At 49.8% G+C, this 71,786-nt stretch overlaps 1 protein-coding gene across 1 annotated transcript; it reads right to left on the bottom strand.

Annotated features, from left to right (window-relative positions):
- Nucleotides 1–7,153: 7,153 nt before the first annotated feature.
- LOC139266693 (netrin-G1-like) lies at nt 7,154–44,147 on the bottom strand. Its single transcript, XM_070884283.1, has 8 exons — nt 43,778–44,147; nt 27,991–28,634; nt 25,221–25,393; nt 23,724–23,753; nt 21,738–21,803; nt 20,646–20,813; nt 9,178–9,312; nt 7,154–7,383 (listed from the first exon to the last, which is right to left on the bottom strand). The coding sequence occupies exons 1-8, from the start codon at nt 44,018–44,020 to the stop codon at nt 7,154–7,156; spliced, it is 1,689 nt and encodes a 562-aa protein (XP_070740384.1). The 5' UTR covers nt 44,021–44,147.
- Between the last annotated feature and the right edge of the window lie 27,639 nt (nt 44,148–71,786).

Here is a 71,786-nt window from a genome sequence, read left to right on the forward strand (position 1 = left end):
CATATTGGAGGGGGATTAGATCAATTTTCAAAAGGAATTTGAAATTAATTTGCAGAAAATGATGGATATTTATTAAGAGTGAATAAGATTTAATTATTTGAGGATTAATATTCTCAGCCTATGTCCCTTGTATTGTACAGACAGACAGATTGCCCTTTCATAAATCCATGTTGACTCTGCCCAATCTTATTATTTTCTATGTGCCCTTAATAATAGATTTGAGAATTCTCCCTGCAACTGACGCCAGGCTAACTGGACTGTAGTTCCCCGTTTTCTCTCTCCCTCCTTTCTTAAATAGTGGGGTTACATTTGCTATCTTACAATCCACGGGAACCATCCTATAATCTATAGAATTTTGGAAGATGATAACCAATGCATCCACTATTTCTATAGCCACCTCTTTCAAAACCCTAGGCTGTAGGTCATCAGGTCCAGGGGATTTATAGGCTTTCAATGCCATTTATTTCTCCAGTACCATTTTTTTACTAATATTAATTTCTTTTAGTTCCTCATTCTCGCCAGACACTTGGTTCTCCACTATTTCCACTAAGTTGTTTGTGTCTTCTTCAGTGAAGACAGACAGACACAAAATATCTGTTTAATTTCCCTGCTATTTCTGTATTCCCCATTATAATTTCTCCTAATTCAGCCTGTAAAGGACCCACATTTACTTTCACTAATCTTTTCCTGTTTATATACCTATACCTCTTTACATACCTACAGAAGCTTTTAGTCTGTTTGTACTCTCATATTCTATTTTCTCTTTCTTTTTCAATTTCTTGGTCCTCCTTTGCTGAATTCTAAAATTCTCCCAATCCTCTGGTTTGCTACTTTTTATGGCAACATTATAAGCCTCTTCCTTTGATCTAATACTATTTTTAACTTCTCGTTAGCCACGGTTGAACCACATTTCATGTGGGATTTTGGTACTTAAAGGAATGTATTTTTGTTATAAATTTATGTATTAATTCTTTAAATGCTATAATTGCCTGTCCACCATCATACCTTTTAATGTAATTTCCAATCTACCTTAGCCAACTCACCCCACATACCTACGTAGTTTGCTTTGTTTAGATTTAAGACCCTAGTTTCGGATTTAACTAAATCACTTTCAAACTTATGTAAAATTCTATCATATTATCGTCACTCTTCCCTGAATGCCTATTTACTACAGCTTATTAATCAACCTTTCCTCATTGCACAATAATATATCTAAAATAGCCTGTTCCCCAGTAGGTTCCTCAACATGTTGATTTAGAAAACTATTTTATACACATTCCATGAATTCGTCCTCTACACTACTACTGAAAATTTCATTTGCCCAGTCGATATGTAGATTGAAGTTCCCCATGATTACTGTATTACCCTTATTACATGAGTTTCCAAATTCCCATGATTTATACTCTGCCCTACATTACAACTCCTGTTCGGGGGCCTATAAACAACTCCCACCAAAGTTTTCAGCCCCGTGCTATTTCTTAGCTCCACCCAAACTGATTCTATTTCTGGATTTTCAGAGCTAAGGTCCTTTCTCTACTGTCTTTATCCCATCCTTTATTATCAGGGCTACCTCTCCTCCTTTTCCATGTTGCCCATCTCTTCTAAAATATCCCTGTAATCCCAACCTTCGCCACTTTGCAACCACGTCGCTGTAATGGCTCTTCGATCAAACCTATTAATTTCTATCTGCGCTATTAATTCATCTATTTTATGGTGAATGCTTCGCGCATTCAGATGTAGTGCATTTAGCTTTGACTTATTTATATTCTTCCCTGATGTCACCTTAGTCACTGATGCCTTATTAACTTTGTTATTTTCTCCGTCTCTTCCTGATCCATTCTGCTTATTTTTACCCAAAACTTTACTCTGCTCCAGTGCCTTGACATTTCTCTTGCTGCTTTTAAATTTACTCTTTCCTGAAACCTCCTACCCACCCTTCATTAGTTTAAAGCCCAATTCAAAAAATAATGGAGGTTAGAGAAATATTTCTATATTCAAGGACTTTCTATCTCCTGAGCACCATTTATATCAAGACAAGGTCTTTCTTTAAAGGATGTTGTTGTTTGAGTCTAAGGCCCTTCCCCAGATGTTGCAGCAGCTGTGTCAGAGGCCTAGGAGGGAGTTACAAGCCCACCCTCCCATCCAGTCAATGTTGGACAGTGAGAGGGAGGAAACGCGAAGATGGAATGGTTGTAACAATGAAGGAGGAAGAAGGGAGAAGTTTACAAATAAACATCGACACTGATAAAAAGGTCACTGGAAAGTGAACACACAGAAACCCAAATACTTTCCACAGGCTCTCCCTGTCCCGTGTGTCTGGGCCTGAGATTTATATTTCAGCTGACTTCAGTCAGAAATAAGAAACACATCTTTGAATTATTGATCTTTCCGACCTGTTTATTTCAAGCTCTTTTAACTCTCATTCGACATCCTGTCAAAAGAGGCAGCAAATATTTCATTGAGGAAATCTGTTGGTATCATTCTTTGCTCAGATTTCAGTCTGACAGTCGATGAGAAACAGGTTCGGAGAAATTTCAGAGTTTTTTAACGGAAAGTTGAACTTTAGGTGTGAGCTGTGGTTCATTGGCAGCATTTCACCTCTGAGTCAGAAGGTCGTGGGTTCAAGTTGGCCCCTAAAGACTTGAGCCCATAATCCAGGAACATACTCCCAGTGCAGTACCGAGGGAGTGATGTCATCTCATCTATGCACTGTCGGAAGGGGCAGTACTGAGGGAGTGATGTCATCTCATCCATGCACTGTCAGAGGGGCAGTACTGAGGGAGTGATGTCATCTCATCTATGCACTGTCGGAGGGGCAGTACTGAGGGAGGGCTGCACTGTCAGAGGGGGCAGTACTGAGGGAGGGCTGCACTGTCAGAGGGGCAGTACTGAGGGAGGGCTGCCCTGTCAGAGGGGCAGTACTGAGGGAGGGCTGCACTGTCAGAGGGGCAGTACTGAGGGAGTGCTGCACTGTCAGAGGGAGCAGTACTGAGGGAGGGCTGCCCTGTCAGAGGGGCAGTACTGAGGGAGGGCTGCACTGTCAGAGGGGCTGTACTGAGCAAGTGCTGCACTATCAGAGGGGGCAGTACGTCACTTGTGACTTTGATGAGAGTTGTTTCGATACTTTGGCAGGGGAGGAAACCTGGTGCTTCACAGGAGCGTAAATTATTTGACACCAAGTCACGTAAGGAGATATTCGGATAGGTGAGGTTTAAGGAGCATCTTTGAGGAGGGAGAGACGGAGAGGTTTAGAGAGGAAATTCCAGAGTTTGGGGCCCAGGGAGCTGAATGCATGGCCGTCAATGTTGGAGTGATTAAAATCGGTGATGTACAAAAGTGCACAGATCTCGGAGGGTGGTAGGGCTGGAGGAGGTTACAGAGATAGGAAGGGGTACAGGGCTGGAGGAGGTTACAGAGATAGGGAGTGGTGTAGGGCTGGAGGAGGTTACAGAGATAGGAAGGGGTGCAGGGCTAGAGGAGGTTACAGAGATAGGGAGGGGTGTAGGGCTGGAGGAGGTTACAAAGATAGGGAGGGGTGTAGGGCTGGAGGAGGTTATAGAGATTAGGGAGGGGTGTAGGGCTGGAGGAGGTTACAAAGATAGGGAGGGGTGTAGGGCTGGAGGAGGTTATAGAGATTAGGGAGGGGTGCAGGGCTGGAGGGAGTTACTGAGATAGGGAGGGGTGCAGGGCTGGAGGAAGTTACAGGGATAGGGAGGGGGTGTATGGCTGTAGTGGGGTTACAGAGATAGGGAGGGGTGTAGGGCTGGAGGGGGGTTACAGAGATAGGGAGGGGGTGTATGACTGTAGTGGGGTTACAGAGATAGGGAGGGGTGTAGGGCTGGAGGAGGTTACAGAGATAGGGAGGGGTGCAGGGCTGGAGGGGGGTTACAGAGATAGGGAGGGGTGCAGGGCTGGAGGAGGTAACAGAGATAGGGAGGGGTGCAGGGCTGGAGGGGGGTTACAGAGATAGGGAGGGGTGCAGGGCTGGCGGAGGTTACAGAGATAGGGAGGGGTGCAGGGCTGGAGGAAGTTACAGGGATAGGGAGGGGGTGTATGGCTGTAGTGGGGTTACAGAGATAGGGAGGGGTGCAGGGCTGGAGGGGTTACAGAGATAGGGAGGGGGTGTATGTCTGGAGAGGGGTTACAGAGATAGGGAGGGGTGTAGGGCTGGAGGGGTTACAGAGATAGGGAGGGGGTGTATGGCTGGAGAGGGGTTACAGAGATAGGGAGGGGTGTAGGGCTGGAGGGGGGTTACAGAGATAGGGAGGTGTGTAGGGCTGGAGGAAGTTACAGAGATAGGGAGGGGTGTAGGGCTGGAGGGGGGTTACAGAGATAGGGAGGGGGTGTATGGCTGGAGAGGGGTTACAGAGATAGGGAGGGGTGTAGGGCTGGAGTGGGGTTACAGAGATAGGGAGGGGTGTAGGGCTGGAGTGGGGTTACAGAGATAGGGAGGGGGTGTATGGCTGGAGAGGGGTTACAGAGATCGGGAGGGGCGAGGCCATGGATGGAGTTGAACACAAGGGTGAGAATTTAAAATCGAGGTGTGGCCGGACTGGGAACAATGTCGGTCAGTGAACGGCGGGGTGGTGGGTGAACGGGACTTGGTGCGAGTTAGAACACAAAGGGGCCGCAATTGCTCTCCGACCAAAACGGGACACACTCACCGTTTCCTTTGCTGATTTACCGCCCCAATCGTTGTGTCTGGATCGATTTTGGACCTTTGTTAAATGTTTCTCTGGCGGGACGGTGAAGCCGGGCTGCGGCGGGGCGGAAGTCGGTGGGGAGCGGGGCGGAAGGTGGGCGGATTCAGGGGCGTCGCGCTGATGTGTCACAACGTCCCTCTCCTTCAGTTAAAGGGGAGGGCCGCTGCCAGCTCTGCATCAACTTTAGTGGTGCCCACTGGGCCACCAGGGAGGGTTTTGGCCAGGCCAGCGACCGACAATTAAAATAAAATGGCGGCCGCGGCAGTGCGCCCTCCTCTTTAAGGGCAGACGCCCCACGCAGCCACAAGCAGCTTCCCACCGGGGAAAGCTGTCAGTGACACCGACCGCCGGCCGATCTGCTCTCGCGGGACAATTTCCCATGGGGCAATTTCCCTTGCGGGGCGGAAAGGGGGTCAACGCTGCAAGGTAAGGGGTTGGCGTGCGCCCGACGGGATGGGAACACGGGCAGGGTGGTAGCTTACACCGCCATAAAAATGCACCAGGGCAATTTCTAAAATGGCGGCACCTCCGTCCCGACTGAGCGGTAGCTAATTGGTAACTGCTCTTAAAAAAAGGGGCAATTTCAGCCCCAAAACCATTTGATACAAAGGCACCCAACAGAGACAGCTCTTCAAAACCATAAACTAAAGGGAAATAATTTCCCCAAACACTGGGCTCCAGTTCCAGTCCGTGTGGAATGGCTCGAATCTAAAGAGCAAATCATCGTCTGTTATCAGCAACAAGCAAGTTGTAAATCTGCCGATAAATCTTCACACAACCTGTTGAGAGCAAGTGCAGAGCGTTAAACTGAGATGAAAGGGCCCAGTGGAGCCATTCTGACCCCGGCTGTCATGTATCTCACATTACTCTATATAACTGTATCTTACCATGCTATATATGACTGTAACTGGATATGGCCTGTAACAATAAGCATACCTTATCACCAGGGGTGCACTTGCAGGAGACACTCCATACCTGTCCCACTGAGGTATATAAAGGGAGGTCTCAGGCAAGTGCAGGACTGGAGAGCTGGAATGAAAGGTGCAGGTCCTGAGTGACCTTGACTTCAGCATGTGTCTTGTGTAAGTCAGTACATTAGAGTCCGGACTTAACACCGGCGAGTGACTTTTCAACATTTAATATCTGAAATGTCAGATAAATGGGCTTTGATGATAATTCCTTGGAACCAGGAAATATTCTACAAGAGTTCCCGAGACAGGTCAGGAAAAGATTCTCCAGAACAAGAAATAAATGATGATTAATGTCCCTGTCGAATGAATGAAATATTTTCAGGACACAATCTCTCTTCTATTTTGTTGTAAAAGCTTTGAATCCTCTGTGTAAGATAAACTCAGAGCAAAGTGAATCATTTCTCAGCCGTGGTCAGTCAAGGTCTCAGGTCAGAGTTTATCTGCACTGTCTGAGGGGCACAACTGTGGGAGTGCTGCACTGTCGGAGGGGTAATACTGAGATAGTGCCGCACTGTCGGAGGGACAATACTGAGATAGTGCTGCATTGTCGGAGGGGCAGTACTGAAGGACAGGAGCACTGTAGGAGGGACAATACTGAGGGAGCGCTGCAATGTCAGAGGGACAATACTGAGCGAGCGCTGCACAGTCGGAGGGGCAGTACTGAGGGAGTGCTGCACGGTCGGAGGGGCAGTGCTGAGGGGACACTGTACTGTCGGAGGGGCAGTACTGAGGAATCACTGCACTGTAGGAGGAGCAGTACAGAAGGAGTGCTGCACTGTCGGAGGATCAGTACTGAGGGAGTGCTGCACTATCAAATGGAGTGAGGGAATGAATGAGGAAGGAAGGGAATGGATGGAATGAGAGTGATGGAGTGTAACAAGTGTGAGTGAGTGAGGGAGTGAGTGCTGCACTATCGGAGGTACGATCTTTTGGATGAGACATTAAACCGAGGTTCCGTCTGCCCTCTCAGGTGGGTGTAAAAGATCCCATTTCACTATTTGGAAGAAGAGCGGGGGAATTATCCCCGGTGTCCTCACCAATATTTATCCCTTGACCAACATCACTAAAACAGGTTGTCTGGTCATTATCACATTGCTGTTTGTTGAGAAAGTCCTTCATTGTCTGTTAGGTGCTTTGGGCTATCCTGAGAGGGTGAAAGGCGATGTAGAAATGCAAGTCCTTTCTTTCTTTCTTTGTCCCAAAGCTGGACATGGGCCGAGCGGCTGGCGATTACAGAATGAATATTAGCAGCTGCCTGGGCCCCGCGGGGAGTCCGAGAGTCCAGTCCCCACTGACTGCCCATTCCTTCCGGCCTCTCACATCCAGTCGGGCTGGGTGGGCTCCGGCCTCGGTTCCACTTTGTCTTTCCCAGGGGTGGGAGCGGGGGAGGGGAGCGTGTTTTACCGGCGACGCAGTAAACGTTGGATTCTCCTGCGCTCTTCGCACCTTCCCGTGAGCGGCCATGGCACTGGAAGCCGGTCAGAGCGGCGGGCGGCCGTTAGCGGTGGTTAGCAGCGCAGTCAGCGACAGCAGCACCCGGTGTAAGATGGGGTCCCGCGGGGATTGGGAGACACACCCTCCCACTTCCTCCCCACACTGGCCTTTCTCACACAGGAGCCCGGTGTAGGGAGCGGGGCACACACATCTCCCATTGTCCTCACACACTCCTCCGTTCTCACACCGCGTCAGAAAGTTATCGCACACGCCCGCTGCAAGAGGTCAGAGAAAAGAAAGGTCAGGTCATAGAAACTCTCCCACGTTACAGATTGTTCCAACTCTCTCTTACTTTTACAACAACTTGCATTTATATAGCATCTTAATCGTAATAAAACGTCCCAAGGTGCTTCACAGGTTATCAGACAAAATTTAACACCGAGACACAAAAGGAGATATTAGGACAGGGGACCAAAAGCTTGGCCCAAGAAGTCGGGTTTAAGGATTGTCTTATAGGAGGAGCGAGAGGTGGAGAGGTTTAGTGAGTGAAATCCAGAGCTTCGGGCCCAGGCAGCTGAAGGCACGGCCCCCAATGGTTGAGCGATTAGAGTTGGGGATATGCAAGAGGACAGAACTGGAGAAGCACAGAGTTCGTGGAGGATTATGTGGCTGGAGGGGTTTACAGAGATAGGGAGGGTTATGAGGCTGGATGAGGTTACAGAGATAGGAAGGGGTGTTGGGCTGAAGGAGATTACAGAGATAGGGAGGAGTGTAGGGCTGGAGGGGGTTACAGAGTTAGGGAGGAGTGTAGGGCTGGAGGGGGTTACAGAGATAGGGAGGGGCGTAGGGCAGGAGGGGGTTACCGAGATAGGGAGGGGTGTTGGGCTGGAGGAGGTTACAGAAATAGGGAGGGCTAGAGGGGGTTATTGAGATAGGGAGGGGTGTAGGGCTGGAGGGGGTTACAGAGATAGGGAGGGGTGTAGGGCTGGAGGGGGTTACAGATATAGGGAGGGGTATAGGGCTGGAGAAGGTTACAGAGATAGGGAGGGTTGTAGCATGGAGGAGGTTACAGAGATAGGGAGGGTTGTAGGATGGAGGAGGTTACAGAGATAGGGAGGTTGTAGGATGGAGGAGGTTACAGAGATATTGGGGTATGTGGCCATGGATGGATTTGAACACAAACATAAGAATTTTAAATTCGAGGCATTGCCAGACTGGAAGCCAATGAGGATCAGCGAGCACAGCGGGGATGGGTGAACAGGACTTGGTGCAAATTAGGATGGGATTAAATATTGAGGCTGAGACTGAGGATTAAATTCTGTGTCCAATTATTCTATCTAATTCTGGGCACATTAGGAAGGATGTCAAGGCCTTGGAGAGGGAGCAGAGAAGATTTACAGGAATGATACTGGGGATGTGGGACTTCAGTTATGTGGGGAGACTGGAAAAGCTGGGATTCTTCTCCTTCGAGCAGAGAAGGTTAAAGGGAGATTTAATAGTGGTGTTCACAATTATGAAAGGTTTTTGATCGAGTAAATAAGTAGAAGCTGTTTCCAGGGGCAGGAGAGTCAGGGACCAGAGGTCACAGGTTGAAGGTAATTGGCAAAGGACCAGAGGGGAGATGGGAAGAGTTTATTTACGCAGCGAGTTGTTGTGATCTGGAATGCGCTGCCTGAAAGGGCGGTGAGAGCAGATTCAATAGTAACTTTCAAAAGAGAATTGGATAAATATTTGAAAAGGAAAGATGTGCAGGTCTATTGGGAAAGAGCAGGGAGTGGGAGTAATTGGATCGCTCTTTCAAAGAGCCAGCACAGACCCGATGGGCCGAATGGCCTCCTTCTGTGCTGTCTGATTCTATGACCCACCCTCACTGAACTCCAGGCCTCCCTTTGTGAGGAGCTGTGCCACTAATTGTGTGGCAGGTGATGGGAGAATCCAGGGGGATTCACTCACTAAAAGCCTCTGTGTTTCCCCCCACGGTACCTCTGCTATCGGATACTCTGCTGACCCTGACACCCAGAAGCCGGGGCGGAGTGAGGGGAGGGGCTGGTGCTGGAACGGTTACTTACCTCGACAGCCCCTGTGCCAGTAATATCCGGGCAGGCACCTGTCACACTTGGGCCCTGTCGCCCCCTCCTTACAGTCACAATATCCCGTGTCATTACAGCGATGGTGGAGCGAGCCATCAGGGTGACACTCACAGTCTGCAGAAACAAGACAACACACACACTGCACACGGCTGTTCCCAATAAACACAGCGACACAACCTCAGCGACAGGAATGAGTGCGACAAGGGAGGCTCAGACTGTGGGGGTGAAACAAGTCTCCAACACTTTACAAACAGCTTCAATCCTCCACACACTGACTGCACACGGCCCGTGTTCCACTCCCTGGGGCGACTGCACAGAATTAACGCAGGTTAACAAGGCCAGAAAAAACAAGCCAGGTTCATCAATAGAGGATAGAATGCACAAGCACAGAAGTGATGTTAAACTTGTATCGAACCTTGGTTAGACCGCACTTGGAGCACTGGGCACAGTTCTGGTCTCCGTATTATAAAAAGGACAGAGAGGCACTGGAGAAGGTACAAAGTAGATTTACAAGGATGATACCAGAACTGAGACGTTGTACCTATCAGGAAAGGCTGACCAGGCTGGGGCTCTTTGCTGGGAAAGAGAAGACTGAGGGGTGACCTGATCGAGGTCTTTAAAATTGTGAAGAAGTTTGATAGGGTAGACATAGAGAAGATGATTCCACTTGTGGGGAGTCAAAAACTCAGGTCATAAATATAAGATCATCACTAATAAATCCAATAAGGAATGGAGGAGAAACTTCTTTATCCAGAGAATGGAACTCACTACCACAGGGAATGATTGAGGCGAATAGTATTGATGCATTTAAGGGGAAGCGAGATAAACACATGAGGGCGAAAGGAATAGAAGGATATGCTGATAGGGTGAGATGAAGAGGGGTGGGAGGAGGCTCGTGTGGAGCATAAACACCGGCATGGAGCGGTTGGGCCGAATGGCCTGTTTCAGTGCTGTACATTCTGTGTAATTGTGTGTGTGGAGAATGGGAGGAGATGAGGAAATGGAGAGAGGGGATTGTTGGTGGACACTGTGGGGGAGGGGTAACATTGAGCAGAGGGAAGCAACGCTGCTACGATACAGGATGGTCGTTTACCGAGAATACAAACTGTCACGTATTCAACTGTCATTGTAACCCATGTATAAGCTGACCTAAGTTGTACACCTTGAGAACACTGACCACAGGGGGCGAACTTGTGGGAGACACTCCTAACCTGGACTCTCCGGTATAAAAGGGGAAGCTCCACCCACCGTCTGTCTCTTGAGGTCTTGGTAATAAAGGTAACTGGTCACAGGGTAACCTTCTCTCAAGTATGGGCCTTGTGTACATTTATACTGTATAGTAAGGACATATTATTGGCAACGAGAAACTGGGATTTAAACCACGCGAGCATGGCCACTAGCAGCACAGAAAAGAGTTACTGTGTTGGTGATGATTGGGACGATTTTATTGAGAGACGATAGCTAAGTTTTGTCACTAAGGAATTGTTGGGACAGGATTCAGCCGACAAACGCAGGGCTCATCTCCTGACTGTTTGTGGATCCAGAATGTACTCCCTGATGAAGGACCTTCTAGTGCCAGAGAAGCCGGCGGATAAGACTTTGCAAGAGCTCAATAAGTTGATCGGGGAACACCTTAAACCAGCGAGCAGCATGCACATGGCGAGACACCGGTTTTACACGCACCGGCGGCGAGAAGGGCAAAGCGTTCCAGACTTCATGGCAGATCTCCGGCGACATGCATGCAGAGCGGAGATGCTGTGAAACTTTTTTAGTGAGGGCATCGGGCATGCTGGGGTTTTCAGTAAACTGATTGAGACCAAAGACTTGACCTTGGAAGTGGCGGCTCTGATAGCCCAGACAATTATCTCAGGGGAGGAAGAGACTAGAATGATTTATGGCAAAAATCTTGGCTCAAATGCGGCAAATGACCAAGGACTCAACATTGTTAATGCGGCACACAGTTCTCAAGGCAGACAAGGACAATCAGACATGCCCCAGCATGTAGTCGAACCCAAAGGGGGAATTCAACAGAGACAATGGCTAGCTGAATGGCGATTCAGGCCATCGCAATGGACAATGTGCGGCCAGTAATGGGTTCATCAATACCTGTTAATGGTGCGCTTAAGGACAGTTACAGAGACAGTCAGAGATGATCGACTGGTAATGGATCTTTTGTTTCCAACAATGGAGCCTCCAGCTCATGCTGGAGGTGTGGAAGCAAACACCCAGCCAGAGCTTGCAGGTATCAGCAATATACCTGCAGAAACTGCAACATCAGCGGTCACTTGGCGCATATGTGCAGCAAGCCTGCAGCCAGGTTGCTGTACGAGGAGGACGGGCCCGATGTAAGCCCTACAAAGCCAAATGAATACTGGGGGAAATCACTGGAAGCTGAAGTTCAGCGAGTTCAGGTGGAGGACAGATACAGTTCATACACCAGGACGCCACCGATAATGATGAAAGTGCTCCTCAATGGCATCCCAATATTAATGGAGCTAGACACGGGGGCCAGCCAGTTCCTGATGAGTATCAAACAGTTCGAAAGGTTGTGGGTGTCCAAGCCCAGGAGGCCAAAATTATTGCCGATTGACGCATTGCTACGGACATATACAAAGGAGATCATTCCGGTGCTAGGCAGCACCACGGTAGCCATGACCCACAAAGATTCGGAGAACAGGTTGCCACTCTTGATTTTCCCAGGGGACGGTCCCGCACTACTGGGGAGGAGTTGGCTTGCTCTCATGAACTGGAAATGGGCGATGTCAATGCAATTTCTTCTGTGGAGCGAGTATCATTCTCACAGGTCCTGCACAAATTTGACTTATTATTTCAACCCAGCATCGGCACTTTCATGGGGACCAAGGTAGTGATTCACATAAACCCGGACGCCAGGCCAGTATACCACAAGGCCAGAGCGGTGCCGTACGTGATGCGGAAAAAGATAGAATGCGAATCGGACCGCCTGCTGAGGGAAGGCATCATCTCGCCAGTCGAATTCAGTGACTGGGTGAGCCCAATCGTGGCAGTGCTCAAGGCGGATGGGTCGGTCAGGATATGTGGCGATTACAAGGCCACCATCAATCGGGTATCACTCCAAGATCAGTACCCGCTACCGAGAGTGGAGGACCTCTTTGCGACGCTATCCAGTGGCAAACTTTCTTCAAAATTGGACCTGACCTCAGCTTACATGACCCAGGAGCTGGCGAGTGAGTCAAAGAAGCTGACCACAATCACGACACACAATGGGTTGTTTGAGTATAACAGATGTCCGTTCGGGATTCATTCGGCCGCCGCAATCTTTCAGCGAAATATGGAAAGCCTCCTCAAGTAAATTCCAAGGACAGTGGTCTTTCAAGATGACATCCTCATCACGGGTCGCGATATTGAAGAACACCTCCACAACCTGGAGGAGGTGCTACGCAGACTGGACCAGGTCGGGCTGCGACTGAAAAAAGCGAAGTGCGTCTTCTTAGCTACAGAGGTAGAATTCCTCGGGAGGAGGGTGGCAGCAGACGGGATCAGACCTACTGCGTCCAAAACGGAAACGATCCAGGGAGCCATAACACGACGGAACTGCATTTGTTTCTGGGGCTCCTGAACTATTTTGGGAACTTTCTTCCCAAATTGAGCACGCTGTTAGAGCCGCTACACGTGCTCCTACACAAAGGTCGTGATTGGGTCTGGGGGGACAGCCAGGAAAAGGCTTTTGATGGAGCACGCAATTTGTTGTGCTCTAAAAAACTGTTAACGTTATATGACCCGTGTAAGAAACTAATTTTAACAGATGATGCGTCATCCTATGGGGTCGTGTGTGTGTGGCAGCATGTGAATGCCAATGGTCAGTTACAGCCGGTAGCTTATGCCTCCATAAGTCTGTCCCAGGCAGAAAGGGGTTACAGGATGGTAGAAAAGGAAGCACAAGCATGTGTATATGCAGTAAAAAAAATGCATCAGCATCTGTTTGGCAGGAAATTTGAGCTGGAGACAGATCATAAACCACTAACATCCCTTTTGGCCGACAACAAGGCCATAAATGCGAATGCATCAGCCTGCATAAAGAGGTGGGCACTCACGTTAGCCGCCTATGACTACACAATTTGACACAGACCAGGCACTGAAAACTGCGCCGATGCACTCAGCAGGATCCCACTAGCCACCACTGAGGGGGCAGCTGAGCATGATGCTGAGATGGTCATGGCTGATGAAGCTTTCGAAAGCGAAGGCTCACCTGTGACAGCCCATCAGATTAAGTTCTGGACAAATAAAGACCCGCTACTGTCTTTAGTTAAGAAATGTGTCCTGAATGGGGACTGGGCAGCCACGTACGGGGCATGCCCTGAGGAGTTTAAACAGTTTCATAGGTGCAAGGATGAACTCTTGATTCAGGCCGATTGCCTACTGTGGGGAAACCGAGTAGTCATGCCCCCGAAGGGCAGAGAGGTGTTTATCAGAGAACTACACAATGAGCACCCGGGCATTGTCATGACGCAGCCAAGGAAGCCCCCCTTAGCCCTGGTCCTGGCTCGCCAAGCCATGGTCACACATCCACGTGGACTACGTAGGTCCTTTCATGGGAAAAATGCTTTTGGTTGTAGTAGACGCTTACTCCAAATGGATTGAGTGTGGATTTTAAATTGAAGCACATCCTCTGCCACGGTAGAAAGTCTATGGGCAATATTTGCTGCCCATGGTCTACCGAACGTCTTGGTCAGCGACAATGGCCCGTACAAGTACTGAATTCCAGGACTTCATGGCGGGCAATGGAATCAACCATGTCAGAATGGCATCGTTCAAGCCGACCTCAAATGGCCAGGCGGAACGAGCAGTGCAGATAATCAAACAGGGGATGCTCAGAATCCAAGGGGGTTCCCTACAAAGCTGCTTATCACGTCTCCTGTTGGCCAATAGATCCCGACCACACTCGCTCACAGGGGTTCCACCTGCAGAGCTGCTAATGAAAAGGACGCTCAAAACCAGGTTATCCTTGTGCACCCTACTATGAAAGAAATTGTTGAGAGCAGGCGTCAGTCACAATGTGACTACCATGACAGGAATGCGAGGGCACGATGTATTGATGTCAATGACTCTGTTTTTGTCCTTAATTACGCTGCAAGGCCCAAATGGCTTGCAGGCACTGTGATTGCCAAAGAGGGGAATAGGGTTTTGGCAGTTAAACTTACCAATGGACAAATCTGCCGCAAACACGTGGATCAAACTAAAAGGAGGTTCAGCAACACCATAGAAGAAGCAGAGGAAGAACACGACGTAGAGTTTACTCCACCACAGGTGACCGAACACCGGAATCAAGTGGAGGAGAGCCCAGTCACTGTGGGCAGTCCAGACAGGCTTGAGGCACCGCAAACAGCAGACACTCAGGCCAGTGCCCAACAACCAGAGCCCCAACTCAGGCGCTCTACAAGGGAGCGCAAACCACCAGAGAGACTTAACCTGTGATCCCAATAAGACTTTGAGGGGAGGTGATGTCATGTATTCAATTGTCATTGTGACCCATGCATAAGCTGACCTAAGTTGTACACCTTGAGAACACTGACCACAGGGGACGGACTTGTGGGAGACACTCCTAACCTGGACTTTCCGGTAAAATGGGGAAGCTCCACCCACCGTCTGTCTCTTGAGGTCTTGGCAATAAAGGTAACTGGTCACAGAGTGACCTTTTCTCAAGTATGGGCCTCGTGTGCATTTATACTGTATAGTAAGGACATATTACAAACAACATACAAATTCCTGAAAAACAATGGAGACAGGGAGGCAACGATTATATCGTCAAAACACAGAGCTTTCAATATAACTCAACACAGCCTGGGCCAGGCCTCATCGCTAGGGAAAGCCTGGGCCAGGCCTCATCGCTTGGGAAAGCCTCGCCAGATCTCATCGCTGGGAAAGATTGGGTTGGGGCCAAGTCACTGGGGAAAGATTGGGTCAGAGTCTAGTCACTGGGGAAAGGTTGGGTCAGGGCCTCGTCACATGGGAAAGGTTGGGTCGGGGTCTAGTCACTGGGGAAAGGTTGGGTCGGGGTCTAGTCACTGGGGAAAGGTTGAGTCGGGGTCCAGTCACTGGGGAAAGGTTGGGTCGGGGTCTAGTCACTGGGGAAAGGTTGAGTCGGGATCTAGTCACTGGGGAAAGGTTGAGTCGGGGTCTAGTCACTGGGGAAAGGTTGGGTCGGGGTCTAGTCACTGGGGAAAGGTTGGGTCAGGGTCTAGTCACTGGGGAAAGGTTGAGTCAGGACCTATTCACTGGGGAAAGGTTGGGTCGGGGTCTAGTCACTGGGGAAAGGTTGGGTCGGGGTCTAGTCACTGGGGAAAGGTTGGGTCGGGGTCTAGTCACTGGGGAAAGGTTGGGTCAGGGTCTAGTCACTGGGGAAAGGTTGAGTCAGGACCGAGTCACTGGGGAAAGGTTGGTTCGGGGTCTAGTCACTGGGGAAAAGTTGGGTCGGGGCCTAGTCACTGGGGAAAGGTTGGGTCGGGGTCTAGTCACTGGGGAAAGGTTGGGTCGGGGTCTAGTCACTGGGGAAAGGTTAAGTCGGGGCCTAGTCACTGGGAAAGGTTGGGTCGGGGTCTAGTCACTGGGGAAAGGTTGGGTCGGGGTTTGGTCACTGGGGAAAGATTGGGTCGGGGTCTAGTCACTGGGGAAAGGTTGGGTCGGGGCCTAGTCACTGGGGAAAGGGTGGGTCGGGGTCTAGTCACTGGGGAAAGGTTGGGTCGGGGTCTAGTCACTGGGGAAAGGTTGGGTCGGGGTCTAGTCACTGGGGAAAGGTTGGGTCAGGGTCTAGTCACTGGGGAAAGGTTGGGTCGGGGCCTAGTCACTGGGGAAAGGTTGGGTTGGAGTCTAGTCTCTGGGGAAAGGTTGGGTCGGGGCCCAGTCACTGGGGAAAGGTTGGGTTGGAGTCTAGTCTCTGGGGAAAGGTTGGGTCGGGGCCTAGTCACTGGGGAAAGGTTGGGTCGGGGTCTAGTCACTGGGGAAAGGTCGGGTCGGGGTCTAGTCACTGGGGAAAGGTTGGGTCGGGGTCTAGTCACTGGGGAAAGGTTGGGTCGGGGTTCTAGTCACTGGGGAAAGGTTGGGTCGGGGCCTAGTCACTGGGGAAAGGTTGGGTCGGGGCCGAGTCACTGGGGAAAGGTTTGGTCGGGGTTCTAGTCACTGGGGAAAGGTTTGGTCGGGGTTCTAGTCACTGGGGAAAGGTTGGGTCGGGGCCGAGTCACTGGGGAAAGGTTGGGTCGGGGTCTAGTCACTGGGGAAAGGTTGAGTCGGGGTCCAGTCACTGGGTAAAGGTTGGATCGGGGCCTAGTCTCTGGGGAAAGGTTGGGTCGGGGCCCAGTCACTGGGGAAATGTTGGGTCGGGGTCTAGTCACTGGGGAAAGGTTGGGTCGGGGTCTAGTCTCTGGGGAAAGGTTGGGTCGGGGCCCAGTCACTGGGGAAAGGTTGGGTTGGGGTCTAGTCACTGGGGAAAGGTTGGGTCGGGGTCTAGTCACTGGGGAAAGATTGGGTTGGGGTCTAGTCACTGGGGAAAGGTTGGGTCGGGGGTCTAGTCACTGGGGAAAGGTTGGGTCGGGGTCTAGTCCCTGGGGAAAGGTTGGGTCGGGGTCTAGTCCCTGGGGAAAGGTTGTGTCGGGGTCTAGTCACAGGTGAAAGGTTGGGTCGGGGCCTAGTCTCTGGGGAAAGGTTGAGTCAGGGCCTAGTCTCTGGGGAAAGGTTGGGTCGGGGTCTAGTCACTGGGGAAAGGTTGGGTCGGGGTCTAGTCACTGGGGAAAGGTTGAGTCGGGGTCTAGTCACTGGGGAAAGGTTGGGTCGGGGTCTAGTCACTGGGGAAAGGTTGGGTCGGGGTCTAGTCACTGGGGAAAGGTTGGGTCGAGGTCTAGTCACTGGGGAAAGGTTGGGTCGGGGTCTAGTCACAGGTGAAAGGTTGGGTCGGGGCCTAGTCTCTGGGGAAAGGTTGAGTCAGGGCCTAGTCTCTGGGGAAAGGTTGGGTCGGGGTCTAGTCACTGGGGAAAGGTTGGGTCGGGGTCTAGTCACTGGGGAAAGGTTGGGTCGGGGTCTAGTCACTGGGGAAAGGTTGGCTCGGGGCCTAGTCTCTGGGGAAAGGTTGGGTCGGTGCCCAGTCACTGGGGAAATGTTGGATCGGGGTCTCGTCACTGGGGAAAGTTTGGGTCGGGGCCTAGTCTCTGGGGAAAGGTTGGGTCGGGGCCCAGTCACTGGGGAAAGGTTGGGTCGGGGTCTAGTCACTGGGGAAAGGTTGGGTCTGGGTCTAGTCACTGGGGAAAGGTTGGGTCGGGGTCTAGTCACTGGGGAAAGGTTGGGTCGGGGTCTAGTCACTGGGGAAAGGTTGGGTCAGGGTCTAGTCACTGGGGAAAGGTTGGGTCGGGGGTCTAGTCACAGGGGAAAGTTTGGGTCGGGGTCTAGTCACTGGGGAAAGGTTGGGTCGGGGGTCTAGTCACTGGGGAAAGGTTGGGTCGGGGTCTAGTCAATGGGGAAAGGTTGGGTCGGGGTCTAGTCACTGGGGAAAGGTTGGGTCAGGGTCTAGTCACTGGGGAAAGGTTGGGTCGGGGGTCTAGTCACAGGGGAAAGTTTGGGTCGGGGTCTAGTCACTGGGGAAAGGTTGGGTCGGGGGTCTAGTCACTGGGGAAAGGTTGGGTCGGGGGTCTAGTCACAGGGGAAAGTTTGGGTCGGGGTCTAGTCACTGGGGAAAGGTTGGGTCGGGGTCTAGTCACTGGGGAACGGTTGGGTCGGGGTCTAGTCAATGGGGAAAGGTTGAGTCGCGGTCTAGTCACTGGGGAAAGGTTGGGTCGGGGTCTAGTCACTGGGGAACGGTTGGGTCGGGGTCTAGTCAATGGGGAAAGGTTGAGTCGCGGTCTAGTCACTGGGGAAAGGTTGGGTCGGGGTCTACTCATTGAGGAAAGGTTTGGTCGGGGTTCTAGTCACTGGGGAAAGGTTTGGTCGGGGTTCTAGTCACTGGGGAAAGGTTGGGTCGGGGCCGAGTCACTGGGGAAAGGTTGGGTCGGGGTCTAGTCACTGGGGAAAGGTTGAGTCGGGGTCCAGTCACTGGGTAAAGGTTGGATCGGGGCCTAGTCTCTGGGGAAAGGTTGGGTCGGGGCCCAGTCACTGGGGAAATGTTGGGTCGGGGTCTAGTCACTGGGGAAAGGTTGGGTCGGGGTCTAGTCTCTGGGGAAAGGTTGGGTCGGGGCCCAGTCACTGGGGAAAGGTTGGGTTGGGGTCTAGTCACTGGGGAAAGGTTGGGTCGGGGTCTAGTCACTGGGGAAAGATTGGGTTGGGGTCTAGTCACTGGGGAAAGGTTGGGTCGGGGGTCTAGTCACTGGGGAAAGGTTGGGTCGGGGTCTAGTCCCTGGGGAAAGGTTGGGTCGGGGTCTAGTCCCTGGGGAAAGGTTGTGTCGGGGTCTAGTCACAGGTGAAAGGTTGGGTCGGGGCCTAGTCTCTGGGGAAAGGTTGAGTCAGGGCCTAGTCTCTGGGGAAAGGTTGGGTCGGGGTCTAGTCACTGGGGAAAGGTTGGGTCGGGGTCTAGTCACTGGGGAAAGGTTGAGTCGGGGTCTAGTCACTGGGGAAAGGTTGGGTCGGGGTCTAGTCACTGGGGAAAGGTTGGGTCGGGGTCTAGTCACTGGGGAAAGGTTGGGTCGAGGTCTAGTCACTGGGGAAAGGTTGGGTCGGGGTCTAGTCACAGGTGAAAGGTTGGGTCGGGGCCTAGTCTCTGGGGAAAGGTTGAGTCAGGGCCTAGTCTCTGGGGAAAGGTTGGGTCGGGGTCTAGTCACTGGGGAAAGGTTGGGTCGGGGTCTAGTCACTGGGGAAAGGTTGGGTCGGGGTCTAGTCACTGGGGAAAGGTTGGCTCGGGGCCTAGTCTCTGGGGAAAGGTTGGGTCGGTGCCCAGTCACTGGGGAAATGTTGGATCGGGGTCTCGTCACTGGGGAAAGTTTGGGTCGGGGCCTAGTCTCTGGGGAAAGGTTGGGTCGGGGCCCAGTCACTGGGGAAAGGTTGGGTCGGGGTCTAGTCACTGGGGAAAGGTTGGGTCTGGGTCTAGTCACTGGGGAAAGGTTGGGTCGGGGTCTAGTCACTGGGGAAAGGTTGGGTCGGGGTCTAGTCACTGGGGAAAGGTTGGGTCAGGGTCTAGTCACTGGGGAAAGGTTGGGTCGGGGGTCTAGTCACAGGGGAAAGTTTGGGTCGGGGTCTAGTCACTGGGGAAAGGTTGGGTCGGGGGTCTAGTCACTGGGGAAAGGTTGGGTCGGGGTCTAGTCAATGGGGAAAGGTTGGGTCGGGGTCTAGTCACTGGGGAAAGGTTGGGTCAGGGTCTAGTCACTGGGGAAAGGTTGGGTCGGGGGTCTAGTCACAGGGGAAAGTTTGGGTCGGGGTCTAGTCACTGGGGAAAGGTTGGGTCGGGGGTCTAGTCACTGGGGAAAGGTTGGGTCGGGGGTCTAGTCACAGGGGAAAGTTTGGGTCGGGGTCTAGTCACTGGGGAAAGGTTGGGTCGGGGTCTAGTCACTGGGGAACGGTTGGGTCGGGGTCTAGTCAATGGGGAAAGGTTGAGTCGCGGTCTAGTCACTGGGGAAAGGTTGGGTCGGGGTCTACTCATTGAGGAAAGGTTGGGTCGGGGCCTAGTCACTGGGGAAAGGTTGGGTTGGGGTCTAGTCACTGGGGAAAGGTTGGGTCGGGGTCTACTCATTGGGGAAAGGTTAGGTCGGGGCCTAGTCACTTGAGAAAGGTTGAGTCGGGGCCAAATCACATGGGAAAGATTGGGTCAGGGCCCAGTCACTGGGGAAAGGTTGGGTCAGGGCCTAGTCACTGGGGAAAGGTTGAGTCGAGGTCTAGTCACTGGGGAAAGGTTGAGTCGAGGTCTATTCAGTGGGGAAAGGTTGGGTCGGGGTCTAGTCACAGGGGAAAGGTTGGATCGGGGTCTGGTCACAGGGGAAAGGTTGGGTCAGGGCCCAGTCACTGAGGAAAGGTTGGGTCGGGGCCTAGTCACTGGGGAAATGTTGAGTCGAGGTCCAGTCACTGGGGAAAGGTTGAGTCGAGGTCTAGTCACTGGGGAAAGGTTGGGTCGGGGGTCTCGTCACTGGGGAAAGGTTGGGTTGGGGTCTAGTCACTGGGGAAAGGTTGGGTCGGGGTCTCGTCACTGTGGAAAGGTTGGGTTGGGGTCTAGTCACTGGGGAAAGGTTGGGTCGGGGTCTAGTCACTGGGGAAAGGTTGGGTCGGGGTCTAGTCACTGGGGAAAGGTTGGGTCGGGGTCTAGTCACTGGGGAAAGGTTGAGTCGGGGTCTAGTCACTGGGGAAAGGTTGGATTGAGGCTGGTCACTGGGGAAAGAGGGGCTGATTTCCGACGCGCTTTGCTCAGCCCTGTTGAAGGTATTTTCTTTGTTTCTTTATCTTGTTTTGGGCTGAAAGCAGAAGGGTGAAAGAAGGAGAGAGCAGAGATTGTAACAGGAAATGACCTCGGCAAACGTTGTGGTGGTCCAGCTGTGCTGAAGGGTTTCGGTGGTAGCACAGCCGACATAACTGGCAGTGTCGGCCTCTAGTGTTGTGCTTACAGCTCACGCAAATGGCGGTGGTGAGCAGCTCGAGGTAACTGCACCGGTTCGAATGGCCGAAGCATTCGCAGGCTTGCAGGGAAAAGACAGAGAGTGTAGACGGGACACAGGCAGTTTGCAGACTGTGAGAGGGTCACATGCTGCAGGAATGAGAGGTGGGGAGGAAATGGCTGGAATGGGAGGGAGGGAGGGAACACTGAGGCTTTTAGCCGTGAGGGGAAAACATCAGATTCCTGGCTAGTTACGGTTTGCATTGAATCAGGCAGATGGCAATGGATGGTCCCAATCCCAGGTTTATAGATTCTGTGCCGGGTTTTACACAGCACTGCCAAGTTAGGGGCCTTTCAACTGTGGCTCAGTGGGCAGCACGTTCGCCTCGGAGTCAGAAGATCATCGGTTCAAGTCCCATTCCAGAGATTTGAGCCCATAATCCAGACTGACGCTCCCAGTGCAGTACTGAGGGAGTGGTGCACTGTCGGAAGGGAAGTTCTGAGGGAACGCTGCAGTGTCGGAGGGGCAGTTCTGAGGGTGCACTGTGCTGTCGGAGGGGCAGTACTGAGTGAGTGCTGCACTGTCGGAGGGGTAGTACTGAGAGAGCGCTGCACTGTCGAATGGGCAGTCCTGAGGAATTGCTGCACTGATGGAGGGGCAGTACTGAGGGAGTGCTGCACTGTGTGAGGGGGAGTACTGAGGGAGTGCTGCACTGTGTGAGGGGGAGTACTGAGGGATTGCTTCACTGTGCGAGGGGCATTACTGAGGGATTGCTGCACCGCCGGAGTGGTCGTACTGAAAGACTGCTGCACTGCCAGAGGGACAGTACTGAGGGAGTGCTGCACTGTCGGAGGGACAGTACTGAGGGAACACTGCACTGTTTGAGGGGCAGTACTGAGGGATTGCTGCCCTGCCGGAGGGGCAGTCCTGAAGGAACAATATATAAATGCAAATCCTTGCTTTCTCATGTGCTCTGAGCCAGTCGCGGTGTTTGAGAGCTCCTACCTTGCTCTGGGGTCGTGACCTCTAGTGATGAGATTCTTGGCCGTGTGCGACCGAGCTTTGGATCAGCTGCATGTGTCAGGAGAAATCAGCAATTATTAATCCCAGCTGGAGAACACGCGTTCTGAACAGAACATCTGTACTGTACGCACACACATCGAGTGGACACTGTAGAGGATGGCAGGAGTATCCGAGAGACAAGCAAACAGACATTTCCATCTCCGCTACACCGCCAATCAGACAGAAACTCACACCGAGACTCGGGAGGAGATATTAGGACAGGTGACCAAAAACTCGGTCAAAGTGGTAGGTTTTAAGGAGATTCTTAAAGGAGCAGAGAGAGGTGGTGCGGAGACGTTTAGGGAGGGAATTCCAGAGCTTCGGGCCCAGGCAGCTGGAGGCTTGGGAAGGCGTTAGGGATGGAGAAGGTTGCAGAGATAGGGAGGGTTGTAGGGTGGGAGGGGGTAATAGAGATAGGGAGGGTTGTAGGGTGGGAGGGGGTTATAGAGATAGGGAGGGGTGTAGGGTGGGAGGAGGTTACAGCGATAGGGAGGGGTGTAGGGTGTGAGGGGGTTATAGAGATAGGGAGGGCTGTAGAGTGTGAGGCTTTACTGATAGGGAGGGGTGGGGCCACGGAGGGATTTGAACGCGAGGTTGAGAATTATAAATTGGAGGCGTTGCTGGACCGGGAGCCAATGTCGGATCAATCAATCACTTCCCCGGGTCTACTCACTGCCCGGCTGTCAATCAAACCGGATCGATGGATAATTAGTGGGAATCTGGTCCGCGGAGAGATGATTAAATGGGGTGAGGCCGTGACAGGCTGTTATTGTGGGATTACGGTATATTGAGGGTTTGTACCTGGGTAGCAAAGGAGCAGGTTTGGGGTCAAAATGTAACGTTTCATAGACCCCCAGTCTCGGTCAGTGTGGTGGGTTATGGTCACTCCTGGTCAGTGTGGGGCGTTTTGGTCACTCCCGGTCAGTGTGGAGAGTTATGGTCACTCCTGGTCAGTGTGGGGAGTTATGGTCACTCCCGGTCAGTGTGGGGAGTTATGGTCACTCCTGGTCAGTGTGGGGAGTTATGGTCACTCCTGATCAGAGAGCTATGGTCACTCCCGGTCAGTGTGGAGAGTTATGGTCACTCCCAGTCAGTGTGGAGAGTTATGATCACTCCCGGTCAGTGTGGGGAGTTATGGTCACTCCCGGTCACTGTGGGGAGTTATGGTCACTCCCGGTCAGTGTGGGGAGTTATGGTCACTCCCGGTCAGTGTGGGGAGTTATGGTCACTCCCGGTCAGTGTGGGGAGTTATGGTCACTCCCGGTCAGTGTGGGGAGTTATGGTCACTCCTGGTCAGTGTGGGGAGTTATGGTCACTCTGCTCCCGGTCAGTCTGGGTGTTGGTTCGGGGTTGCGTTATGGCGGATGGTTTGGAATGACATGGACAGCATGTGAAGGGTTAAATAAACGGGAACAAGTTGATGTAAGATCCAGGAACAAAGAGGAACAGATTGAGGCCGAGACACTCACCTAGTTCCCATTCCTGCATATGGGATAACGGGATTACAACACGTCCCCATTGATCTTGGCCTCAACCACCAAATGGATTTCTACAAATCTTCCCTCCACTTCCCACTGAACATTCTCACTGAGACACAGTGAGAAGCATTTTCGTCTCAGCTAAGATGTCCGTCGTACAGATTGCATCTTCCCTGCTTTATATCTGCTGCACTGCTCGAGGAGATTATACTTTACTGCATAGATACACAGGCAAGCAGACTCCTGATCCCAGCCCTGTTCATACCTAATCTGCCTCACACTTTCATCTGTTCACACTCAGCCCCTGCTCACACTCAATCCCTGCTCACACCTACACCTGTTCCTCGCTCACTGAGCGACAAGGGAGGTTTGAGGGAATCGGATCATTCCCGATACAGAAATGAGCTCTGGGTCAGCAAGTCACAGGTCAGAGAGCATAGGTTCTACTTACGGCCACTCGCCACGGAGGGGTCAGGGAGGCCTGGAGAGGGAAATGGAAACAGAGTTAGAGAGACATCTGATTAACAATCTTTATCGATAAACACATGAACACAACCCATCACACGGAGTGTTCATCAGATCGACGTCACTCAAACTCACGAACAAGGAACTGATGGGGGATTGGCGTGCTGCATCCTCTGAGCGCTCACACCAGCCCTGTGTGAGACCAGGTAGAGTTGCTAAAGTGCTCCCGTAAGGTGAGTGTGAGAGTAGTACGTGGGGACGCTCCCACTACGTGCGATTAGTGTGTAAGTACGCAGAGTTAATACGTAAGGGCATCAGTGGTCACACACACCCCTCCCCCACTGCCCAGTCAGCTCACTATCTGGATATTGATCTCGGGACATTCCACACACAGCAGGCCACAAATATCCCTCACAACCTTCACTTCCTGATCTGCTTCAGATACTGATTACACAGAGGCTGATTCTCCTCTAACCTTCCCCAGCTGTTCCCCAGATGTTCATCCAGCTGTGAACATTCCATTCTCACATCAGTCTGCACCTCACTGCTGGCTCTGTATGTGTGGGTGTCCGGAGTGAGGTTTCAGCAAATTCAACCCCTGCGGCTATTACAACCTCACCCTCTACATAATGCCAGCGATCCCCCTCGCTCACTGACCCCGACATTACATTGATAGAGGGCTTCAAAATGAGGAAGGGTTTTGATGGAGTGAATAAGGAGAAACTGTTTGCAGGGGCAGGAGGGTGGGTAACCCAAGGACACAGATTGAAGGTGATTGGCCAAAGACCCAGAGGGAGATGAGGATTATTTTTAGCAGCGAGTTGTTGTGCTCTGGAATGCGCTGCCTGAAAGGGCGGTGGGAGCAGATTTAATCATAACTTTCAAAAGGGAGTTGGATAAATACTTGAAAAGGCAACATTTGCAGGTCCATGGGGAAAGAGCGGGGAGTGGGACTAATTGGATAATCTTTCTTTCTTTCATTATTTTTTTTCTTCGCTATATCTCTAATTCTTTCTCTCACTTTCCTTTTCTCTCTCTTTCCCTCTCTCTTACTTTCCGTCTCTCATTCTAACTTACTTTCTCTGCTTCTCTCTCTCCCTCTTTATCACTTTCTCTATGTCTCTGTTTCCCACTTTCTCTTTCTTTTTGTTTGTTCTCTCTTTCATTCTTTGCTTCTCTCTTTCTCTGTCTCTGTCTCTCTTTCTCCCCCCTTTTTCGCTCCCTCCCTCTGCCCTGCTCTCTCCCCTCTCCCTCTCTCTCCCTCCCCCCGGCTCAGTGTGGAGCTGTGGGCACGGACCCTATCTCTGTCCCTGGCTCTGTCCAATCTCCCGCTGTGAGTCTCTGTTCCCACATGAACACAATGACAAAGATGGGTGGGTTGTATTTTGGAGTCGGTGCGTTGCCGGGAGTTGGGCTGAGAATGAAATGTGAAGGGAATCTGGTGCCGGCACTGAGCCGGGCTGGAGCAGCTCTGGTTACTCACAGACATTGGCCGTCCCTTTGGGGATTGGGAGGTACGAGCCTGCTGTCCACGCTCGGCCTTGAAAGCCTTTCTTGCATCTCCCGCAGTCCGGCCCCGTGGTGTTGTGCTCACACTCGCAACTCAGCTTCCCCTTCTCCCAGATACAGTTGTTGGCGTGAAGATTGCACTTACACCTGGCAAAAAACAATAGCAAGCTGGTTTCAAATAAGCTGAGCAGCCGGGTTAGACTGGGGACTGGCCGCTCCGCGAGTCTGCTCTCCCTTTCCCAGCTTCGCTCTGCAAACAGCAACATTTTTCTCCCACTTACTGCCTTTCAACCCAGGCGGCGGGTCAGTTTCTGGGTGTGTTTCCGCTGATTGACGATCAGATTCTGGGCAGCAACAAGAACACGTTAGGAGAGAGTTTCTGATCAGCTCCGGCCTTCCAGGCCCCTCAAAGGAAGAGCTTGCATTTATAGAGCGCCTCTCACAAGTTATTTCTTTACAACAACAACAATAAAACCTGGAACAACAACTTGAATTTATATCGCGCATTTAACTTGTAAAACGTCCCAAGGTGCTTCACAGGAGCGTAAATCAGATAAACTGACACCAGCCACTTAAGGAGATATTTGGACAGGTGACCAAAAACTTAGTCTGAGAGGTCAGTTTTCAGGAGCGTCTTAAGGGAGAATAGAGAGGTTGAGAAGTGGATATGTTTAGGGAGGGGATTCCAGAGCTTAGGGCCCAGGCAGCTGAAGGCACGGCCACCAATGGAGGGGCGAAGGGAGTGGGGGATGGACAAGAGGCCTGTGGTGGAGGAGAGCAGCGATCTCGGAGTGCTGTTCCTGGTGTTGGAGGACAGCAGAGATCTTGGAGGGCTGTAGCGTGGGAGGAGGTTACAGAGATAGGGAGGGGGAGAGGCCATGGAGGGATTTTTAGACAAGGATGAGATTTTGTTGTTGTTGTTGTTCAGGAAATGCGATTTGGAAAGGCACAAAGTGCTGTGACGGTCTCTGTACCGTGAAGCGTGAGAACGCTGGTCTCGGTGACTCTGTGCTAACAGCATCGAGCCGCTGTTTAACTCACTGAGAGGGTGAAGCTTCACAATCCGCAGATTGTATGTTGCACATTCAGCAAATTGTCAGTTCTGGGCACTGTATGCTGAACTAAGCAGATACCCAGACAGTTCCTTGGAGTCACATTAACGGCAGCGTAAACATTTTACTGCTCCTGTTCTCCAATTAGTGTCTGAAGATTGTCCTCGGCTAAAAGCTGGAACGAGCCTCCCAGAAGCTGAGTGTGGAATAATGAGGGAATGGCTCCGAGCCCTGGAGATTGTGTGATGGGAGAATGGGAACTCACTGACCCAGACTGAATATAGATCCAACACGAAGGAAGCCTTCAGTCACAATCAGTCATCGAATCAGGAAGGACTTGGATCGAGTAAATAATGAGCAACTGTTTCCAGTGGCAGTAGGGTCGGGGACCAGAGGTCAAAGGTTGAAGGTAATTGGTAGAAGACCCAGAGGGGAGATAAGGAGAGTTTGATCTGGAATGCGCTGCCTGAAAGGGCGGTGGGAGCAGATTCAATCGGAACTTTCAGAAGGGAATTGGATAAATACTTCAAGGGAAATATTTGCAGGGCTATGGGAAAAGAGTTGGGAGTGGGACTAATTGGATATCTCTTTCAAAGTGCCGGCACAGGCCCGATGGTCTGAATGGCCTCCCCCTGTGTTGTGTGATCTTCTCATTCTCTGGATCACGTCAAACCTCCCCAGTTACCCAGCGCTCACATAGGAAAAGAAGGAGGCCATTCGGCCCCTCGAGCCTGCTCCGCCATTCAATGGGAACATGGCTGATCTGTGACCGAACTCCATTCACCCGCCTTTGCCCCACATCCCTCAATACCATTGGTTAATAAAATCTATTAATCTCAGATTTAAAATTAACAATTGATCTAACATCAACTGCCATTTGTGGAAAAGAATTCCAAACTTCGACCAACCTTTGTGTGTAGAAGTGTTTCCTAATTTGACCCCTGAAAGGTCTGGCTCTAATTTATAGATTATGCCCCTACTCCAAGAATCCCCAACCAGGGAAATAGTTTCTCTCTATCTAACCTTTCAGTTCCCCTTAATATTTTGAAAACTTATCAAAACACCTTCTAAATTCTCGGGAACACAAACCTAGTTTATGTAATCTCTCCTCGTAATTAGATGTTGGCCCTGATAGACTGACCTTCAGATGTTCATTGAGATTGTGTGCCAGATGTTAACTCCGATATAGTGCCCTCCAGATAATAACTGATTGAGTGTCATGCCAGATGTTATACCTGATAGAGTATCCCAAATGTTAACTCTGATAGGGAACACCAGATATTTACCCTGATGGAGTATCACCAAGATGATAGACTGAGAATATCCCCCAGATGTTGCCCCTGATAGAGTTCCCCAGTTGTTGCCTTGATAGAGTGCCCCAGCTGTTGGCCTTGATAGAGTGTCCCCCAGATGTTGTCCTGTTGACGGCCCCCAGATGTTGGCCCTATGAGTGCCCCCCGATGTTGACCCTGTGAGTGCCCATCCAGATGTTGGCCCCATGCGTTACCCCCAGATGTTGGCCCTGTGAGTGCCCCCCGATGTTGACCCTGAGTGCCCATCCAGATGTTGGCCCCGTGCGTTACCCCCAAATGTTGGGTTTGTGAGTGCCCCAGATGTTGGCCTGACACGGCGCCCCCTGGGTGTGAAGTGTGGGGTCTGCGACTCTGGCCAGAAGGGGCGGGGAGCTCTCACCGGCCGCGAATGTCCAGGTTGGAGATGGCGTAGAAGTATTTGGAGTGGTTGTGCTGGTCAACACTGGTGGCCCCAGTGGCCGGCCGGAGCAGCCTGACCCGCAGGTCGGTCAGGGTGAAGAAGTCCCTCAGGTCCTTGGTGGTGTCCAGCTGGCCGTACAGCGAGGCCATGTCCTGGAGACCGGGCCCCCCGAACAGGGCAAAACGCTCCTGGATCTCGAAGCGGACCATCTTGTCCACCTTCCACACGTAGCCCCTGGAATACTCCTCCATGCAGATGATATCCAGCACTGAGGCCGGGCTCAGATCCCGGGCGCTTCTCGGCTCCATCCCGAAGGAGGTGAGGCAGTCGGCCGTGTAGAACTGGTAGGGTTGCCACGTACGGCCGTGGTCCAGAGACTTCTCCAGGACCATCTGCTCCGGCCGGCCCGACTCGAAGGTGATGACTATGTCCTCGGTCAGCTCGATGGTCTTGCCCCAGGACAGAGTGATATTGATCAGGAGGGGCTCGGGGAAACTCCTCCAGGAGACGCTTTGCCAAAAGGTGTTGGGAATCCGCCCCTCATCATCCAGCATCAGCTCGGGCGGGTGTGCGAGCTCGGGCATGTGAGCATCACACTCGTTGTTGCACATGTACGGGTTCTCCTGGAAACAGAGACGGAACAACACAGGTTATGTGTTTGAGTGAGTGAGTGTGATAGAAACATAGAAACATAGAAACATAGAAAATAGGTGCAGGAGTAGACCATTCGGCCCTTTGAGCCTGCACCGCCATTCAATGAGTTCATGGCTGAACATGCAACTTCAGTACCCCATTCCTGCTTTCTCACCATACCGCTTGATCCCCCTAGTAGTAAGGACTTCATCTAACTCCTTTTTGAATATATTTAGTGAATTGGCCTCAACAACTTTCTGTGGCAGAGAATTCCACAGGTTCACCACTCTCTGGGTGAAGAAGTTTCTCCTCATCTCGGTCCTAAATGGCTTACCCCTTATCCTTAGACTGTGTCCCCTGGTTCTGGACTTCCCCAACATTGGGAACATTCTTCCTGCATCTAACCTGTCTAACCCCATCAGAATTTTAAACATTTCTATGAGGTCCCCTCTCATTCTTCTGAACTCCAGTGAATACAAGCCCAGTTGATCCAGTCTTTCTTGATAGGTCAGTCCCGCCATCCCGGGAATCAGTCTGGTGAACCTTCGTTGCACTCCCTCAATAGCAAGAATGTCCTTCCTCAGGTTTGGAGACCAAAACTGTACACAATACTCCAGGTGTGACCTCAGCAAGGCCCTGTACAACTGCAACAACACCTCCCTGCCCCTGTACTCAAATCCCCTCGCTATGAAGGCCAACATGCCATTTGCTTTCTTAACCACCTGCTGTACTGCATGTCAACCTTCAATGACTGATGTACCATGATACCCAGGTCTTGTTGCACCTCCCCTTTTCCTAATCTGTCACCATTCAGATAATAGTCTGTCTCTCTGTTTTTACCACCAAAGTGGATAACCTCACATTTATCCACATTATACTTCATCTGCCATGCATTTGCCCACTCACCTAACCTATCCAAGTCGCTCTGCAGCATAATAGCATCCTCCTCGCAGCTCACACTGCCACCCAACTTAGTGTCATCCGCAAATTTGGAGATACTACATTTAATCCCCTCGTCTAAATCATTAATGTACAGTGTAAACAGCTGGGGCCCCAGCACAGAACCTTGCGGTACCCCACTAGTCACTGCCTGCCATTCTGAAAAGTCCCCATTTACTCCTACTCTTTGCTTCCTGTCTGACAACCAGTTCTCAATCCATGTCAGCACACTACCCCCAATCCCATGTGCTTTAACTTTGCACATTAATCTCTTGTGTGGGACCTTGTCGAAAGCCTTCTGAAAGTCCAAATATACCACATCAAATGGTTCTCCCTTTTGGAAACATCCTCTAAAAATTCCAGAAGATTTGTCAAGCATGAATTCCCTTTCACAAATCCATGCTGACTTGGACCTATCATGTCACCTTTTTCCAAATGCACTGCTATGACATCCTTAATAATTGATTCCATAATTTTACCCACAACCGATGTCAGGCTGACCGGTCTATAATTCCCTGTTTTCTCTCTCCCTCCTTTTTTAAAAAGTGGGGTTACATTGGCTACCCTCCACTCTATAGGAACTGATCCAGAGTCAATGGAATGTGACTGTCAATGCACCCGCTATTTCCAAGGCAACCTCCTTAGTCATAGACATAGACATAGAAAATAGGTGCAGGAGTAGGCCATTCAGCCCTTCTAGCCTGCACCGCCATTCAATGAGTTCATGGCTGAACATGCAACTTCAGTACCCCATTCCTGCTTTCTCGCCATACCCCTTGATCCCCATCAGGCCCTGGGGATTTATCGGCCTTCAATCCCATCAATTTCCCCAACACAATTTCCCGACTGATAAGGATTTCCCTCGATTCCTCCTCCTTACTCGACCCTCTGACCCCTTTTATATCCGGAACGTTGTTTGTGTCCTCCTTAGTGAATACCGAACCAAAGTACTTGTTCAATTGGTCCGCCATTTCTTTGTTCCCCGTTATGACTTCCCCTGATTCTGACTGCAGGGGACCTACGTTTGTCTTTACTAACCTTTTTCTCTTTACTTATCGATAGAAATTTTTGCAATCCGTCTTGATGTTCCCTGCAAGCTTCATCTCGTACTCCATTTTCCATGCCCTAATCAAACCCTTTGTCCTCCTCTGCTGAGTTCTAAATTTCTCCCAGTCCCCGGGTTCGCTGCTCTACACTGTCCCATCAAACACTCCCAGGGCACGTACAGCATGGGTTAGATGCAGAATAAAACTCCCTCTACACTGTACCATCAAACACGCCCAGGGCAGGTACAGCACGGGTTAAAGAAAACCCCAGGTGTGGACGGAACACGTTGTGCTTTTTAAATGAATCTGGGGAAGAAATAGCAGAGGCACATATTTAATAATTAGTTAGAAAAAGGTGTCATACCCGAGGACTGGAAGATAGCTAACGTAATACTTATATTTAAGAAGGGAGATAGAACATGTCCAGAGAACTGTAAACCCGTCAACTTAATATCGGTGGTAGGAGAAATAATGGAATCCTTACTAAAGGAGAATATAGAAGAACATTTAGAGAGCAAAAGTATAATAATGAATAGTCAGCATGGAGTTCAAAAGGGAAAGTCTTGCTTGACCAACCTCATTGCATTCTCTGAAGAGGTAACAGAGAGAGCAGACAAGGGTAATGCAGTCGATGTAATTTATCCAGATTTCCAAAAGAGCTTCGATAAGGGACCACATAATAGACTAATGAATAAGGTCAGAGAATGCAGAGTCAGGGAGCCAGTAGCAGAATGGATAGCTCGCTGGCTTCAGGACATAAAGCAGAGAGTAGGGGTAAAGGGCAGCTATTCAGAGTGTCAGAAGGTAGAAAGTGGGGTCTCCTCATCTCCCCTTAACCTTCTCTGCTCTGAGGAGAAAATCCCAGTTTCTCCAGAGTCTCCACATAACTGAAGTCCCTCATCTCTGGGACCATTCCAGTAAATCTCGTCTGCTCCCTCTCCAAGGCCTTGACATCCTTCCTACAGTGTGGTGCCCAGAATTGGACACAATTCTCCCGCTGGGCTCTGCCTCCACCACCCTTTCAGGCAGTGCATTCCAGATCCTAACCACTCGCTGCGCAAAAACAATTTTCCTCATGTCGCCTTTGGTTCTTTTGTCAATCACCTTCAATATGTGTCCTCTGGTTCTTGAGCCTTCCGTCAATGGGAACAGTTTCTCTCTATCTACTCTGTCTAAACCCCTCATGACCATGAACACCTGTATGAAATCTCCCCTTAACCTTCTCTGCTGTAAGGAGAACAATCCCAGCTTCTCCAGTCTTTCCCTGCAACTGAAGTCCCACATCCCTGGGACCAGGAACGAGCCCCAGCCTGTTCAGCCTTTCCCCATAGTTAGATCCTCTCAGTCCCCCAATCATCCTTGGGAATCGTTTTGAGCAAAATAAAATGGACTGCAAGGAGACCAGGGAGCTGACATGACAACATTTTGGACGTTTTCTTTGTTTAGATTTTCCAAAGTTCATGTTCAGTGAAAGAATCTCCGACCTCTGACCTCTAGAGATGGGAAAATGAGTCTCACTGCAGCTGTCTGTTTGGGTTAGAGAGAGAGAAACGACAAAAGTTTTGTGAGCGGAATGATTGACGGGAACTTGTCTTTTTATCGTCTATTGTTAAAACAATCCCTTATTTGTGCTCAGGCCATACCCCTGGGCTCTGTGTGTTGGACCCTCGCCCAGCCTGTGGGCCTAATGATGCTTTACCTCAGGCTGGTTTGTGAGGGAGCAGTCGGAGGTGGCAGGGCTCCCTCGGGGTCACTTCAGGTCATTGACCTTCCGCGGTGAAGCAGCGATGGACACAGCGGCAGCTCCACATGTTGTGATCTGGAATGCGCTGCCTGAAAGGGCGATGGCAGCAGATTCAATCGGGAATTGGAGAAATACTTGAAGGGGAAAGATTTACAGAGCTGTGGTGAAAGAGCGGGGAGTGGGGTTAATTGGGTAACACTTTCAAAGAGCCAGCACAGGCACAATGGGCCGAATGGACTCCTTCTGTGCTATATCATTCTATGATGCTGTGATTCTAAGCCGGGACACTGTGTGACTCGAGGGGAACTTGGAGGTGATGGTATTCCCAGGCACCTGCTGCCCTCGTCCTTCTAGGTGCTGGAGGTGGCAGATTTGGGAGGTGCTGCTGAAGAAGCCTTGGCGAGTTGCTGCAGTGCATCCTGTGGATCAGACACACTGGGACTCTGCCTGACATCGGCAAAACAGAATCAGCCCGACATCTTTTTCCAAATAATCAGAAAGTGGCTGTTGCAGCAATCCATAAAACTAATGCGTGTGATAAAGATGGAGAGCGCGGCAATATACAGAGATCATAGAGATTAATGAATCTATAATTGTCACAGCATCGACTAAAGGCAGTGACTCAAGCCGCATATTGGATTGGTTATTTTTAATACTCGATGTAGAAGGAATGGAGTAACATTAGTACCACAATCCTAAAGCTGTGTAAAGTACAAATGAATAATGGAACGGTGCAGATGTGACGTGCTCCTGAATTGCCGTGTCCTCGGGACATAATTAACAGCACCATGCCCCAGCGCTACAACTGACCTCCGACTGCTCCGTCACTGTGTGTCCCAGGCCGTGGTCTTTGTTGGTGAAGGCACCATAAAGGTTCAAGCTCAGGTCACCAGCCATGCCCGGCCCATCCAAACCTCGCTCACCTTCTTGTTCCCTACTCAGCCTCACCCCTCCTCACACTACCCTTTCACAAGACTTCAGCCTCAACCATAATCTGAGGTCCTTCTCACCTCATCCCACCGTTCACACATGCACTGTGAGCAGCCACGCAGATTCAAATGCACGTTTACACACATCCACACAGCAGCAACTATTCAACTATGGAAGGCACATGTGGCACACGATGAGCTGCACACTCACTCACACCTTCTTGTGCTTCTTACTACAGGTGAAACTAGCTCACAACAGGAGAGAGCAGCAGTGCACCGGTGGAGGGGAGCCTGACATACAAGCCCTCAGTGAGGTGGAGGAGCGAGTGTCCATCCCCATGGGCACACCAGTTGGTGCGGTAGTGGACGGAGAAGCAGCACCCCCTGTGGACCGTGACGGTATGTGAATGCCCTTTGGCATTTCTGTGAGATCCTTGACCCTTGACAGTAAACGCCGTCCACTTCAACTGACGGGGAAGATGATGAGGAAGGTGAGGAAAGTGTGGTGCCTGTGTGGGACCCTCCATCAGTTGCATCGAGTGGGGACACCACCGTGGTGGAAGGACCAACATTCCTGGGCTTTGAAGAGCCTGAGGCTCCTGAATCCAGTGGCCTGCAGCAGCGCCCAGAGCGAGGGGAAGCTCGGGGACCATCTCCCCGGACAGTGAGTCGACCCATCAGTCCTGCTCAGAGAAAGTCAGACGTGGACCTGGACTTGGAGGCTATGTCCAGAGAGTGCATTGGAGAAGGTCCCGCAGAGCATGGATACACTTGCCCTGAGGTTGGGGGAGGCCGCCTCTAGCATTGTCCCTGCCTCTCAGCAGTTCAATGAACCCATCCTTGCCCACTTACAGAGGGAGATGGACTCAACCAGCGACAGTGGAGTTGCAGAGGGGAGAGCGCGTGCCATGGTTGACGTGGCAGCAGCTATCACATCACAGGCCCAAGCCACGCAAAGCCTTTGTGATGTGATACTGTCAATGATTGTGGCAACAACTCTCAGAACGCTGCGTTTGAGACTCAGGCTGCTCTGAGTCAGTCACAGAGTGATGCCATGCAAACACTGACTGCTGCCATCCTCTCTGTTCCCCAAAATCAAACGGGGAGGTAACGGTGCCGAAGGAGGCCAGTAATCCGCGCTCCCGCATATTGCTCCGGATGCTGAGGTTCCGCCCTGGGGGAGTGGCAGTGGGCTGTGGGAAATGAAACTTGTTGTCTTTGCTCAAGATGACAGCATTCTGGCTCCCACCATTGCCACTCTGCCTTTCCACTTGCCGCGGTCTACACACCAGCCAACCTAGACTGCTGCCGCCGATGCTGAGGTGGTGCAGTCCGCAGCCGGGCCTTCCAGGCCCAGAGCTGGTCCAATGTATCCTACTCGGCCATCTGTAGTGTCTGTGTTACACACAGCAGCCCTCAAGCAGCCTTGCTGCAGGCACTGAGGCAACATTGAGGAGGAGCAGGAGGTGGGGGAGGGGGTTAAGGTAAGGGGTAGCAAATGCCAGAGCTAGTCTCAATAAAAACTTTGGCCACAATGGACAGAAGGCCTCACCCTGTAAATATGTTTGTCACGATCTGGTTGCAGTTTTTGAGGCCTGCTATTGTTGTAAGTGTATGTGCCTAATATGGCACATGGATACTGTTGAGGAATGACAAATGGCAGGGGCCTGTGTACAGATATTGTTGATGTTAATTGTGTGTTATGGTGTTTCAAGGGGCTGTTGTTAAATGTTTATTGGTTGCTGGTCAGGGGTTGTGTTGTGTTGTTGGAGAACCGATGTATGATGAGCCGCTGACATGTGGCCCTTGTATCGGGAGCAGTGCCACGGTGTCTCCTCCGTGGCTGCTGCACCTCCTCCTCTGGCTGGCCAGTCGGGGCCTCGCCAGGCTCCTGTTCCTCTTTCTCCTCCTCCTGAGTTGGGGCTGCACTCCCCGCTGGTAAGGCCTTGGCCCTCATGATGGCCAATTTGTGCAACTTGCAGCACACCACAATGAATAGCGACACCTGTTGAGGGAAGTATTGAAGGCTGCCTCCAGAGTGGTCCAGGCTTCGGAAACGCTGCTTGAGCACCCCTATTGTCTGCTCGATGTTGTTGTGAGTGGCCGCATTTTGAACATTTGGATCAAGACTGCTCAAAATGGAGGAGAAGCATCCGAGAAGGCGACGAACACATCGAGTCTCTTTGCTGGGAGGATGCGGAAGCCAAGTACAAACAGCAGAAGGAGCGTACGACAACCCAAGCACCCCACCCACCCGTCCCTCTAACCACCATCTACCCCACCTGTGACAGAGACTGTGGATCCCACATTGGTCTCATCAGTCACCTTAGAACTCATTTTAATGTGGAAGCAAGTCATCCTCAACTCCGGGGGACAGCCGAAGAAGAAGAGAAGAATTAAACCTCACCATACAGCCCAGGGAGAGAGAGACACAACGGGCTCCTGCTGTGTGTGGCTGCATCAACGGGGGAAGGGAAGATATTTCAATAGAAGGATCATGTATTACAGAAACTGCTCCTGCAACACTGGAGCATAAACGGAGCATCTTATAAATCATTGTTCCTTCCACAAATCCACTCACCCCTTGACATTTATTTCGGGGGTTTAAGTGTTGCTGTCTCGGATTTACACTGTGTGGTGTGACGAAGAGCCTGTCGTTATCACCAACTAAACCACTCGCGATCAGCACGGTTCAGTCCCCTGGTTAATGATGTAAATTAGTGTATTATTGAGGACAGAAGTTAGTGGCTCCATAAAGTACAATCTCGCAGATTGCTGTCACTCCCCATCACCCAGTAATCAGGCCCTTTGTTGGAGTTAATGTTCGAGCAGAGTTGCTCAGTTAGCAGTATTTAGTGGGCCAGTACTGAGCTGAAAGATTACATAGGATTACTTATAGGATTACATATAGGATTACATAGAATATACGGCACAGAAACAGGCCATTCGGCCCAACTAGTCCATGTCGGTGTTTATGCCCCACTCGAGCCTCCTCCCGTCTTTCCTCATCTAAATCTATCCACAACCCTCTATTCCCGTCTCCCTCATACGCTTATCTAGCCACCCCCACCGCCCCCCCCCCCCCCCCGCCTTAACTGCATCTACACTATTTGCTTTAACCGCTCCCTGTGGTAGCAAGTTCCACATTCTCACCACTCTTTGGGGACAGACGTTTCTTCTGAATTCCCGATTGGATTTCTTGGTTCTCTCTGTATCCACTCTATCAAAACCTTTCATAATTTCAAAGACCTTTATTAGATCACCCCTCAGCATTCTCTTTTCAAGAGAAAAGTGACCCAGCCTGTTCATCCTTTCCTGATATGTATACCCTCTCATTTCTGGTATCATCCATCTCCCCACGGCCCACAGTGGGTCAGGGAGAGGGTCCTCTCCCCACGGCACACAGTGGGTCAGGAAGAGGCTTCATCTCCCCACGGCCCACAATGGGTCAGGGAGAGGGTCCTCTCCCCACGGCCCACAGTGGGTCAGGGAGAGGGTCCATCTCCCCACGGCCCACAGTGGGTCAGGGAGAGGGTCCTCTGCCCACGGCCCACAGCTCAGGGAGAGAGTCCTCTCCCCACGGCCCACAGTGGGTCAGGGAGAGGGTCCATCTCCCCACGGCCCACAGCTCAGGGAGATTGCCGTGAAGCCCAACTTGTTCAGTAATGTCCTTTAGGGAAGGAAACCTGCCTCTGTAACCTGCCCGGGCCTATATGTGACTCCAGGCCCACACCAACGTGGTTGACTAGTAATGACCCTCTGAAGTGGCCGAGCGAGACACTCAGTTTGTATCAAACCCGATCCCAGTGGATCAAGAAGGCGGCCCACCCCCACCTTCTCAGGGCACCTGGGGATGGGCAATAAATGCCGGCCGTGTCAGCGATGCCCACATCCCCAGAATTAATTTAATAAAGGAACGGCGGTTTTAAGTCCATATCTTGCCTGGGAGCTCGATGGGATTCTACACTTTGGAATTTAATTATAAAGAACATGAGCCGGCAGAAATGAATGTTTGTTCAAGTTAATGAAACCCAGAACTCTGCACCTGGTGTTTGTGTCTAAACATTTCAGCAATGAGAAGACCAGAGGGAGGTTTCAGAGAAAGAAACCAGACTGGGGAAGGATTGAGAATCTGCAGCAAATCTTCAACCAGCTGTGGTGTAATCCCACATTATTGACCGGCCTGTGTCGATCGGTCCTTATAGACCACAGCCATCGTTCATTAAACACCCAGCTTCCAATTTTAAACCGTCCGTCCCCAATGGGTGACCTCCTTCTAATGAAAGGTCCCCAATAAAAGGCCTTCTCCCCAAACTAATGTCCCCAGTGCCCCAGCCTCACGGAGACTCAGGGCTGTGAGCAGGTGTTCAGGGAACCCACCGACTGTCTGTCAAACCAGGTTTAAACAAACACTTTAATCCCAGGCTCATTTCAGCTCCATCAGTCAGCAGGTTCCTGGGGGTGGGAAATAAAACAGGAGCTCGCAGACATATACCGCCGTCCGCCCCGCTCCCCACGCACTTCCACCCCGCCGCAAACTGACTGCACCGCCCGCAATAAAAACAATCTACAAAGAGCTGAATTTTGCTCAACTCTCCGCTCCATGGATTGGGGCGGGGAAAATCGTCTCGCTCAGTGAGTGTGCCCCCTTTCGGTCGGAGGGCAAATTCGGCAACAGGGTGTTTCTGGTGAATGAGCCCATGTAATGTGGGAGGGGAGGAGGGAGCAAGAGTGAGAAAGAGAGAGGAGAGAAAGAGAGAGCAAAGACTGAATTCTAAAGCGCCATTGACTATCTCAGGATGAGAGTAGTGCAGCGCTCCCTCAGTACTGCCCCTCCGACAGTGCAGTGCTCCTTCAGTATTGCCCCTCCGACAGTGCAGCGCTCCCTCAGTATTGCCCCTCCAACAGTGCAGTGCTCCTTCAGTATTGCCCCTCCGACAGTGCAGCGCTCCCTTAGTACTGCCCCTCCGACAATTTAGTGCTCCCTCAGTACTGACCCTCTGACAGTGCAGCACTCCCTCAGTAGTGACCCTCCGACAAGTTAGTGCTCCCTCAGTACTGACCCTCTGACAGTGCAGCACTCCCTCAGTAGTGACCCTCCGACAATGTAGTGCTCCCTCAGTACTGACCCTCTGACAGTGCAGCGCTCCCTCAGTACTGCCCCTCCAACAATGTAGTGCTCCCTCAGTACTGACCCTCTGACAGTGTAGCACTCCCTCACTACTGCCCCTCCGACAGTGCAGCGCTCCCTCAGTACTGACCCTCCGACAGGGAAGCGCTCCCTCAGTACTGACCCTCCGACAGTGGAGCATTCCCTCAGTACTGCCCCTCTGACAGGAAAGCGCTCCCTCAGTACTGACCCTCTGACAGTGTAGCACTCCCTCACTACTGCCCCTCCGACAGTGCAGCGCTCCCTCAGTACTGACCCTCCGACAGGGAAGCGCTCCCTCAGTACTGACCCTCCGACAGTGGAGCATTCCCTCAGTACTGCCCCTCTGACAGGGAAGCGCTCCCTCAGTACTGACCCTCCGACAGTGGAGCACTCCCTCAGTACTGCCCCTCTGACAGGGAAGCGCTCCCTCAGTACTGCCCCTCCAACAGTGCAGCACTCCCCCAGTACTGCACTGGGAGTCTTGGCCTGGGTTTTGTGCTCAAGTGTCTGGAGTGGGACTTGAACCCTCGACCTTGCCTGTCTGCCTCTATCTGTGTTTATAATGAAATTTGCGCGTGGTCAATACAGAGAATGGGTAACAGAGAATAACAGGAGATGGAACCGAGACTCCTCATCATTCAAACTGCTCGATGGAAAAATCCATCCACTGGTGACAGGTTCAGGCGTCAGTTAGTCAGTGCCACAACAACAGTAAATCATTCTTCAAGCATTCTCCTGTCTGAGCTGCTAAAGTGAGTGGAACATTGTCAGAGAGCAGCGCAGTGAGGGAGCTCTGATCCAGGAATCAAGAGACTGGGAAAGTTTAATGTGCAGCCGGTTTACTGGGGACAGTGGGCAGTGAGTGAGATATTGGGCAGGGGGCGGATTCATGGGGATAAAGTCTATGGCCTCAGGTTTAATCCACTTCCTGTCGGCCTCTCCCAAACCCTCGATTTCCCGTCTGAGTAATAAAGGTTTAGTCCCAGACCCAATAGAATGGACTGCGATATTACAAAGAGAATGTTTGGCTCGTTCAGACTGAAATCCCGTCTGCTGCTCGCATCTGCTGAAAATAAACTCCCTTAAAACAAGGGAAATATCACAGAATCTCACAGCACAGAAGGCAATTCGGCCCATCGTGCCTGTACCCATTCTTTGAGGAGCTGTTTGAACCTGCTTCAACTAAACTCCCTTAAAACAGGGAAAAATATACTTAATAAATTTGGGAAAAAGGATAAATTTGCAAGGCTATGGGGAAAGAGCAGGGAGTGGGACTAATTGGATCACTCTCTCAAAGAGCCGGCACAGGCACGATGGGCCGAATGGCCTCCTGCTGTGCTGTGAGAGTGTGTGAACAGCTGGCAGGGGAACGGATACAGATGTTAACAATCCCGAGAGGATCAGACACAATCCCCAGGCACCAGTTTACAATCAGTTCAAACTCAGCTTACAGAAATTACCCAGAAACTCCACGTTAACATTCACCAGCTGTCACCACTCGCTGGGATTTCCAGAATTGGTGATCGGATTCAGAAATAATTAGCTGTCAGAATTTTACCCGAGCAAGGCACAGACTGTGTTTCTACAGAAGTGGAGACGATTCTCCCTTTAATTTGACTGTTCGAGCTAACCTCATAACACAGTCCCTCACCCCCTCACCCCTGGTCACACTGTGTCACTGTGCCCCGTGTCATAGAAACATAGAAACATAGAAAATAGGTGCAGGAGTAGGCCATTCGGCCCTTCTAGCCTGCACCGCCATTCAATGAGTTCATGGCTGAACATGCAACTTCAGTACCCCATTCCTGCTTTCTCGCCATACCCCTTGATCCCCCTAGTAGTAAGGACTTCATCTAACTCCTTTTTGAATATATTTAGTGAATTGGCCTCAACAACTTTCTGTAGTCGAGAATTCCACAGGTTCACCACTCTCTGGGTGAAGAAGTGCCCCATCTCTCTCTCCCCTCACCCCCTCACCCCCTCACCCCCGGTCACACTGTGTCACTGTGTCCCATCTCTCCCCTACAATGAGGAGCCCACTCTGCCCGCAGTATTCCAGATGTGCCTCTCCCTCAGTTTGTGCTCAGACACTGTGAGTTTTGCTTTGCAGCACGAGAAACACTCAAATCAATGAACAAATCGGCACTGAAGTGGAATTGGAGGCGAATACTTTGAGCTGGTGCCAGAGATGAATCAAATTGGGGATTACAGACCAGCGGGAGATTCTATTTCTAACACGGAGATCGATGAGCATTAACTGGTGCCTTTTGGTCGAGAAGAACTAAAACAAACAATCATATCCACTCGATCACCAAGGCCACCTATTTCCACCTCAGTAACATCGCCCGTCTCCGCCCCTGCCTCAGCACATCTACTGCTGAAACCCTCATCCATACTTTGTTCCCTCCAGACTCGACCATTCCAATGTTCTCCTGGCCGGACTCCCATCTTCCACTCTCCGTAAATTTCAGCTCATCCAAACCTGTGCTGCCCGTGTCCTAACACACACAAGTCCTGTTCCCCCATCGCCCCTGTGCTCACTCACCGACGTTGTTTCCCAGTCCGGCAACACCGAAGTGGCAAGTAACATTTGTGGTCCACAAGTGGAAGGCAATGATTATCTCCAACAAGCGAGAGTCCAACTACCTCTCCATGACATTCAACGGCGTTACCATTGTCGGATCCCCCACTATCAGCATCCTGGGGATCGCCATTGACCAGAAACTTAACTGGACCAGCCACATAAATACTGTGGTACAAGAGCAGGTCAGAGGCAAGTATTCTCAGCGAGTGTCTCACCTCCTGACTCCCCAAAGCCTTTCCACCACCTACAAGGCACAAGTCAGGCGGGTGATGGAATACTCTCCAATTGCCTGGATGAGTGCAGCTCCAACAATACGCAAGAAGCTTCACACCATCCCGGACAAAGCAGCCCATCCACCACCTTAAACATTCACTCCCTCCACCACCGGCGTACCGTGGCTGCAGTGTTTACCATCTACAAGGTGCACTGCAGCAACTCACCAAGGCTTCTTCGATAGCACCTCACAAACCCATGGTCTCCATGGGAACACCACCACCTCCATGTTCCCCTCCAAGTTACACCGCATCCTGATTGGGAAATATATTCAATGTTCCTTCATTGTCACTGGGTCAAAATCCTGAACTCCCTTCCTAACAGCACTGTGGGAGAATCTTCAACACACAGACTACAGCGGTTCAAGAAGACAGCTCATCACCACCTTCACAAGGGCAATTAGGGATGGGCAATAAATGCTGGCCTTGCCAACGATGCCCACATCTCAGGAACAAATAAAAAACTGAAGGATGTGCCTGGGACTGAGTCTCCCAGCAGGACCGGCAGTATCTCCCTCTGCCCAGTCTCAAAGCCCATGGAGGGATTGGAAGTGCAGTTCTGTGGATTACTGGTCCAGTCACAGAAGCCCTGCACCACCATGCCCAATTCGATCACAACAGTTTATGACCAGGAATTCGTGTCTTTGCACCAAGGTTACAGCCACAGTCTGAATACATTCTCACCCTGGAGTCTTTCTGTCTCACTCACCCACTCACAGTCAACACACAATCAGGGAACACAAGTTCAGAAGTCGGGACACATCTGGAACGAAGGAGCGAGTACACCTGTCAAAAATTGTTACATATTAAAAAAAGGCCAATAAATTCAGCCGCGTTTTTATCGGTGAAAGAAAAAATGATTGCGATTTCAAAAAGTCCTCAATTGTCTGTGAAGCGCTTTGGGACATCCTGAGGTGTAAAACTGAGACAGTAACATCTAGTGTGGTCTCACTGGGTCCGGGCCCTGTTTCACACACAGCTCCCACAGTGCGATATGGGACAGCTGGAAGTTTACCTCAAAGACTCGTATTATTTTTATAACAGATTACTAATTGAGCTGGAGAATAATTCCCTCTTATGAACTGCATGTTCTGCAATAAATTATACATTTTCAATTATTGCTGAAACATACGGCTGATTATTAAACCAGGTGTTTCCCCTCGAACAATGATGTAGGAACCAATTATCCTGAGGAGATGATTCACTCAACAAGAGCATCATTAATATTTAGAAAGAGGCTTGAATTTACATCTCAAGGACATATTCCACACTGGGGATATTGGGCAGGGCTCAGACACAATGGGACATATTCCCCACTGGGGATATTGGGCAGGGCTCAGACACAATGGGACATATTCCTCACTGGAGATATTGGGCAGGGCTCAGACACAATGGGACATATTCCCCACTGGGGATATTGGGCAGGGGTCAGACACAGTGGGACATATTCCCCACTGGAGATATTGAGCAAGGCTCAGACACAATGGGACATATTCCCCACTGGAGATATTGGGCAGGGCTCAGACACAGGGGTCAGGAGCTCCAGGGGTTGTTTATAAACATTCGACCTCCCTCCTCACATCTATTTCCGTGTCTAATTTTACAAACACTGCCACCCCTTACGGTGCGACACTGGGAAGCAGCGAGTTTTGTGGTTTACGTGTCCTGACCTTTCCTGTTCAGCCCAGCAGTTTGACTTCTCCTCACAGTTCCAGTAAATGCAACTTATCAGACTGTTATTCCATCCCCATATCTCCTCCTTCACCAAGCCCGCCTACTTTCACCTCCGTGATATCGTCTGTCTCTGCCACTGGCTCAGAGCTGTCCAGTTAGTCCCACTCTCCTGCTCCTTCCCCATAGCCCTGTATGTTTCTCCTTTCCCAGTATTTATCCAATTCCCTTTTGAATGTTATTATTGAATCTGCTTCCACCTTCCTTTCAGGCAGCACATTCCAGATCATAAAAACTCGCTGCATTAAAACATTCTCCTCATCTCCCCCCTTGGCTTTTTTGCCAATTATCTGAAATCTGTGTCCTCTGGTTACCGGCTCTCCTGCCACTGGAAACATTGTCTCCTTATTTACTCTTTCAAAACCCTTCATGATTTTAAACACCTCATCAAATCTCCCCTTAACCTTCTCTACTCTGAGGAGAACAATCCCAGCTTCTCCAGTCTCTTCACATAACTGAAGTCCTTCATCCCTGGAAACATTCCATTAAAATTCCTCTGCACCCTCTCCAAGGCCTTGTCATCCTTCCTAAAGTGTGGTGCCCAGAATTGGATACAATACTCCAGCTGGGGCCTAACCAATGATGCATAAAGGTTCACCATGACTCCCTTGCTTTTGCACTCGATGAAGCAAATGTAGGAGTTTGGATGGAATTCACTTTGATAAAGGCCGTTCAGTGAGCGTCCATTCACAGCGCGACACATAACAGAGGCTGTCTCAGAAAGGCTTCTACTCACCAGCGTGCAGTACATCTCGGGGGTCTCTCCACACGTACTGTCGGAGGGATCCAAGCTGACCTTCAGTGACCTGGTGAGCAGGGCGGCCTCGGGCTGGCAGGCCATGTAATCCCAACTCATGGCCTGGTCCCAGTGAAGCTGGGCCTTACACAGGTCGTAGTGACCCCAGGACGGGAAGTGCTGCGCAGTGAGAGACAGGGCCGCCCAAAGGGCCTGAAGGGGCAACAAACCGGACAGACGCATCGCTCCGACTGGACCGCGCTCAGAGAGGGGCCATCTCGGTACGTCTGGTGGTGATTCAGTGAGTCCCTGCTCCGACTGGACCCGCTCAGAGAGGGGTAATCTCAGTCCATCTGAGGGTGATTCAAGGGGTCCCTGCTCTGACTGAACCCGCTCAGAGAGGGGCTATCTCGGTCCGTCTGGGGGAGATTCAGGGGGTCCCTGCTCTGACTGGACCCGCTCAGAGAGGGGCGATCTCAGTCCATATGGGGGTGATTCGGGGGGCCCTGCTCCGACTGGACCCGCTCAAAGAGGGGCGATCACTATGCTTGCAGATGTTCCAGGTGTTGGAATTCCAGCTATTTTCCCAGCATTGGTACAGATGTTCTGGATGTTGGAATTCTAGCTGTTTTCCCAGTTGGTGCAGGTGTTCTCGGTGTTAACATTCCAGCTGTTTTCACACTGTTGGTGCAGATGTTCCAGGTGTTGGGATTCCAGCTGTTTTCCCAGTGTTGGTGCAGATGCTCTGGGTGTTGGAATTCCAGCTGTGTTCCCAGTGGTGGTACAGATGTTACGGGTGTTGGGATTCCAGCTGTTTTCCCGGTGTTGGTACAGATGTTCTGGGTGTTGGGATTCCAGCTGTGTTCCCAGTGGTGGTACAGATGTTACGGGTGTTGGGATTCCAGCTGTTTTCCCGGTGTTGGTACAGATGTTCTGGGTGTTGGGATTCCAGCTGTTTTCCCAGTGGTGGTACAGATGTTACGGGTGTTGGGATTCCAGCTGTTTTCTCAATGGGTACAGATGGTCTGTGTGTTGGAATTCCAGCTGTGTTCCCAGTGGTGGTACAGATGTTACGGGTGTTGGGATTCCAGCTGTTTTCTCAATGGGTACAGATGTTCTGGGTGTTGGGATTCCAGCTGTTTTCCCAGTGTTGGTACAGATGTTCCAGGTGTTGGGATTCCAGCTGTTTCCCCCCCAGCTGGCCGCTGTGTCAGACAGATGCTTTGATTGGCTGATCAGTCAGAACTGGGGCCCAATGTGATGACTGTTTCCTGACCAGAGTCTGTTTCCCATCGATCATCTCTTCCTTCTGCCATCAGTTCCCTATGCGGAGAGAAATAAAATCAATGCATTTCGGAACAGGTGCTGCTCCTGATCTTCGAGCCCACCCTCCAATATCGCCTCCCATTAGCTGCAGCGTTACACAGAAATAATCACCAGTTGGGAATCACCGCAGCCAATAGGAGGTGGCTAAATCACTCTCGTTAATATACCAAATGAGACAAATGAACAATTATGTTATTTTAGTGATGTTGGTTGAGGGATACATATTGCTCAGGATACTGGGGAGAAATCCCCTGCTCTTCTTTGAAATAAAGCCGAGGGATCTTTGATGTGAAGCTGAGAAGGCAGACGGGGCCTCGGTTTACCGTCTTGTCCAAAAGATGGAGCATTCAACAGTGCAGCACTTCCTCGGTACTGCCCCTCCGACAGTGCAGCATTCCCTCAGAACTGCCCCTCCGACACTGCAGCACTCTCTCAGTACTGCTCCTCTGATATTGCTGCAGTCGCTCAGTACTGCCCCTCCAACAGTGCAGCACTCCCTCAGTACTGCCCCTCCGACAGTGCTGCACTCCTTCAGTACTGCCCCTCCAACATTGCAGCACCCCCTCAGTACTACCCCTCCGACAGTACTGCACTCCCGCAGTACTGCCCCTCTGACAGTGCAGCACTCCCTCAGTACTGCCCTTCCGACAGTGCTGCACTCCTTCAGTACTGCCCCTCCAACATTGCAGCACCCCCTCAGTATTACCCCTCCGACAGTACTGCACTCCCGCAGTACTGCCCCTCTGACAGTGCTGCACACCCTCAATACTGCCCCTCCGACAGTGCTGCACTCCCTCAGTACTGCCCCTCCGATAGTGCATCGCTCTCTCAGTATTGCACTGGGAGTGTCAGCCTGGATGCTGGGCTCGAGTCTCAGGAGTGGGATTGAGTCAGCTCCTTCAGCAAAATCTATTCTCCTTACTCCATCATCTCACCTCAATCTCAGAGCTCACACTGGAAAAGCAAAATTATTCTACTGCCTACTTTAAAAAGTCGCCCCTTTAAACACTGATAGACTCTGTGTTTGGTGACCCTCCCACAGCCTGTTTTATGACACAAGGTGTTACTCTGGGCTGTGAGTGATATACAGATTAGTAACAGGGATATTTATAATCTATTTTCTATCATGAATTCAATGAGCTTTTACAAACTGCTGCACTGCGAGCAGGAATAGTCTCTGAATGTCTCACTTCCTCCCCCGTAATGCTGTTCCCCTTCAGCTCGAGCATCACAATCCACAGTCACCTTCTGGGCCTGACGTCACTCCTCCTGCTCAAACCCCAACACACACTCACCGTCTCCAGTCACACCCCCAACACACACTCACCATCTCCAGTCACACCCCCAACACACACTCACCGTCTCCAGTCACACCCCCAACACAAACTCACCATCTCCAGTCACACCCCCAACACACACTCACCATCTCCAGTCACACCCCCAACACACACTCACCGTCTCCAGTCACACCCCCAACACAAACTCACCATCTCCAGTCACACCCCCAACATACACTCACCATCTCCAGTCACACCCCAACACACACTCACCATCTCCAGTCACACCTGATTTACACTCCTGTGAAGCGCCTTGGAATATTTTACTGGGTTGAGTCGCAAATTGTTGTCCAATGTGTTCCTTCATCGTACAGATTGCTGCAGCGCTCCGATACAATGCACAGCTCTCCTATGCAATGCATGCAATCCTCAGATACAATGCACTCTTATCCAATGGAAGATTGCTACTCTAGAATGCACACAGAATCGTCCTCTCCAATTCTCCAGCCCTCCGATACAATCCACACAGGAACCAGTCTGATCCCCGCGCCAAGCCGCCAATCTCTGCTGGAAACAGCAAGGCGATCCCGGGAGATCCCGGGACAGAGTCTGACTCACTCTGGGGGAGATCAGCGAGCTCCGGGCGCGGCGAGGTCCCGGACACAGCTCCGCATTGCTCAGCAACAAGTCCAGGAGCCTCCTCAATGGACCGGAGGAGTTTAGCACAGAATCTGCCCTCAAGGGGAAGGAGGGAGGGAGAGGGAGAGGGGGAGGGAGGAGAGGGGAAGAGGGAGGGTGAGGGAGAGAGGGAGACAGCGAGAGTGAGAGTGAGGGAGAGAGGGAGAGAGAGAGTGAGGGAGAGGGAGAGAGGGAGGGGGAGGGAGGGAGAGAGAGATTGATGGAGAGGGAAAGAGGAAGAGAGAGGGAGGGAGGGAGAGTGAGAGAGAGGGGGAGAGAGGGAGGGAAAGAGAGAGGGAGAGGAAAGGAAAGCGAAAGAGAGTGAGAAAGGGAGAGAGAGGAGAGAGATTGAGGGAGAGAGAGAGAGGAAGAGAGGGAGGGGAGAGAGAGGGAAGGGAACAAAAGAGAAAGAGACAGAAGTGAGTAAAGGGAGTGAGAAACAGAAAGAGAAAATTTGATTGAGAGAGAGAGAAATAGAGAAAGAGAAAAGGGGAAAGAAAACGAGAGAGAGAGAGAAATCGCGATCCCGAGACTCACAGAGAGAGAAAACTGAAATCTCAATCCAGGGGCTCAGACTGGGAACGTCGCCCCAGCTCAGCATTCCGCGCGGTCCTAAAGCCCTCCAGATTTAAATATCCAATTCCTTTAACACTCTTCCACCCCAATCAAAACGAATCGGATATTCAGCACGGTTGTGAGCTGTGAAAAATGTTCTGCTGTTACTTATGTATAAAATTCCATATAAAATGCGGTAATGACAGATTTAATAATATGGGGGAGGGGAGCTGACAGTCAGGGTGGAGGTCAGATGTCTGCACTGCTTCAGGGATCTGTCCTGTTGCTTTTTACAATCTTCCTGGGAGAGCTGACTAATATCCCATCTATACAGGGCTCTGGGGAAAGAGCAGGGAGTGGGACTGATTGGATCACTCTTTCAAAGAGCCGGTACAGGCACGATGGGCCGAATGGCCCCCTCCTGTGCTGTCTGATTGTATGGAAGGATTAAACACATAAACCTTGGGGTGGGGGTTCATGGACCCATCGGCCTGCAGCATTTAACTCGAGAAATGAAGGCAAGTCCAGCCCATTCCCCATCCCATAATATCCCACTGTCCCTGTCCAGCCCACTCCCCATCCTACAATATCCCCCTGCCCCTGTCCGGCCCATTCCCCATCCCATAATGTCCCTGTGCCGGGCCCTTGGACCTTCTGAACCATTACCCACCCCTCCTGATCTGGGACATCCGCAGATTTCCCGCTCCGAAGCCTCAGTGACCAACACGCCCAGTGACCGGATCGCAGAGACTCGCCGAATAAACTTCTGTCCTTCAGGCATCTCAATTGTTGCAGCAGCAACTCCTCAGCCCGTCAATCCGGATCAGAGCGTCGCCACACACCCAGATCGAGCTGCTTCGGATCGCTGGCTGGACCATCGACTCGATCAGACCCTCGGCCGTGCGGTTAGATACGGTGAAAGGAATTCTCTCCCAAACTCTGCTCCACACTGTTCCCCCAAGGAACAATGTACAACAATCAACGTGTCCGTTTGATAAACCCCAGAACAACACAAGCAATAACTCGCGATTTATTGGTATTTAGAGAGACTTCTGTAAACTGATCCTGAGGTTAGATTTAAAAGATATCTGAGGACAAAGAAATCGATCCAAATATAAACAGAGCTTCAAAATTCCACACTCTGCTGTCACTGAAATAAAACTGGGATCTCTGCAACGCCTAGATTTTCAAATTCTCATCTTTGTGTTCAAATCCTTCCAGGGCCACGCCCCTCCCTCTCTCTTGAAACCCCTCAAGCCCTGCACCCCTCCCTATCTCTGTAACCTCTTCCAGCCTTACACGCCTCCCTATCTCTGTAACCTCCTCCAGCCCTACACCCCTCCGTATCTCTATAACCCCCTCCAGCCCGACACCCCTCCCTACTTTTGACAAGGTCCCGCACAAGAGATTAGTGTGCAAAATCAAAGCGCATGGTATTGGGGGTAATGTACTGACATGGATAGAGAACTTGTTTGCAGACAGGAAGCAGAGAGTCGAGATAAACGGGTCCTTTTCAGAATGGCAGGCAGTGACTAGTGGAGTGCCGCAGGGCTCAGTGATGGGACCCCAGCTCTTTACAATACACATTAACGATTTAGATGAAGGAATTGAGTGTAATATCTCCAAGTTTGCAGATGACACTAAACTGGGTGACGGTGTGAGCTGTGAGGAGGACGCTAATAGGCTGCAGGGTGATTTGGACGGTTTGGTGAGTGGGCAAATGCATGGCAGATGCAGTATAATGTGGATAAATGTGAGGTTATATATTTTGGGGGCAAAAACACGAAGGCAGAATATTATCTGAATGCGGCAGATAGGAAAAGGAGAGGTGCAACGAGACCTGGGTGTCATGGTTCAACAGTCACTGAAAGTGGGCATGCAGGTACAGCAGGCGATGAAGAAGGCAAACGGTGTGTTGGCCTTCATAGATACTGGATTTGAGTATAGGCGCAGGGAAATCTAACTACAGGGCCTTAGTGAGGCCTCAGCTGGAATATTGTGTTCAGTTTTGGTCTCCTAATCTGAGGAAGGACCTTCTTGCTATTGAGGGAGTGCAGCGAAGGTTCACCAGACTGATTCCAGGGATGGCTGGACTGTAATATGAGGAGAGACTGGATCAACTGGGCCTTTATTCACTGGAGTTTGGAAGGATGAGAGGGGAAACGCATAAGATTCTGACAGGACTGGACAGGTTAGATGTGGAAAGAATGTTCCCAATGATGGGGAAGTCCAGAACCAGGGGACATAGTCTTAGGATAAGGGGTAGACCATTTAGGACTGAGATGAGGAGAATCTTCTTCACTCAGGGAGTTTTTAACCTGTGGAATTCCCTGCCGCAGAGAGTTGTTGATGCCAGTTCATTGGATATATTCAAGAGGGAGTTAGATGTGGCCTTACACTAAGGGGATCAAGGGATATGGAGAGAAAGCAGGAAAGGGATACTGAGGGAATGATCAGCCATGATATTATTGAAAGGTGGTGCAGGCTCGAAGGGCTGAATGGCCTACTCCTGCATCTATTTTCGATATTTGTATGTTTCTACCTCTGTAACCCCTTCTAGCCCTGCACCTCTCCCTATGTCTGTAACCTCCTCCAGCCCAACATCACTTCCTATCTCTCTAACTTCCTCCAGCCCTGCACCCCTCCATATCTCGTAACCTCCTCCAACCCTACACCCTTCCCAACCTCTATAACCTCCAGCCCTATACCACTCGCTATCTTTGTAACTGCCTCCCCGCCAGCCCAATACCCCTCCCTATCTGTGTAACCTCCTCCAGCCCCAGACCCCTCCCTATCTGTAACCTGTTCCAGCCCTACACCCCTCCCTATCTGTAACCCCCTCCAGCCCAGCACCCCTCCCTATCTCTGTAACCCCCTCCAGCCCTACACCCCTCCCTATCTCTGTAACCCCCTCCAGCCCAGCACCGCTCCCTATCTCTGTGACTTCCTCCAGCCTTACAACCCTCCCTATCTCTGTAACCCCCTCCTGCCCTACACCTCTCCCTATCTCTGTAACCTCCTCCAGCCCTACACCCCTCCCTATCTCTGTAACCTCCTCCAGCCCTACACCCTCCCTATCTCTGTAACCTCCTCCAGCCCTCCACCCTCACTATCTCTGTAACCACCTCCTGCCCTACACCCCTCCCTATCTCTGTAACTTCCTCCAGCCCTACACCCCTCCCTATCTCTGTAACTTCCTCCAGCCCAACACCCTTCCCTATCTCTGTAACCGCCTCCAGCCCTACACCTTCCCTATCTCTGTATCCCCCCTCCTGCCCTACACCCCTTCCTATCTCTGTAATCCCCTCCAACCTACACCGTCCCTATCTCTGTAACCTCCTTCCACCCTAAAACTATTGTTGCCCATAAAAAAAATTCCGGGCCGTGCACCTTCTAGGGGAATAGGGGACTGTGCTGGGATACTGGGCTGTGTCCCACAGGGAAATGGAGGACTTTGCTGGGATATTGGGCTGTGTCCCACAGCGGAATGGGGGACTGTGCTGGGATACTGTGTCCCACAGGCGAATAGAAACATAGAAAATAGGTGCAGGAGTATGCCATTTGGCCCTTTGAGCCTGCACCACCATTCATTAAGATCATCACTGATCATTCACCTCAGTACCCCTTTCCTGCTTTCTCTCCATACCCCTTGATCCCTTTAGCCGTAAGAGCCATATCTAACTCCCACTTGAATATATCTAAGGTACTCGCATCAACAACACTCTGCGGTAGAGAATTGCACAGGTTAACAACTCTCTGAATGAAGAAGTTTCTCCTCATCTCGGTCCTAAATGGCTTACCCCTTATCCTCAGACTGTGTCCCCTGGTTCTGGACTTCCCCAACATCAGGAACACTCTTCCTGCATCTAACCTGTCCAATCCCGTCAGAATTTTATATGTTTCTATGAGATCCCCTCTCATTCTTCTAAATTCCAGTGAATATAAGCCTAATTGATCCAATCTTTCTTCACATGTCAGTCCAGCCATACCTGGAATCAGTCTGGTGAACCTTCGCTGTACTCCCTCAATAGCAAGAATGCCCTTCCTCAGATTCGGAGATCAAAACTGTACATAATATTCAATGTGTGGCCTCACCAAGGTCCTCTACAACTGCAGTAAGACCTCCATGCTCCTATACTCAAATCCCCTCGCTATGAAGGCCAACATGCCATTTGCCTTCTTCATCGCCTGCTGTACCTGCATGCCAACTTTCAATGACTGATGTACCATGACACCCAAGTCTCATTGCATCTCCCCTTTTCCTAATCTGCTGCCATTCAGATAATATTCTGCCTTCATGTTTTTGCCACCCAAGTGGATAATCTCACATTTATCCACATTAGACTGCATCTGCCATGCATTTGCCCACTCACCTAACCTGTCCAAATCACCCTGCAGCTTCTTAGCATCCTCCTCACAGCTCACACCGCCACTAAGCTTAGTGTCATCTGCAAACTTGGAGATATTACTCTCAATTCCTTCATCTAAATCATTGATGTATATTGTAAATCGCTGGGGTCCCAGCACTGAGCCCTGCGGCACCCCACTAGTCACTGCCTGCCATTCTGAAAAGGACCCGTTTATCCCGACTCTCTGCTTCCTGTCTGCCAACCAGTTCTCTATCCACATCAATACATTACCCTTAATACCATGTGCTTTAATTTTGCATCCCAATCCCTTGTGTGGGATCATGTCAAAAGCCTTTTGAAAGTCCAAATACACACATTCACTGGTTCTCCCTTGTCCACTCTGCTAGTTACATCCTCAAAAAATTCTAGAAGATTTGTCAAGCATGATTTCCCTTTCATAAATCCATGCTGACTTGGACCGATCCTGTCACTGCTTTCAAAATGCACTGCTATTTCATCTTTAATAATTGATTCCAACATTTTCCCCACTACTGATGTCAGGCTAACCGGTCTATAATTCCCCATTTTCTCTCTCCCTCCTTTTTGAAAAAGTAGTGTTACGTTAGCTACCTTCCAGTCCATAGGAACTAATCCAGAGTCGATAGACTGTTGGAAAATGGTCACCAATGCATCCACAATTTCTAGGGCCACTTCCTTAAGTACTCTGGGATGCAGACAATCAGGCCCCAGGGATTTATCGGCCTTCAATCCCATGAAGTGCAGTGAGAGGGGATTAAACACTCACAGTGACAATTCCATTCTCATGCAAAGTGTGGGATTAATTCAATCTGCAGTCAGTGATCGAGAGTAACCAGGTTACCATCAATCTGCAGTCAGCGATCGAGAGTAACCAGGTTACCATCAATCTACAGTCAGCGATCGAGAGTAACCAGGTTACCATCAATCTACAGTCAGCGATCGAGAGTAACCAGGTAACCATCAATCTGCAGTCAGTGATCGAGAGTAATCAGGTTACCATCAATCTGCAGTCAGTGATCGAGAGTAACCAGGTTACCATCAATCTGCAGTCAGTGATCGAGAGTAACCAGGTTACCATCAATCTGCAGTGATCGAGAGTAACCACCATCAATCTGCAGTCAGTGATCGAGAGTAACCAGGTTATCAGCAATCTGCAGTCAATGATCGAGAGTAACCAGGTTACCATCAATCTGCAGTCAGTGATCGAGAGTAACCAGGTTACCATCAATCTGCAGTCAGCGATCGAGAGTAACCAGGTTACCATCAATCTACAGTCAGTGATCGAGAGTAACCAGGTTACCATCAATCTACAGTCAGCGATCGAGAGTAACCAGGTTACCATCAATCTGCAGTCAGTGATCGAGAGTAATCAGGTTACCATCAATCTGCAGTCAGTGATCGAGAGTAACCAGGTTACCATCAATCTGCAGTCAGTGATCGAGAGTAACCAGGTTACCATCAATCTGCAGTCAGTGATCGAGAGTAACCACCATCAATCTGCAGTCAGTGATCGAGAGTAACCAGGTTATCAGCAATCTGCAGTCAATGATCGAGAGTAACCAGGTTACCATCAATCTGCAGTCAGTGATCGAGAGTAACCAGGTTACCATCAATCTGCAGTCAGTGATCGAGAGTAACCAGGTTACCATCAATATGCAGAGCTCCAGTCACAAGCCGAGCTCTCAAGCAATGAATATTTGCTGTTAAGGAATGAATTATTTATGGTCTGGGACTCTGAATAAAGTCACATTGTATTTTTATCACATGAGAATCTGGAGCTTTATTCATTCCTCTTGTGCTCCTGAAGGTGAAGGATGTTGGTGCTGGGACAGAAACACATTCCCATTTCATCACCCAGTGACGGCATCAAACATTCCCAGGGCAGGCACAGCAGTAAAGATCCCGCTATACTGTCCCATTAAACACTCGCAGGGCAGGTACAGCATGCGTTAGAGACAGAGTAAAGGACTGCTACATTGTCCCATTAAACACTCCCAGGGCAGGTACAGCATGGGTTAGATACAGAGTAAAGCTCTCTCCAAACTGTCCTATCAAACACTCCCAGAGCAGGTACAGCACGGGTTAGGGACAGAGTAAAGATCCTGCTACATTGTCCCATTAAACACTCCCAGGGCAGGTACAGCACAGGTTAGATACAGAGTAAAGCTCCCTTCAAACTGTCCCATCAAACACTCCCAGAGCAGGTACAGCACGGGTTAGGGACAGAGTAAAGATCCTGCTACATTGTCCCATTAAACACTCCCAGGGCAGGTACAGCACGGGTTAGATAGAGTAAAGCTCCCTCTACACTGTCCCATCAGACACTCCCAGGGCAGGAACAGAATGGTTTACATATAGAGTAAAACACCCTCTACATTGCCTCATCAAACACTACCAGGACAGGTACATAATGGGGCTAGATATAGAGTAAATCTCCCTCTCCACTCTCCCATCAAACACACCCAGGGAGGGTACAGCACGGGTTAGGTACAGAGTAAAACTCCCTCTACACTGTCCCATCAAACACTCCCAGGGCAGGTATAGCAAGGGTTACATGGAGAGTAAAGTGAAACAGGCTCGAGGGGCACAATAGCCTCCTCCTGTTGCTATGTAGCCAGGGATGGGCAATAAATGCCAGCCTTGCTAGCGACGCCCACATCCTGAGAATGAATTAACGATGATTGCCTGTTAATTTCCCGCTGCACACACCGTGATTTCCCTAAATCACTCCGTGTGATATTAGTCCCAATCCCCCAACTCCCAGCTTTGCTCATTTCACAGGATTTACAGCGACAATAAGAACATAAGAAATAGGAGCAGGAGTAGGCCATTTGGCCCCTCGAGCCTGCTCCTCCATTTAATAAGATCAGGGCTGATCTGATCATGGACTCAGCTCACTTACCTGCCCGCTTCCCATGACCCTTTATTCCTTTATCGCTGAAAATTCTGTCTATCTCCACCTTAAATATATTCAATGATTCAGCCTCCACTACTCTCTGGGGCAGAGAATTCCACAGATTTACAACCCTCTGAGAGAAGAAATTTCTCCTCATCTCAGTTTTAAATGGGCGGCCCCTTATTCTGAGAATATGCCCCCTAGTTTTAGTTTCCCCTATGAGTGGAAACATCCTCTCTGCATCCACCTTGTCGAGCCCCCTCATTATCTTATATGTTTCGCTAAGATCACCTCTCATTCTTCTGAACTCCAATGAGCATAGTCCTGACCTACTCAACCTATCTTCATAAATGAACCCCCTCATCTCTGGAATCAACCTAGTGAACCTTAAGGGAACATTAAGGTGGATTGCAAAAGTTTCTATCGGTATGTAAAGAGAAAAAGGTTAGTAAAGACAAACGTAGGTCCCCTGCAGTCAGAATCAGGGGAAGTCATAACGGGGAACAAAGAAATGGCAGACCAATTGAACAAGTACTTTGGTTCGGTATTCACTAAGGAGGATACAAACAACCTTCCGGATATAAAAGGGGTCAGAGGGTCTAGTAAGGAGGGGGAACTGAGGGAAATCTTTATTAGTCAGGAAATTGTGTTGGGGAAATTGATGGGATTGAAGGCCGATAAATCCCCAGGGCCTGATGGACTGCATCCCAGAGTAATAAAGGAGGTGGCCTTGGAAATAGCGGATGCATTGACAGTCATTTTCTAACATTCCATTGACTCTGGATCAGTTCCAATGGAGTGGAGGGTAGCCAATGTAACCCCACTTTTTAAAAAAGGAGGGAGAGAGAAAACAGGGAACTATAGACCGGTCAGCCTGACCTCAGTAGTGGGTAAAATGATGGAATCAATTATTAAGGATGTCATAACAGTGCATCTGGAAAATGGTGACATGATAGGTCCAAGTCAGCATGGATTTGTGAAAGGGAAATCATGCTTGACAAATCTTCTGGAATTTTTTGAGGATGTTTCCAGTAAAGTGGACAAAGGAGAACCAGTTGATGTGATATATTTGGACTTTCAGAAGGTGTTCAACAAGGTCCCACACAAGAGATTAATGTGCAAAGTTAAAGCACATGGGATTGGGGGTAGAGTGCTGATGTGGATTGAGAACTGGTTGTCAGACAGGAAGCAAAGAGTAGGAGTAAACGGGTACTTTTCAGAATGGCAGGCAGTGACTAGTGGGGTGCCGCAAGGTTCTGTGCTGGGGCCCCAGCTGTTTACATTGTACATTAATGATTTAGACGAGGGGATTAAATGCAGTATCTCCAAATTTGCGGATGACACTAAGTTGGGTGGCAGTGTTAGCTGCGAGGAGGATGCTATTAGGCTGCAGAGTGACTTGGATAGGTTAGGTGAGTGGGCAAATGCATGGCAGATGAAGTATAATGTGGATAAATGTGAGGTTATCCACTTTAGTGGTAAAAACAGAGAGACAGACTATTATCTGAATGGTGACAGATTAGGAAAAGGGAAGGTGCAACGAGACCTGGGTGTCATGGTACATCAGTCATTAAAGGTTAACATGCAGGTACAGCAGGCGGTTAAGAAAGCAAATGGCATGTTGGCCTTCATAGCAAGGGGATTTGAATACAGGGACAAGGAGGTGTTGCTACAGTTGTACAGGGCATTGGTGAGGCCACACCTGGAGTATTGTGTACAGTTTTGGTCTCCTAACTTGAGGAAGGACATTCTTGCTATTGAGGGAGTGCAGCGAAGATTCACCAGACTGATTCCCGGGATGGCGGGACTGACCTATCAAGAAAGACTGGATCAACTGGGCTTGTATTCACTGGAGTTCAGAAGAATGAGAGGGGACCTCATAGAAACGTTTAAAATTCTGACGGGTTTAGACAGGTTAGATGCAGGAAGAATGTTCCCAATGTTGGGGAAGTCCAGAACCAGGGGTCACAGTCTGAGGATAAGGGGTAAGCCATTTAGGACCGAGATGAGGAGAAACTTCTTCACCCAGAGAGTGGTGAACCTGTGGAATTCTCTACCACAGAAAGTAGTTGAGGCCAATTCACTAAATATATTCAAAAGGGAGTTAGATGAAGTCCTTACTACTCGGGGGATCAAGGGTTATGGCGAGAAAGTAGGAAGGTGGTACTGAAGTTTCATGTTCAGCCATGAACTCATTGAATGGCGGTGCAGGCTAGAAGGGCTGAAAGACCTGCTCCTGCACCTATTTTCTATGTTTCTATGTTTCTATGTTTCTCTGAACTGCCTCCAATGCAAGTATATCCTTCCTTAAATACGGAGACCAAAACTGTACGCAGTACTCCAGGTGTGACCTCACCAATACCCTGTATAGTTGTAGCAGGATATCTCTGCTTTTATACTCCACCCCCCTTGCAATAAAGGCCAATCTGTAAACAGGGTGAGATAAATGAGTAAAGCTCGATGTAATTCGATCCTCGATGGACAGCCCGATCTATCAAAATAAAACTAGGAGAATTGAGAAACGCGACGGGAAACATCAGCTGAGGCCGAGACTCGGGGGCAGAGCGTAATCTGAAATCTGCCGTCATTTATTGTCTGTCCCCAGGGAACAAAGGCAGTCGTTTCACTCTGAGCGAGAACCAGGTCTGAAACCCCCCAGCTCTGGGCCGCAGACAGTAAAGAAAGAAAGGACTTGCATTTCTATAGCGCCTTTCACCACCTCAGGACGTCACAAAGTGCCTCACAGACAATGAAGTATTTTTGAAGTGTAGTCACTGTTTAATGTGGGAAACATGGCAGCCAATCTGCGCACAGTAAGATCTTCATCAAGAATGCAGTGGGATCTTATACATTGAACTGAAAAGACAGATGGGACCTCGGTTTAACATCTCATCTCAATAATGGCACCTCTCAGCACTCCCTCAGTACTGCCCCTCCAACAGTGCAGCACTCCCTCAGTACTAAGCCTATGACAGTGCAGCACTCCTTCAGTTCTGAGCCTCCGACAGTGCAGCTCTCCCTCAGTACTGCCCCTCTGACAGTGCAGCACTCTCTCAGTACTGCCCCTCCTACAGTGCAGCGCACTCTGAATACTGCCCCTCTGAAACCAACATTCCCTCAGTACTGCCCCTCTGACAGTGCAGCACTCTCTCAGTATTGCCCCTCCTACAGTGCAGCTGGGAGTATTGCACTGGGAATGTCAGCATTAATTATGGGATCAAGTGTCTGGAGTGGCACTTGAACCCACGACCTTCTGACTCAGAGGCAGGAGTGCTGCCCACTGAGCCATAGCTGACATCTAATTAGTGCCAAACTCACTCTTTCCACCACCGGCGCACCGTGGCTGCAGAGTGTACCATCTACAAACGCATTGCAGCAACTCGCCAAGACTTCTTCCCTTCAAACGCTCACTCCCTCACAGCACTGTGGGAGAACCTTCACCACACGGACCACAGCGGTTCAAGAAGGCGGCTCACCTCCACCTTCTCAAGAGCGGCTAGAGATGGGTAATTAATGCCGGCCTTGCCAGCAATGCCAACATGCGGAGAATGAATGAAGTGATTCTCCCTCCTGCCTGCCCTGTGTCTGTCCTGCTGTGTGTGTCAGGAACAAACCATCGATTTTCTCCACATTCACAGAGAATGTCAATGAATGAAATGACTGCCCTGATCTCGGCACCCCAGCAACATCAGCCACTGCTCCTACAGCGCAGTTTACATGGAATTAAAAGGCTGGTGTTTAATTATAAATATGTCAGTAACACATGAGTAGAGAAATAGCAGGATAGCGCAGATGAATACATGGCTTGGTGCAGGAGGGAGGGCTTCAGACCCCTGGGACATTGGGATCGGTTATGGGGGAGGGGGGACCTGTACAGGCCAGACAGGTTACACCTCAACAGAACTGGGACTAATTTCCTCATGGGTGGCCTGGGGGGGGCGGGGGATGGTGGATGGGGGGGCGAAGTGGGGGGGTTTGCTCGCGCTGTTGGGGAGGGTTTAAACTAATTTCGCTGTGATGGCCACCAGGATATATAATTCGTCATGGAGGCCGGGTCATTGAATATATTGAAAGTGGAGAGAGACAGATTTTGAACGATAAGGGAGTGAAGGGTTATGGGGAGTGGGCAGGGAAGTGGAGCTAAGCCCAAGATCAGATCAGCCATGATCTTATTAAATGGCGGAGCAGGCAAGAGGGGCCAGTGGCCTACGCCTGCTCCTATTTCTTATATTAGAAAGGAGAAACAAGGTGCACAAAGGATTGGGGAGACAGATAGCACTGGAGTAAGAAATATTACGGTATTAGGTAGGGTCAGACTAAGAGAGAACACAAGAAGGTGTAAGAGCGGTTTACAGTGCATGTGTGTGAATGCATGAAGTGTGGTAAATGAGGTTGGTGAGCTGCAGGCACAAATAGACAGATGGGAATATGATGTTGTGGCGATAACGGAGACCTGGATCAATAAAGGGCTGGATTGGGTATTAAATATTCCTGGATATAAGGTGATCAGGAAAGATAGGGAAGGAAAGAAAGGAGGTGGGGTGGCAGTATTGATTAAGGAGATTATTACAGTGCTGGAGAGAGAGGATGTCCTGAAGGGGTCAAGGACAGATTCTATTTGGTTCGAGTTGAGAAACACTAGAGGTGCCATTACACTACTTGGTGTATTCTATAGGTCACCAACTAGTGGGAAGGATATAGAGGAGCAAATTTGCAGGGAAATTTCAGAGAGGGGCAAGAATTATAGAGTAGTGATAATGGGGGACTTCAACTATCCTAATGTAGACTGGGATAGTAATAGTGTAAAGGGCAGAGAGGGCAAAGATTTTCTGAAGTGCGTTCATGAGAACTTTCTTGAACAGTATGTTTCTGGCCCAATGAGGAAGGAGGCATTGCTGGATCTGGTTCTGGGAATGAGGTGGGTCAAGTAGAGCAAGTGGCAGTAGGGGAGCCTTTAGGGAACAGTGAGCATAGTATTATAAGGTTTAGACAGGGAGCAATCTAGAGTAAAAATACTTAATTGGAAGAAAGCCAATTTCAGTGGGTTGAGACTGGATCTTGTTATGTCCAGAATAGAGTAATGTGATTGAGTACTGTAGACATGAGTAAGTGTGAACTTAGTCTCTTTATTCTAATTCCAGAGTGTTGGAACAGCATGGGAGGCCTGCTTATATACAGTCCTCCCAAGGGATGCTGGGATTCCTTGGGACTCCAACAGACATGCCCTCTGGTGGCGGTAGAATGCTGGTTACATAGGGTTGCATATATAACATCACTCCCTCCCAAAGTCAATCGTACACTTATTTACAGGGTGAGACGATCTGGGGCTTTTCGTTCCCTCGTTAATCACCTCAGTACAAATGCAGGTGCAGGTGAGTTGGTTGGTTCTTCACTGGGTTTCTGCGCAGCTGGTCTTGCTGGGCTGCAGAGGGTGATGAGTTCAGCTTCATGGTCAACCGTTATGTCGGTTGCCACTTGTGTGTGCGTCGGAGGGTCGAAATTGGTGGTGTCCTCTTCAGGTTGCTTATGGCTTTCTGTGAATCGCAGTTTGTTTTAGTCCAAGTGCTTTCTGCAAGTTTGTCCATTTGCAAGTTTGACCTAAAACACCCTACTCCCTTCTTTGGCTACGAGAGTGCCAGAAAGCCATTTTGGACCATGTCCATAGTTGAGCACAAATACAAGGTCATTGACCTCAATATGGCGTGACAAACTTGCGCGATCATGGTACATGCTTTGTTGAAGCCGCCTGCCCTCAACGTGATCATGGAGATCAGGGTGGACTAGAGAGAGCCTTGTGTTCAGTGCCCTTTTCATGAGCTGTTCGGCAGGGGGAACCCCGGTGAGAGAGTGGCGTCTGGTAGCTGAGCAGGACTCGGGACAGGCGGGTCTGCAGGAAGCCTTCCGACACGTGTTTCAAGCTTTGCTTGATGATTTGGACTGCCTGTTCTGGCTGGTGATTGGATGTGGGCTTGAACGGGGCAGATGTGACATGCTTGATCCCATTGCAGGTCATGAATTCCTTGAATTCAGTGCTGGTGAAGCACGGCCCATTGTCGCTGACAAGGACATCAGGCAGGCTGTGTGTGGCAAACATGGCTCGTAGGTTTTCGATGGTGGCAGTGAATGTGCTTACAGACATTATTACACACTCAATCCACTTTGAATAAGCATCCACAACAACCAAGAACATTTTGCCTAGAAACGGGCCAGCAAAGTCAACGTGGATTCTAGACCACGGTTTGGAGGGCCGTGACCACAAACTTAGCGGTGCCTCCCCGGGCGCATTGTTCAGTTGAGAGCAAGTGTTGCATTGGCGCATGCAACACTCCAAATCTGAGTTGATGCCGGGCCACCACACATGGGATCTGGCTATTGTTTTCATCATTACTTTGCCTGGGCGAGTACTGTGTAGGTTGCATATGAATGTTTCCCTGCCTTTCTTGGGCAAAACCACGTGATTACCCCACAAAAGACAGTCCGCCTGTATGGACATTTCGTCTTTACTCCGCTGGAACGGCTTGATCTCTTCATGCATCTCCACTGGGACGCCGGACCAGCTCCCATGGACAAGGGACAGTAAAGGATCCTGGCTGGTCCAGGTCCTGATCTGGTGGGCCGTAACGGGTGACTATTCATTTTCAAATGCATCGATCACCAAGAGCGAGTCTGCAGGCTGTGCCATTTCCACACCGGTGATGGGCAATGGTAGCCGACTGAGGGCGTCAGCGCAGTTCTCTGTGCCTGGCCTGTGACGAATTATATAGCTACATGCAGACAGCTTGAGTGCCCATCTTTGGATGCTAGCAGAGGCATTGGTATTGATACCTTTGCTCTCTGAGCATAGCGATATGAGCGGCTTATGGTCAGTTTTTAACTCGAACTTAAGCCCAAACAGATAGTGATGCATTTTTTTCACCCCGTAAACACATGCCAGAGCTTCTTTTTCAATCATGCTGTCGGCCCTTTCGGCCTTCGCATAAGCGACCGATTGCAATGTTCCCAATTCGTTTGCTTGTAACACACACCCGACCCTGTACGAAGACGCATCTCAAGCTAGCATTAACGTTTACAAGGATCATACAGGACAAGCAGTTTGTTTGAACATAACAGCTTCTGCCAAATAGTGTGGGGCCAGCTCCTGGTACTATCCAGAGTGGTAGTTCATGCACTGCTCCATCATAGGAGACTTTTACTGCTGCACTGCCAATTACAGGGATCAGCTCTTTAGTGTAAGTTCTCAGCTTGGTGTGAATGGGACTCAGCTTGGGCCTGTGTGCCTTGTTGCACCACACCTGTCGAAGGCCTTTTTGCTCATGGTGGACTGACGAGCACCCATGTCCATTTCCATGGAAACTGGAATTCCATTTCGTTCAACTTTTAACATGATCGGTGGACATTTCGTGGTGAAGGTATGTACACCATACACTTCTGCCTCCTCGCTTTGAGTTTCTAGTTCAGTTTGATCCGCCATGGATCGGTCTTCCTCTGCAACGTGATGGCTTGCAGAGTTTGCAGCTCGTCTGCACATTCGCTGGAGGTGTCCCATTGTTCCACAGCCTTTGCACGCATAATGTTTGAAGCAGCATTGATGGGTTCGATGATCACCTCCGCAGCGCCAACAAGGTGTTAACTGCCTCGCATTAACGCTTGATGGTGATCTATGAGTCATCTGAGGTCGTGCAGCTGCAGGCATGTACGTTCTGCCATACGCATTCCTGCCCGAAAACGACATTACTTTGTGTGCCGTACTTGCCGAAACATCTTTATGCTGCTAAATTTGTTTGATGTTATCGCTGGTGGACATAAAAGCCTGGGCTATTGTTATGGCTTTGCTCAGGTTCGGTGTTTCAACAGTCAATAGTTTGCGAAGGATAACCTCATGGCCAATGCCAAGCACAAAAAAGTCTCTTAGCATTTGCTCCAGGAATCCATCAAATTCACAATGTCCCGCAAGGCACCTTCGTTCGGCAACGTAGCTCACCACTTCCTGGCCTTCAGACCGTTGACATGCGTAAAATCGATACCTTGCCATCAGAATGCTCACCTTCGGATTTACTTGCTCCCGGACCAGTGTACACAGTTCTTCATACAATTTGGTTGTTGGTTTCACCGGAGCAAGATGATTCTTCATGAGGCCATAGATTGTTGCCCCGCAGACAGTGAGGAGTATCGCCCTTCGTTTGGCAGCATTCTCATTCTCTTCCAGCTCATTGGCCATGAAGTATTGGTCGAGTCGCTCCAGGAAGGCCTCCCAATTGTCATTTTCTGAGAATTTCTCCAGGATACCAAAAGTTCTCCGCATTTTCGCATGATGGTTCGTTATCTCGTCTCCAGTTGTTATGTTCAGAATAGAGTAATGTGATTGAATACTGTAGACATGAGTAAGTGTGACCTTAGTCTCTTTATTCTAATCCCAGAATGTTGGTACAGCATGGGAGGCCTGCTTATATACAGTGCTCCCAAGGGATGATGGAATCCCTTAGGACTCCAACAGATACGCCCTTTGGTGGCGGTAGAATGCTGGTTACATAGGGTTGCATACATAACAGATACAGTCCGTGTAAATTGCAATGTGCGGACACATGGCAGATGACATTTAATGCATAAAAGTGCGGAGTGATACATTTTGGCAGGAAGAACGAGGAGAGGCAATATAAACTATAGGGTACAATTCTAAATGGGAGAGACCTGGGGGTATATATCGACAAACCATTGAAGGTGGCAGGGCAGGTTGAGAAAGCCGTTGAAAAAGCATAAGAGATCCTGGGCTTCATCAATAGATGCATAGAATACAAAACCAAGGAAGTGATGATGGATATTCCAGGATACTTAAATTGGGAACTAAATATTCCAGGATACTTAATTTTTAGAAGGGATAGGAAAAATGGAAAAGAAGGAGGGCTAGACTTATAATACATAGAAACATACATTGAAACATACAGAGAAAATAGGCACAGGAGTAGGCCATTCAGCCCTTCGAGCCTGCACCACCACTCAATAAGAACTCAGCTGATCATTCCCTCAGTACCCCTTTCCTGTTTCTCTCCATACCCCTTGATCCCTTCAGCCGTAAGTGCCATATCTAACTCCCTCTTGAATATATCCAATGTACTGGCATCAACAACTCTCTGCGGCAGGGAATTCCACAGGTTACAACTCTCTGAGTGAAGAGGTTTCTCTTCATCTCAGTCCTAAATGGCCTATCCCTTATCCTTAGACTATGTCCCCTGGTTCTGGACTTCCCCAACATCAGGAACATTCTTCCTGCATCTAAGCTGTCCAGTCCCATTAGAACGTTTTATGTTTCTATGAGATCCCCTCTCACCCTTCTAACCCCCAGTGAATAAAGGTCCAGCCGATCCAGTCTCTCCTCATATGTCAGCCCTGCCATCCCGGGAATCAGTCTTGTGAACCTTCGCTGCACTTCCTCAATAGCAAGAAGGTCTTTCCTCAGATTAGGAGACCAAAACTGAACACAATATTCGAGGTGAGGCCTCACTAAGGTCCTGTACAACTGCAGTAAGACATCCCTGCTCCTATACTCAAATCCCCTAGCTATGAAGGCCAACATACCATTTGCCTTCTTCACCGCCTGCTGTACCTGCATGCCAACTTTCAATGACTGATTTACTATGACACCCAGGTCTCATTGCACTCCCCTTTTCCTAATCGGCCGCCATTCAGAAAATATTCTGTCTTCATGTTTTTGCCACCAAAGTGGATAACCTCACATTTTGCACATTATACTGCATTTGCCATGTGTTTGCCCACTCACCTAACCTGTCCAAGTCACCCTGCTGCCTCTTAGCTTCCTCCTCAGAGCTCATACCACCACCCAGCTTAGTGTCATCTGCAAACTTGGAGATATAACACTCAATTCCGTCATCTAAATCATTAATGTATATTGTAAATAGCTGGGGTTCCAGCAGTGAGCCCTGCGGCACCCCATTCGTCACTGCCTGACATTCTGAAAAGAACCCGTTTATCCTGACTCTCTGCTTCCTGTCTGCCAACCAGTTCTGTATCCACGTCAGAACATTACCCCCAATACCATGTGCTTTAATTTTGCACGCCAATCTTTTGTGTGGGAGCTTGTCAAAAGCCTTTTGAAAGTCCAAATACACCACATCCACTGGTTCTCCCTTGTCCACTCTATCAGTTGCATCCTTAAAAAATTCTCGAAGATAATAAAGGATGGGATAAAGACAGTCGAGTGAAAGAATCTTAGCTTGGAAAATCAAGAAGTAGAATCAGTTTGGGTAGAGCTAAGAAACAGCAAGGGGCAGAAAATATTGGTGGGAGTTGTTTATAGGCCCGCCACTAGTTGTAATGTAGGGCAGAGTATAAATCAAGAAATTAGAGGGGCATGTAACAAGGGTAATACAGTAATCAAGGGGACTTCAATCTACATATAAACTGAGCAAACCACATTTGTGGTCATAATGTGGAGGACGAATACGTGGAATGTGTACAAGATAGTTTTCTAGATCAGTATCTTGAGGAACCAATTAGGGAACAGGCTATTGTGCACTGAGAAATTGTTCATTAATAACCTTGTATTAATGGGGCTCTTCGGGAAGAGTGACCATAATATGATAGAATTTTATATAAGTTTGAAAGTGATGTTGTTAAATCCAAAACTAGGCTCTTCAATCAAAACAAAGCAAACACAAAAACACCACAGGAAAAGTTCCAACCGTGCCTAACGAGAGAAATTAAATATAGTATTAGCTCAAAGGAGGAGGCTTATAATGTTGCCAAAAAGAGTAGTCAGCCTGATGATTGGGAGAATTTTAGGATTCAGCAAAGGATGACAAAGGAATTGATAAAGAAAGGGAAAATAGAATATGAGAGTAAACTGGCAAGAGACATAAAAACAGACTGTAAAAGCTTCTATAGGTATGTAAAAAGTAAAAGATTCGCAAAGGTTAATGTGGGTTCCTTGCAGGCTGAGACAGGAGAAATTATAATGGGGAATAAGGAAATGGCAGAGAAATTAAACAAATACTTTGTTTCTGTCTTCACGGAAGAAGACGCAAGAAAGCTCCCGGAAACGGTGAAGAGTTGGTAACCATTAGACACAGATTGAAGGTGAATGGCCTCCTCCTGAGCTGTATCATTCTATGATTCTATTACATTACAATTATATTACATTACAATTATATTAAATTACAATTATATTACATTACAATTATATTAAATTACAATTATATTATATTACAATTATATTACATTAAAATTCTATTACATCACAATTTTATTACGAGACTTCTCACCAACTAGCGAATCTAACGGCCACAAAGGAGATAAGAGTCGATGTTGACTATACGGAGAATCTTAAATGACAGATTCTCCTTTCCGCCAGTGACTGAATCCAACCATTAGAAGGAAATCCGAGATTTTACTTGCTCTCAGAAAATGCGACTGGCCGAGTAATTTCATATTTCTCAATGTTGTTGACATTTCAGTGAATGAAATCTCAGTGTGGCCGCCTTTATCTGTGGGCCTGGTCTCCAGCTCGCTCCAACCAGCTCCTATTGAGGGTCAGTTGTTGTTTTGCACAGGCCCAAAGCCTGTGATTGAGGCCCATCGATTTAACACAAAGGGGACGAAATTGCCCCTTTCCTTAAAGCCTGTTACCACCGCAAATCAGCGGCCAGGCTGCGGAGTGGAATGTCCGCTGACTTTTGGTGGAATGGCCGCTGATAGCCCAATTTCCCTCCCGAGTTTTCCCGGCGGTGCCACGATCCCCCCCCACCCCCCTTACCACTCCGCTGCTGCCGAACAGTCTTAAGCGGTCATCACGGTGTGCATCGCCGATCTAACCCCCTGATAGTGACATTCCCCTCGGAAAACGTTCGGCCCGACCGGCGGTGCCAAAACAAGCTTTTTCCCGATGGTCCAGTGAGGCTGTGGCCTTCTGCAGCGGCGGTGCGGCTTCCGTTAAAGGGGAGGGCCCACTGCTGCTGCCAACATGTTTGTTTTCGGCCGACTAACATGTCGGCCTGACAATGATGCCCCCGGGTTCGGCCAGGACACCAACAGGCAGCCTGGCTCCGTCTCTTGGCTGTCAGGCTGTGGCCCGGCTGAAACCCTCCCTGCTGGCCCGGTGGGTCGAAGTTTTGAAATCGTGGTGGTGCAGCGCCATAATAATGTCATCGCGGTGGTGACTCCGCACCGCCCCCAACTTCCGCCCCTCAGTTGCTTCACCGCCACGTTTCTGCCCCTCAGGTGTAGTCACCACCGCCATTTACACCGACTTCTGGATCAAAACAAAAATAAACTGCCGAATGTCGCTCAACAGACGAACTGAATCGCAGCTGCGGTAAAAACCACAGAATCGGGGTTCTGGGCGGGGGGCAATTTCTACCCCTAAGATTCTGGACAGAAAACGGAGCAGGAAATGATGGGCCTCCCCCAGCCTTTGGGCCTGGGCTACGGGTGAACTGAGATCAGGGACACGAGCCTCCTATTGGCCCAGTCAATGTGGCTCTGAGTCCCCTTACTGAGCGAGTCAGGGACTGCAGTTTCAAAAGCTGTTTTTATCCATTAAAATAAACCGTGTAATAAAGTAATAACACTGACAGGATAATGTTACCGCGCTGAGCACTGATTATGGGCTGTTGAGTGTGTCTGGAGTTTGTAATGAACACACTTCGTGCAATCTCTCTTTCACCAGCTGACGATTATTCCACATTCCCCAGTGAATATATTTCCATGTTCAGTCGCTGTTTGTGTGAACTGATCACATTCTCCAGTCAGCTTTGTGAATAAATCCACTTCCAATCATCCTCCGCCGCTGGTCGGAGGCACCTTAGGGAATGAGTCATGTGTTGGAATCATTCAAATATACGTAGAATGTACAGCACTGAAACAGGCCATTCGGCCCAACCGGTCCATGTCGGTGTTTATGCTCCACTCGAGCCTCCTCCCACCCCTCTTCATCTCACCCGATCAGCATATCCTTCTATTCCTTTCTCCCTCATGTGTTTATCTGGCTTCTGTGTGTTGTGTGATTGCACTGCGATAGTAAGGGTTAATATCCAGGGATAATATCCAGGGGTTAATATCCAGGGTTAATATCCAGGGGTTAATATCCAGGGGTTAATATCCAGTGGTTAATATCCAGGGTTAATATCCACAGATTAATATCCAGGTTAATATCCAGGATTAATATCCAGGTTTAATATCCACTGCCTTTCTGTTACACGCCATTAATCAGTGGTTGGGCCCGAGCTGGAGTATTATGTCCAATTCTGGTAACCACACTTTAGGGAGGATGTGAAGAATATGGAGCGGGTTCAGAGGAGATTTACTGGAATGGTACCAGGGATGAGAGAGTTCAGCAGAAAAGGGTGATTTAACTGAGGTTTTCAAAATCATGGGTTTTCATAAGGAGAAGTATTTTTACGCAGCGAGTTGTTGTGATGAGAATGCGCTGTCTGAAAGGGCGGTGGGAGCAGATTCTATAGTAACTTTCAAAAGGGAATTTGATAAATAGTCGAAAAGGAAAAATTTCCAGGCTATGGGGAAAGAGCAGGAGAGTGGGACTAATCGGATAGATCTTTCAAAGAGCCGGCACAGGCCCGATGGGCCGAAAGGCCTCCTTCTGTTCTGTGAGATTCTTTAATTCTCTGAACACTACGACACCGGAATAGAGACATTCCACACTTCCTGCTCCTCCCGTGTTCCCAATCATCTTCCTGAGGTATTGGGGTTTACGGACCAGCTGAGGGACACGGGAACATCTAAAGGGGGCGATCTTTACCCCGGGACATCTCAAACTCACCACAACCCAACATCAGCAAAATCAAAGCAGCAGCAATATTGAGACAAACAGATTGATGGGAGTGACATTTCAATCTGCACATCACAGAAGGAAAGTTGTTCACAGAGGATATTGGAAGTGAGAATCAATCCCGCCTGATGTGGACTTTCTGGAACCCAACCTGATCCTCATGAATATTTCCTGGGATGGATGAGCTGCTTCAGGGAGTTTACAGAAGGTTCAGAGAGCGACAAATCATCTTTATTCATGAAATATTCAGCCTGATTCTCTAGTAGTTTATTGTGTCTGCGAGCGTATCTGTGTCGATTTGTGGATAGCTGTGTGTGTGTGTGTTTGTGTCTTTGTGTGTTTGTATAAGTGTGTCAGTCGTTGTGAGTGGACGTGAGTGTGTGTGTAAGTGTGTGTGAGTGTGTGTGTCTGAGTGTGAGTGTGTGTGAATTTGTGTGTCAGAATGTGGGTGTGTGAGTGTGGGTGTGTGTGTGAATGTATGAGTATGTCAGATGGAGCAGCGTCTTTGTGTGTTTGTAGAAGTGTGAGTCGGTGTTCATGTGAGTCTGAGTGTGAGTGTTCAGTCCCTCAGTACTGCCCCTCCGACAGTATAGCACTCCCTCAGTCATCATCATCGTAGGCAGTCCCTCGAACGAGGAGGACTTGCTTCCACGAATTCACAGGTGTTTCGATGAAGGATCCGATATTCCAATCTTGAACTCCAATTGAGGGTGTGGAAGATGCCTGCGTGTGAATTTTTTTAAACGTGTTGTGACTGTTGCACACCAGCCACCACACGGGCTTGACAGAGCTATATCTTGGTCCAGTGGCAAGGGTTAACCAAGACGACTGGAGACCTGCTCTCCTGCACGGACCTAGTGCGCACATATCACAGTGTGGGCTGGCCCGTGCTGCCCCTGAGCCCTCGGCTCTTCTGGGTCCCGTACCATCATCTGTCGCACCTCCGCCACAATCTCTCGCTGGTCCTCCACCATAAACATTCACCGCATCTCGCCACAAGCACTCGCCGCGCATGTGCCCCGGTCTTCCCACCCCTCTGTACCTGCCGAGGTTTCTGCCCACGCTCCAAAACGGAGACCAGGGTTTTGATGACGTCACCAAGTCGCCCATCTCAAAATCCTTGGAGCAACTCACGCTGGAGGTTGAATTGGTATGTCGCTCCAGCTCTTTTGTATCCCGACTTGTGGAGCTTTTCTCTCGCAGGTCTTCCCTTAGTACTGTTCCACCGACAATGCAACACTCCCTCAGTTCTGCCGCTCTGACAGTGCAGCATTCCCTCAGTACTGCCGCTCTGACAGTGCAGCATTCCCTCAGTACTGCCCCTCTGACAGTGCAGCACTCTCTCAGTTACATACTCAGAATGTCAGCCTGTGGGAAAGGATTTGTTGAGCAACTATTAGAGTATCGAGTGTCTCTGTAGTGAGCAGAGAGATCTGTCCAGGGACGTGAATACCTGGGATCCTAGAATGATGTAATGCCCTGGGATGGGAGATGATTGTGGAAACAATCTTGTCTTCTCACAAGGTTCACGTTATGTCAGAAAGATTTTAACCAGAATAAGCTGTGAGTGATCAGCAGCACATTCCAAAGCCCGGAGCCTCTGGGAATGGGCCTTCATTCTCTGTAATTGATTCTCAGCCGTTTGATTCCAGTGAGGAGAATTATAGCAGAGAATGCGAGGTTCGGAAGGAGCATTAAACAATCAGAGACATTCAGCACAATCCTGCACCAAGAAAGCTATTTCTAGTCAACAAATATCTCCTTCGAGCAGAGAAGGTTCAGGGGAGATTTAATAGAGGTGTTCACAATTATCAGTGGCTTTGATCGAGTAAATAAGGAGGAACTGTTTCCAGTGGTAGGACGATCGGTAACCAGAGGACACAGATCTAAGGTCTTTAGCTAAAGACGCAGAGGGGAGATGAGGAGAAATGTTTTTACGCTGCGGGTTGTTGTTATCTGGAATGCGCTGCCTGAAAGGGCGGTGGGAGCAGATTCAATCGTAACTTTCAAAGGGAATTGGATAAATACTTGAAGGGGAGAGATTTGCAGGGCTCTGGGGAAAGAGCGGGGAGTGGGACTAATATGAAGCTCTTTCAAAGAGCCGGCACAGGCCCGATGGGCCGAATGGCGCCCCCTGTGCTGTCTGATTCTGTGATTCTATGAAACTGTGACAGACTCTGACAGCAGCTCTGCGCAGATTGTGAGGCGACTCACAGATGATTCACTTTCTCCTGCGATCTGCCTTTTACATTTCTCACTGAGTGAGCTCACGATCTTTCATTTTATTGCTTCGATTGTCCGTTTAATCATTGGGGGAAATTATTGCTGCTTTTTCCTGATTTCCCAGTTTGTGATGAACCTTTACATTATTTAACAACCAGTGTCAGGCGAAGGTTTATTTAGGAGAGGCTGTGCTCACAGACTGGTATTATGGTCTGTGTGACCATTACCTGCTCAGAGACTGTGTCAGCACAGGTTTAATAGCTTCACACATTCCAGTCAGTCCCTTAGGTTTCTCAACACAAGAGTCGCTGCTCACAAATACTGCAATAAATGTGGCAACGAGCAAGATGGCATTTTCACCACAGATACATTTCAATTCACAGAAGTGTTATAAAGTGAAGGGTTTGATGTGAGAATGGCAGACTGGGGAATTTGCTGAGGTTTGTGGATTTAAGGCAATCTTCTCTAATTAAACACTTACCTTTCACAACCTCAGGACATCCCAGTCAATGCAGAATATTTTGAAGTGTAGTCACTGTTGTAATGTAGGAAACACGGCAATCAATTTGGGCACAGCAAGCCCCCACAAACATAGGAACAGGAGGAGGGCATTCAGCTTTTAATCATCGAAAGCACCTCAATTAGTTCACCCATTAATCTTCTACATTTCAGGGAATACAAACCTAGACTATGCAACTGGTCTTCATAATTGAAGCTTTTAGCCCCGGTATAATTCTGGTGAATCTGCGCTGCCCCCCGTCCAAGGCCAATATATCCTTCCTGAGGGGCCGTGCCCAGAACTGATCGCAGGATCCAGGTACTGTCTATCCAGAGCTCTGTACAGCTGTAACTTCCATCCCTTTGTATT

This window comes from Pristiophorus japonicus, chromosome 7, assembly GCF_044704955.1.
Source record: "Pristiophorus japonicus isolate sPriJap1 chromosome 7, sPriJap1.hap1, whole genome shotgun sequence".
Classification (NCBI taxonomy): Eukaryota; Metazoa; Chordata; class Chondrichthyes; family Pristiophoridae; genus Pristiophorus; species Pristiophorus japonicus.

Bases quoted from the DNA above. Each gene is read 5' to 3' on its own strand.
- LOC139266693 (XM_070884283.1), bottom strand. From the start codon at position 44,020: ATGCGTCTGTCCGGTTTGTTGCCCCTTCAGGCCCTTTGGGCGGCCCTG. The intron at 28,635-43,777 runs GTGAGTAGAAGC...CTCTGTTTCCAG, and splicing joins CCGAGATGTACTGCACGCTG to GAGAACCCGTACATGTGCAA. The intron at 25,394-27,990 runs GTGAGAGCTCCC...GTTTTTTGCCAG, and splicing joins AACCTGGACATTCGCGGCCG to GTGTAAGTGCAATCTTCACG.